The sequence below is a fragment of the Bidens hawaiensis genome, unplaced genomic scaffold (genome assembly GCF_021521415.1).
Source record: "Bidens hawaiensis isolate Kalapana, Puna unplaced genomic scaffold, B.hawaiensis_p1.1 tig00000458_1, whole genome shotgun sequence".
Classification (NCBI taxonomy): domain Eukaryota; kingdom Viridiplantae; phylum Streptophyta; class Magnoliopsida; order Asterales; family Asteraceae; genus Bidens; species Bidens hawaiensis.
In genome coordinates this window covers 736,023-797,839 of record NW_027491030.1, presented here as the reverse complement: position 1 = coordinate 797,839, position 61,817 = coordinate 736,023, and the positions used below count along the sequence as shown (strand labels likewise).

General features: G+C 34.4%; 6 protein-coding genes and 5 non-coding genes across 12 annotated transcripts; 9 read left to right on the top strand and 2 right to left on the bottom strand.

Annotated features, from left to right (window-relative positions):
- Positions 1–2,418: 2,418 nt before the first annotated feature.
- LOC143627500 (laccase-12-like) lies at positions 2,419–5,498 on the top strand. The gene is made up of 6 exons (XM_077097298.1): positions 2,419–2,829; positions 2,920–3,071; positions 3,154–3,398; positions 3,487–3,615; positions 3,699–4,643; positions 5,147–5,498. The coding sequence occupies exons 1-6, from the start codon at positions 2,722–2,724 to the stop codon at positions 5,275–5,277; spliced, it is 1,710 nt and encodes a 569-aa protein (XP_076953413.1). The 5' UTR covers positions 2,419–2,721; the 3' UTR covers positions 5,278–5,498.
- Positions 5,499–7,705: 2,207 nt separating this feature from the next.
- LOC143626205 (uncharacterized) lies at positions 7,706–10,151 on the top strand. The gene is made up of 2 exons (XM_077096356.1): positions 7,706–7,865; positions 8,808–10,151. Exons 1-2 carry the CDS (start codon positions 7,852–7,854, stop codon positions 9,787–9,789), a joined length of 996 nt encoding a protein of 331 aa, XP_076952471.1. The 5' UTR covers positions 7,706–7,851; the 3' UTR covers positions 9,790–10,151.
- A 2,979-nt stretch (positions 10,152–13,130) lies between these two features.
- LOC143625239 (uncharacterized) lies at positions 13,131–20,913 on the bottom strand. Its single transcript, XM_077095648.1, has 10 exons — positions 20,643–20,913; positions 18,993–19,035; positions 18,785–18,838; positions 18,646–18,709; positions 18,513–18,569; positions 18,323–18,426; positions 17,808–17,846; positions 17,598–17,686; positions 17,430–17,508; positions 13,131–13,241 (listed from the first exon to the last, which is right to left on the bottom strand). Exons 1-10 carry the CDS (start codon positions 20,804–20,806, stop codon positions 13,131–13,133), a joined length of 804 nt encoding a protein of 267 aa, XP_076951763.1. The 5' UTR covers positions 20,807–20,913.
- A 4,714-nt stretch (positions 20,914–25,627) lies between these two features.
- Positions 25,628–30,430, top strand: LOC143627491 (DEAD-box ATP-dependent RNA helicase 18-like). The gene is made up of 11 exons (XM_077097293.1): positions 25,628–26,115; positions 26,523–26,759; positions 26,839–27,087; positions 27,181–27,260; positions 27,358–27,463; positions 28,184–28,297; positions 28,396–28,494; positions 28,840–28,929; positions 28,999–29,105; positions 29,192–29,335; positions 29,940–30,430. The coding sequence occupies exons 1-11, from the start codon at positions 25,834–25,836 to the stop codon at positions 30,208–30,210; spliced, it is 1,779 nt and encodes a 592-aa protein (XP_076953408.1). The 5' UTR covers positions 25,628–25,833; the 3' UTR covers positions 30,211–30,430.
- A 2,887-nt stretch (positions 30,431–33,317) lies between these two features.
- Positions 33,318–33,390, top strand: TRNAK-CUU (transfer RNA lysine (anticodon CUU)). Its single transcript has one exon. It is a non-coding gene; the product is annotated as a tRNA-Lys (tRNA).
- A 610-nt stretch (positions 33,391–34,000) lies between these two features.
- Positions 34,001–34,073, top strand: TRNAK-CUU (transfer RNA lysine (anticodon CUU)). The gene has a single exon. It is a non-coding gene; the product is annotated as a tRNA-Lys (tRNA).
- Positions 34,074–35,315: 1,242 nt separating this feature from the next.
- Positions 35,316–35,388, top strand: TRNAK-CUU (transfer RNA lysine (anticodon CUU)). The gene has a single exon. It is a non-coding gene; the product is annotated as a tRNA-Lys (tRNA).
- Positions 35,389–40,881: 5,493 nt separating this feature from the next.
- Positions 40,882–40,954, top strand: TRNAK-CUU (transfer RNA lysine (anticodon CUU)). Its single transcript has one exon. It is a non-coding gene; the product is annotated as a tRNA-Lys (tRNA).
- Positions 40,955–43,431: 2,477 nt separating this feature from the next.
- Positions 43,432–43,502, top strand: TRNAK-CUU (transfer RNA lysine (anticodon CUU)). The gene has a single exon. It is a non-coding gene; the product is annotated as a tRNA-Lys (tRNA).
- An 8,372-nt stretch (positions 43,503–51,874) lies between these two features.
- LOC143626189 (uncharacterized) lies at positions 51,875–54,370 on the top strand. Of its 2 annotated transcripts, none has more exons than XM_077096347.1 (5): positions 51,875–52,703; positions 52,788–52,864; positions 52,963–53,002; positions 53,481–53,580; positions 53,685–54,370. In XM_077096347.1, the coding sequence occupies exons 1-5, from the start codon at positions 52,367–52,369 to the stop codon at positions 54,136–54,138; spliced, it is 1,008 nt and encodes a 335-aa protein (XP_076952462.1). In that variant the 5' UTR covers positions 51,875–52,366; the 3' UTR covers positions 54,139–54,370. The 2 variants fall into 2 exon arrangements, with proteins under 2 accessions (XP_076952462.1, XP_076952455.1); XM_077096340.1 differs by having other exon boundaries at positions 53,475–53,580.
- Positions 54,371–58,291: 3,921 nt separating this feature from the next.
- On the bottom strand, positions 58,292–60,299 carry LOC143626179 (trihelix transcription factor ENAP2-like). Its single transcript, XM_077096331.1, has 2 exons — positions 59,378–60,299; positions 58,292–58,479 (listed from the first exon to the last, which is right to left on the bottom strand). Exons 1-2 carry the CDS (start codon positions 60,087–60,089, stop codon positions 58,460–58,462), a joined length of 732 nt encoding a protein of 243 aa, XP_076952446.1. The 5' UTR covers positions 60,090–60,299; the 3' UTR covers positions 58,292–58,459.
- Between the last annotated feature and the right edge of the window lie 1,518 nt (positions 60,300–61,817).

The following is a 61,817-nucleotide window of genomic DNA, read 5'->3' as shown; positions in this document are numbered from 1 at the left end:
TTAAGTATTTTATCAACTTACTTGGTGTGTCGGTATCCAACTTGATCTTATAACAAGCTTGGACCGGTGAAACCAAATACTCACTTAACAGACGTTAAGGTTCTTCATAATAGAACTATATACTTGGTTAAGTCTTTCGATTTTATTGAGTTATCTTAAAACATTTTGGAAAGTTAACTTTTGAGTTTAGTTAATTATCTAGACCCAAGTTAACAAATCCGAACACTCGATTAAAACCTTGTTTTGGTGTTCATATACCCAAAGGGTCTTGTATTAGTGCATTATAACCCACATAAGTTACTTAACATAGGTTGAGTAATAATTATGAATGAAATACCAAGACTCGGTTTCGAGTAAACTTACTTTTTAGAACATATCTTTAATTTCCCAAATATTTACATTTTTAAACCATAAACTTCATTTATTTACTTTACTTGTCATACTTTACTTTAAACCCTTCCAAGACTACCTACTAACTTAAGACCCATTTAATCTAGGTCTTGCTCGTTAAACCCGATCTCCGATTATTCACGAATCAATCTTTCAAGTTATTTAGTTAACGTGAGTACATTTCATCCCCCGTTTTCACTTTTATCTTTTGGGGGTAACATGCATACTTATTCAACAAAAATAATTTATATTATACTCATTTCTCAAACCACAAACTTTAGGGTGTATGATGCTAGAATACTTGCTCTATTGTGTGTTATATGTCTCATATGCTTTACTTGCGCGAGTGTTTATTTTTATGTTGTTGTTGAGCCTCATTAAGTATGATCATACGCTCCCCTAACTACTTAGCCTTGTGCTAGTAGAATAGTGCCTCATTATCCGAGTATGTCGGTTGTTACCGAGTAGAAAGGATCCTCATTTACATATGTTTTATATGCCACGATTGATGCTTTTATTTATAGTCTCATATACGTTTGTGGATTTCGCTCATATTATATATACTCAAAACTATGAAATTGCTCACCAACATACGTGTTGACAAATGTTATTTTATGCATTGTTACAGGTTTGATTATTTCTTGAGTTGGAGTGCGAAGACGTCATTCTATTTGATACCGCTAGGTTATTAGAAGAATGAACAATATCTATCTTTTATATTTTGGTGTTTATTTGTATGAACAATATGTGTCACCTTGATGTTTGAATGAAAATAATGAGTTGATTCAATATTGTCACTTTAATATGTCTTGTGTATTTGTCCAATCACGTTGCACCCCGGCATGTTCCGCCGCCTTTGATTAGGGTGTTACAGTGTATCACCTCAATGAGTTAAGCAATAAATCATTAGCATTTAAGTATACATAAAAGCATCCTATAAAGCATTTTAATTATTTATCTTTTTTACATATATGAAATAAAATGTTTAATATAGAGGTTATGGTGCATAGCATGACTATTCATGGTGGTTAGATTTGCCCGTCCTGGTTAATAATAAATGTATCTAAGACACAAACCAATTTGGAATGGACAACTTACTTGCCTCCAGGTATTCTAGATGCTGATTGTTGGATGCACCTATAAAATCATGTCATATATATTAGAAAACTAAATTTATTTAATAATTTAAGCAGTGTAATTACAAATAGAGTATATGCCACGTGATACTAATAACTATCATTGTCACTTTGGAACATTCATAACTAATTGTAGTTAAAACAATCCAACAATATTCTCACCTAATTGGTTAACGACTTTTTGACAATATGACCCAATCTCATTCAACTCCCAAATAATAATATTATTATCATTTTGATGGAGAGGTTATAACGAATAAATAATATTAAAATAAATGGTGTTAAAACTTAAAATTATTGTTATTTAAATTCAAGCGAGTAAAATCGTTTAAAGGGTGACTGAATAATAACAAGTAATATACTAAAATATGATAATGAGCACCTGCTGAAGCGTCGGGTTAATATGTTGAATGACGACCCATGTTTTAATGTTTCAAAAATATCAACCCTAACTCGTACACTTAAATTGTGTAACCCAAACATGACCCATTTAACCCACTTATATATGTGTTAGCTAAGTTGTAAATGTATTAATCAGGGTATGTGAACCGCAAAAAATGGGTTAAACAAGTCATAAACATGTTAGTGGGTCGACACGTTTACATAAGTGTTTTGTTATAACATGTATTTTTTCACAGCTTAAGCTATAAGAAAACCTGAATAGATGTTGAACGCTTTTTAAGTTGCATTGAAAAAACAAGTTTATCAGTTGTGTAATGAAAGTTTAGTATTGCGTCCAAATTGACGATTACCATCCAGTAAATCAACCCTTATGAAATCGGGCACTTATTAATGAAACATTACCTTAATTATGATAGAAATAATATAAGTTTTGAGATTTTAATTAGGCTGTTAAGTATTTATGGAGGTATAAAAATGCACACTACATAAATGTATAAAATATATAGTGAAGTTGGTAAATGGTCACCTAGTTGCAGTTAAAATTATAATCATGCTGAATTTATAGCTTGTAAAACAAAAGATTTTGACTTGTGAATCAAGTATTGATTAAAAGTCATTGGTGCACCAACTTGCTAATGTAATCTAAGTACTTCTATCTTTTAATCTCATAACCTACTTTGCCTACCTCCAAACAACCTCATATTCCTTCACTATATAAACCAACCAAAGCCCATGTTAACTCTCACAACAAACTCATCTACAAACCAAACCACGATACAAACCGATCGAACCCATGGCTCGACTAACCAGCATTGTTAGCCACTTGTGCTTGAGCTTCTTTTTGATATTTTCTAGTTTAGCATGTCTCATAAATGCTAAAACTCACTTCCATGGGTTCACTGTATGTGTCCTTAACTTGTTTTAACTTTTAAACACATTTCTTGATTTGTTTATATGTTTTCTTGAGACTAATTGTTTGAAATGAAAATAGGTTCAAGCGACGAAAGTGACCCGATTGTGCAAAACCCATAATTCTATTACGGTGAACGGGCAGTTCCCGGGCCCCACTTTGGAAGTTAACAATGGTGATACTTTAGTTATAAAGGTTGTCAACAAAGCTAAATACAATGTCACCATTCACTGGTATACCAAAACTCTTATCTAGAATAATATTACATATAACTTACATATGTTCACTAAATATTATTCTTTTTGAAATTTTCAGGCATGGTATTAGACAGATTAGGACAGCATGGGCCGATGGACCCGAGTTCATCACTCAATGTCCGATTAGACCGGGACAAAGTTACACGTATCGGTTTACAATCTCGGGTCAAGAGGGGACACTATGGTGGCATGCACATAGTTCATGGCTTAGAGCAACGGTTTATGGTTCTATTATTATTCACCCGAAACAAGGAGATTCTTACCCGTTCCCTAAACCAAATCGCGAGTCGGTCATTATGCTCGGTACATAACAATAAATACATATTAAAATTAAACATAAACATAATCAGAAATGTACTTCAGCTTAAGTTAATGATGTTATTGTTATTAGGTGAATGGTGGGACGCGAACCCAATTGATGTTATTAACGAAGCGAGAAGAACCGGTGGAGCTCCGAATGTTTCTGATGCGTTTACCATTAACGGTCAACCGGGTGATCTTTATAACTGCTCAAGCAAAGGTTTGTTTCAAGTTTCAACAATGATATTAAAAAAAATAATCTTGTTAGCAAAAACTAATGATACATTGTTTTTTTGAACATAGATACTATAACAGTTCCAATAAGTTCAGGAGAAACAAACCTCTTACGGGTGATTAACGCAGCGTTAAACCAGCCATTATTTTTCAAAGTCGCTAACCACAACTTAACCGTCGTGGGAGCCGATGCTTCGTATGTGAAACCCTTCACAACCTCGGTTTTAATGCTCGGACCAGGACAAACCACGGATGTGTTACTAAAAGGTGATCAAACACCAGGCCGATATTATATGGCAGCACGCGCGTATGCAAGTGCACAAGGGGCGCCGTTCGACAACACCACCACTACCGCCATTTTGAAATACACGACCGCTAAGGGGGTTTCGTCTAAACCAATTATGCCCTCCCTACCACGTTATAACGATACCAATACCGCCACCGCCTTCACCACCAGTTTTAGGAGCCAGGGCAAAACCCTGGTTCCTAAAACAATTGATGAGAATCTTTTCATCACTGCGGGCCTTGGGATCAACAAGTGCCCGTCAAAAGCCAAGGCGAGCACGTGTCAAGCACCAAATGGAACCCGCTTCACTGCAAGTATGAATAACGTGTCTTTTGTGCTACCATCCAACTTCTCATTGTTGCAAGCACACCATCATGGGATTCCCGGGGTTTTCACAACTGATTTTCCAGCGAACCCTCAGGTTACCTTTGACTACACGGGTAATGTGAGTCGGGCCCTATGGCAACCGATTCGTGGGACCAAGGTTTATAGGCTGAAATATGGGGATAAGGTGCAAGTGGTGTTGCAAGGAACGAGTATTTTCACAAGTGAAAACCACCCGATTCATCTTCACGGATATGATTTCTATGTCGTTGCAGAAGGCTTCGGGAACTTTAACCCGAAAACTGATACTTCTAAGTTCAACCTTGTGGACCCGCCTCAAAGAAATACAGTTAGTTTACCTGTCAACGGGTGGGCGGTTATTAGATTCGTTGCAGACAATCCAGGTAAAAAATAGGAAATTAACAGGGTGTGCATGGGCCGATTTTGGCTCGAACCGACCAAAAATCGAATATTAAGTTTTTGGGTTTTCACAATGGGTCCGTGTCGGTTTTCTTTCGGTTTTTAGCCATTTGACTTGAAACTTTTTAGCTGAAAAAAAACAAACCAAAAAAAGCAAAACCGAATTCCGAACCAAAAATTCGGTTTTTGAAAAAACTATAAAATCAAACCGTTGGTTTTGGGTTGGTTTCGGTAATTTCAGTTTTTTCGGTTTGCTTTATACAAAAACCAAAACAGAAAATCAGCTTTTGTAAAAAACATAAAACCAAACCGTTGGTTTTGGGTTGGTTTTTGTTATTTCGCTTCAGCTGTGCCAGTTTTTTGGGTCACGAATCGCTATTTTCGGTTTTGTGCACACTAGAAACTATAACAAGCATATTTACATGCTCAAACAGCCTAAATCTCCAACAAATGTTTCTTAAATGCTTAATATCGCTAATCTTTTCAGGTACGTGGATTATGCACTGTCACCTAGACGTTCACATCGGTTGGGGTCTAGCTATGGTGTTTGTAGTCGATAACGGGATTGGACTTATGGAGACACTAGAACAACCACCAAAAGACTTGCCAGTTTGTTGATAGTTGAGACACCAATGACAGTAACAAAATCATCATAACAGCAATATAGCTTTCTATAATTATTGAATTTTAATGTTGTTTTTTCCCCAATTTGTGGATGTATCATTTTTTCCCTATTCCAATTTGTAATCTGATATACTCAAATTTATACAAATTCTCATTAGTTTCTTTGTTTCTATGGTTCTATATGATCATCATTTGTTACCAATTGCATCATCTATCAAATCTATCCATCTTAAGTTCAAACTTATGAGAGCCCAAGCCCGAGCTCGTCTTGTTTTTTAAAGACTCGTTTCATCTTTTTCACAAAGCTCGTCTTGTAGCTGTTTTTTCAATCTTGGGCTCGGCTCGGCTCGTCTGTTATTTATTAATTAATTTATATACAACTTAATAATTATTATCTAGTTTGTGAAAAACCTTAAACAAGCCTAAGCTCAGCTCGAGCTCGGGTGTGCGGTGTGAAATTATTACATAAGAAGTCCAAAACAGGTCAAACTTAAAAATACACCAGGCACGTTAAGGCTCTACGAGCCTAAACGAGCTTCCAACACAAGGCTCGAGCATGGGCTCGATAACTAAACGAGATTTATTTGAGGCTCGAGCTTGAAAAAGCTCGGCTGTTATCGAGCTTATTCGCTTAAGTAACTCGCGAGTGGCTCGGCTCAGGTCGTTTGCACCCCCTTACATTCCTAATTATATAGTTTATTCATAAAAGAAAATCAGATATCGTTTTTAGGGCAGATTATCAGATTCCTAGCGAAAATTACCCTAACTTTGAAATTAAGATTTATGAATCACGATATTGTTGATATAAATTTTGATCAGACAAATTGATGATTAAAAACCTAGAGGATTGGATGGATGTGTAGATGTGTACTTATTATTATTATTATTATTATTATTATTATTATTATTATTATTATTATTATTATTATGTTGCAGTACGGACGGACGAGTATGGATGTTTTCGGACGAGAGTGCACCGTTAGTCCGTGAAATTGGTGGGGGATAAGGTTCACCGGTAACCGGCAAAGGGAACACAACAACATTGACTATTGACACGAGGGCCTGTTTTGTTGTTGTCGTCCTTTTTTTTTTCTTTTTTTTTTCATATTATATTTTGATAAATAAAGTTTTAATAATAAATTAAAAAAACATAGGATTTATCCACCAAATTTATATACGAGCTCGAGCAACGGAAGATTTAGGTTCGTGTTTAAGCTAAGCTAAGCTTGAGCTCAGCATGATTTAAAAATATTAGTCATACTCTATTGAACTCGGTTAACATTGTTTGAACTTAAAAGAAAAGAAAATGTTTTGATATAAGTAGGGACGACAATGATACGTAGTTAAACTTAAAATATTGGAATGTATGTTAGTTTATCTAAGGGTTTGAATTTTCGTCACGGAACGAAATTTGTGGGTTTGGGTTTGGTATAAACGGATTTGGGTCGAACACGTATCCCTATGCTAAACAGACCGGGTTAACCCAATGGGGTCACGGGTTGGCCCACTTAACTTGATTTTTTTTAAAAAGCAAATATGTTTTACATAATAAATAAAATTGATTTGGTATCATATGTAAAGTATTATGAGCAAAATGTAATTGTTTTGTATAAATTTGTATTTTTGTATATGTAAAAATAATATGTGAGTCGTGTTCGGGTTCACGTGTCTTACACAATTTTAGGTACGAGTCGTGTTTGGGTTTGTGTCAAATTTTCGGGTTCATGTCGGGTTGGACACGCCAATCCACAAACACGACATATTTAACACTCCTAAATTTACTCTCTAACATCTGGAACTAATTAAAACAAGCTAAGCAAGCCAGTCAACCTTGGTTTGAGCTTGACTAGTTTATTCACCGAGTATATTTTTAGCGTTTTTAATACTTTGTCATAAGTAATTTGGAGTTAAAAAATAATCTATTCGGTTTAGGCCTAATAACACATTTTAGATCTAGATTTAAAACGTTACATGCTAAGTTATGTTAATAAATTTTATTTGGATAGGCATTTATAAACAGATAGATATAAAACTCAACTTAATTATATATAAATTTAAACCTTAAATGTATAAATGTATGATTTTTTAAAAATTATAATAAAAAGAGTATAAAGTAAAAGGTTACTACTAGATGAGGATTGTAGTTACGAGAAAAGTTGGTGACATTTTTATAAAGATTTGGTACCTAAGCAAACAATCTCTTCGCCAGCAAGAAACGAGGTTACTAGAAACCAGCCGCAATCCAAACTCCATCACACGCCACGTGTCAAATTCCCCGTACCTCAAAGAGCCACGGATCGATCAAAATCATGGAACACGTCATCCTCATTACTATCCAGATATTTAATCATTAAAAAACATAAATTATAAAATATTTAGATAAGTCTAGAGAAGGCTATATATGTATATATCCCAATCATTTTATTTGCTTGTGACGTTATTGTTGTTGCTCAATCCAACAGAAAAACCGCGAAGATTCTACTTATCCATTAGCCCAAAATCTGTACGGACAAAGACAGGTTTTTACAGATTTGTACAGACGATATTAGAGTTTTTGATTCGTGCTTCATGTTCATCAATCGGTATGTATATGTTTGTTTTAGTTTCACCTTCAATATGAGGTTTGAAGTCTCATGTTTGATTATTTGGATGATTCATGCTTAAGCTATGATTGTTGTTCACTTCGATTTAAATCTTCACGTTTTGAAATTTTAATGGATGACCATTGAATCGAAAGGAAGCCATAAAAACTGAATCAAAACAAAAGGTGATGATTTAGTTTTATATTTTTGTAAAAATGGATTCTGTTTTAGTCTACATGGAATAAAAATGGAAAAACTGATATGAACCGAGCCTAATTGAATTTATAGATTTTTATTTTAAATAATTCATTAGAAGTTGGTGCATACGTAACTAATTTTTTTAGCTCCACTTATAACAATCAATTAGTTATTAATTTCATTAACATGATTTATATCCAAATTTGGTATTTAGGGCTACTTTTCTTTTTCTATTGGCCAAAAATTTTAGCTTAATCATTTAGTTGTTAATTTAATAAATTGATTTGGATCCAACTTCGTATTTTGGGCTATTTTTATTTTGTTCTAACCATAAATTTTCAAGCTCAAACGATAAAATCCAAAAAAATCAAAACCTAACCGAAAAACCCAATAACATAAGTCAAAAAATTCAAAATCAAACATTTTTCGATAAGCGGAGTTTTAGTTTTTTGTCGAACTGAACCGTGCATAACCCAAGTTACGAGATAAACAACATTGGGAGTAAGTAGAACTTTGGCGCCAAATTTTTAGCTAATTATTTTTTTCTAATATTAAGATACCAAAATAGTAGTTGATTGCTTCGGCCCCAAGCAAGCCTAGTAGATCGGTCTTTGTTTAATAAATGCGCTGATTGCTTCGTGTTATGCACGTCACAGATTACTGTGAACCTTAATACTTATATATATATATATATATATATCCTTATTACTTCCTTTCGATTGATGTTCTGTGTTTTTCCTACAGTAATACAGAAATGAGTCTTTCAAATACACAATCAAACACAGTTTCATCTTCAAATGACTCCTCTAGAAAGAAACGATCAAGAACCCGACGCGACGGACCGAAATGCGTAGCGGAAACACTCGCTAAATGGAAGGAATACAACAATAAAATCGATTCCTTGGATGAAAAGGCGAAACCGGTACGCAAAGTTCCCGCCAAGGGTTCAAAAAAAGGTTGTATGAAAGGTAAAGGGGGCCCCGAAAACTCGAGGTGCAAGTATAGAGGTGTGAGACAAAGGACATGGGGTAAATGGGTGGCCGAGATTCGGGAACCGAATCGAGGTAAGAGGCTGTGGCTCGGGACGTTTGGGTCGGCTGTGGAAGCTGCCTTGGCGTATGATGAAGCTGCCCGGGTTATGTATGGGTTGTGTGCGAGGTTGAATTTGCCGAATTGTGGTTCGGTGGTGTCGAATGGCTCGTCGAGTTGTGACTCGACTACAACTTGTAGTCATTCGGTGGATTTTAAACAAGAGGACTTTAAACGGGTTAAACAGGATGAAGGTGAATCGAATAGTACGCCGTTGACCATGGTCAAACAAGAAGTTAAAGACGAACCGGTTGAAGTTGATGAACAAGACGAGTTTAAGTTTCAAAATGATATGTTTGATATGGAAGAGCTTCTTGAAATGATGGGTCAAAGGGATCCAGGAATCGGGTCAGATCAGGTCGGGTCATGTGAGCCGGAGTCACATAATATGGACCATGAGTATGAACAACATCAAGATACTTGTGGGTCGGGTTATGGGATGGGCTATCTCAACCCGGGTCAGCCCGAGGTGGGCTGCAATGAGCTCCAGAAACTCGATGATAGTCTTTGGCTGGAGCCGAATAGTCAACATGGTTATGGGTTTGAAGGTGATTATGGGTTTGACTTTCTGATGCCGGGTCGACCCGAAGATTATAACTTTGGGTTGGATGATCTAGGGTTTCAGTTTGGGGGCTGATTTCTTGTCCTGAGTACAAGACGGGCAGAAATAACATGATCTTCGACCATCTATTGGTGAAACTGGAATTAGCAGTGTCTCGTTTACAAGCGGGACACTAAATTTCCGGATGTTATTAATAACATTCGGATGTTTTTTTCTTCTGAATTCAGAACTTGAAGCTAAGATATTAGTTTTTTTCCTTGGGCACTAAAATTTTAGATTTTTCCTCTTGATTCGGACGTTATGTTAAGCATCTAAGTTTATAGATGGAGTTATGGATACTTGTAAGAACTTGTTATAGGTTGAAAGTGGAAATAATCACCTCGTTGTAATATTATCATTTGAATAGGAAGTGTTCTTTTGTTTTTTTTTCATTTGATACTTTAAAGTTGTGTATTCATATTTTTGTATTGTATTATGTCTTGTATAAAATGAAAATAAAATCATCAATACTATGTCTTCCAGATTGTAGTTAGTGTACGATTTTTTAGATTAATTGTTCCACTTAGGTGAAAGTTGTTTGTTTCAAATAGGTGCTTAGCTAGTATGTGCTTGATATAGAGTGGTGGTTTTTGGATATTTGTATGTTACTCTAGGGTACGTGGTTGTTTGCATTGCTATTGGTTTTGATTTGGCGCTTGTGTTTAGTGTAACATGTTCTTGTTGCTTACGTGTTTAAAGTTCACATTAGTTGATATTATATATAAAACCAATTATAACTAAATAAGAAAATAGTAAAATTAAAATATTGATAGGTTTTTTATTTGGAAAAGAAAGATTCACTTGAATTTAAAGCTACATTACATTGGTGAGATTTCTACTTAGTTGTCGACTCAAAAAAATAGGTTATCAACGTATGTTTTGCCTGCTATAAGGGAATGCATTTCGTTGTTCTCAATTCTAAATTTCGGAGTTCAATAACTTCAACAGCCTTTGATGGTTATACGGGTATCTAAATACATACAAATGAGATTCATATAAACGGTGAACGATGATTCAGAACATGGGAGTAATTTAAACATGGAGAACTTGAAACCATAGTTGTGGAGTTAGTTATACCACGATTAAGTAGAAGCTTTAAAAGATATTTGATAACCTTGAATATAGAGAAGAATAGTGATCTTTCGAAAGTTACGAAATGCTAATCTATATTGGTTTAGAGACAAAAGAAAAAAGAATTATGATTTAAGTATCAAGATTCGAGAAGTACTTGTAAAATGGTTTATTTAATATATATCCAAATCACTATACGTTATTATGTTTGTGTAGTGTTGTCTTTTAGAGGTGGACAAATAAATCGGTTAACAGAACTGACCTGAAAATCAAATCGAAATTTAATCGACTTGAAACTGATTATGGAGAAACAATTTGAAACCGAAAGCTAACCTAGCCCCCCACCGTCAATCACCATTAGCCATCGTCGATTCCACCAATAGGCCAACGTTGGTCGCCAAGGTATGTTTTATTTTTATTTTTTTACCTTTTTTAATTTCTTGATGCACTCAATTTAACATAATTTATTATTGTTACTTTAGCCTTGTATTGGGTGTTGTGTTATATTATATTTTTATTATGTTTATTGTTTTAACGTTAATCTTTGTTTAAAAAAATTAAGTCATATAATTCGTTACTCGTTAGGCTTTTTTTTCATTTGACTTGGCAGAAACATTTAAATCCTGACAGTTTTGTTATATGTTTTTGGAAGTCGGAATTTATTTAATGTTGAATTGTATTAAATATGTATCTAGATAGTATCATAGTATTATTCAGGGCCGTCTCTGAGAATTTGAATACCTCGGCCGAGCCAAAATAAAAAGACCCGTAGGCCTTAACGAAAAGTTTTTATTCGCTAATGTACATGGATAAAACTGTTATCAATCGATTTATTATAAGCAGAAACCATTCTGAGCATGTAATTATCTCATAAACCATTGCAAATAACCTTATTTTTAACACAAAAAAACATATATATGTAATATGTATAAAAACTTTTATGCCCCCGAAACTTATGTGTCACAGCCGATGGTGCGGCTCGCACACGCTCCGAGCCTCCCCTTTTTTTTCTTAACATAAAAATCGTTGTGTAATGGACTGATGCCAATGGATATGCACTTGAATATGGTGGGAACGAGTTAAGGTCAAATGGATAATTAATGGACATCGGTTGATAAGTGGTAACAAGTGGATATGGACATCGGTAGCCATATCCCATCCATGAACTTGAAAATGGAAGTACGAATTAAATGTTCTTAATTTAACGTTTTTGTTTCATTTTTCAAATAAAATGTTTTTCTTAATATTTTTTTTGTTCAATATACTTATCAAATCTTAGTCTTTAATAAATGTTTCTTTTTAATTTCTTAAATGTTAAAGTTTATAAACATGTTTTAAGTTTTCTTATGTTAATCATTGTTTTTAGGATATCGAATCAGTATTTTTAAAGTTTATATATTCTTTTTAGTTATTAACAATTTTTTTTTATTTTTTGTATAAATATTAGTAGAGATTTTTTAATATTGTTCTTTTAAAGTTTTTTTTTTATTTTCTTTTTCTTTTTGGAATCACATCAGTATTTGGTAAAAGCATTTAATATTTTAAAAATTCTTTTAGTTTGCTTTCTTTTGGTATGAAAAGGTATTAATATTATACATTTATTTTTTGGTTTTTTCTTTTAATTTTCTTGCACTCAACGTGGATACACTAGGAACTTAACACGTGGATACACTAGCTCAACACGTATAACGTATTCCAAACTCAAGATCAATATAGGATATGTGGAAGATTAAAGATTGTTTAGCACAGTTGACAATGATGGTTTTAGGTGATCAACGGTAGTACATGTAAAGAAACAAACATACCCGACAAAATCTCAATCATAACAAGCTAAAATCTCAATCATAACAAGCTATTTGTATGGTATAAAGAGGGTGCGTTAGGACTTAGGGCAAGCCTTTCTCTACCCGCACCGCAAGTGATACTAGTATATCAGATAACATAAGATGTTATATGAAAATATAGAAGTAAACTACATTTAACATGAAATAATGGGTAAAACTATAATAGCAAAACATAGTAGATTAAATAATCTACATAAGGCGCCACTTAACTATAAAAATATAAAAATATTATCAAAAAACAGATGAACTGTCACCAAGAGAAGATAGATATAAAATAAAATCCGCATTGTACAACTCAAATACAGTTATGATAAAGTACAAATAGTATACCGATAAAATCATGAATAGCTCAGAACTTCATAGAAGTATATGAGCTATGTGACTCATGTCCTCTAAATCTTCTAACCAAAGACATAAATGCACTCTGCAAAATCAACCACCATAATTAGATATCAAACTATTTTATATATTATTTGAATATTTTCTAAATAACTTATAAAAGGTTTTAAAAATATAGTGGATCGCCTTTGCTCTATGAGGCAAGCTAGCCCAAAATTCCAAGTCAGGTATAATCTGAAGAGATATATAAAATGGTTAAGAAAGACCAAACAATATAACACATACATATACATATAATTAATTATACACACATATATACGGGAGAGAAGATAATTTTTACAAGAACAAAATAAATCATTTATTTTTTCAACTTTAAAAAATTTGTAAGTACAAGAAAATGATTAAAATGCAATGTTTATTCATCTCGCTTTAACATTCTAAAAAACATTAAAACAAATTTTGTTTATTTATAGTACCTACGCATGTGTAGGTAGACCGTAGATGTTAAAAAATGAGAGAAAAAAACCTATTAACAAATTAGTTTAATGGTTTTTTAAACTATATAACATAGACTAATAGACATTTGAATGTAAGAAGTAAAAGTTCTTAAAAATATGAAACATTAGTTTAAAAAACCTATGAACAAAGTAGTTTAGTTTTCGGTAATGAACCTCTCCCTACACATACCACTACTACAAAACTGCAATTTAGAAGCGATTCATTTTTTGTATTTAAAGCGGTTAACAGCAAAAACCGCTTCAAACCTGCTCAAAATTATATAAAAAATTTAAATCACATAAAAGTTTCATGTTAAAAGCGGTTTCCATGTTTCCACTGCTTCAAACCCATTTAATTTCAAAATACCAATGAAACGACTGCATGTGCTTCTCCTTCTCGATAAGGATATTTTCTTCCATTCAATTTTAATACCAACTAATTCACATGTCTTCTCCAATCCATGTAATTGTTATACAGTTAGATGTGTCCAGTTAAAAGAAAGGAGTTACCATTAACTCTGAAAGGAACCGAGTTCAAGTGAGTTTCTAGCCCCATTTCCTTGTTATGTTTTCGGGGCTGTGTGCATACTCAATGTGAATGTTAATACACTTAACTTAAGTGGTAAGTGTATGCTATATATGATATATGTGATAGAATGTATGAATGTAATGAACGAATGCTTGTCGGTACGTGAACAATCTTCGTATATTGCACGTATCGTCAAGGAGCATGATTGTTAGATGAATAATGTGAAGAACGCCTAAAGTGTTTGTATGCTACGATGTAATTATCGTAGATGTGAGGTATGTGTAAGCAGGTACACGAATGGTATGTGAGATCTACGTCCGGCATAGTAAGTTAGGATGACAAATCCTTCTAAACTTCTTTTGGACCTAGACTCGATATGTGATAGCGTAAATAAGGACCGTAAACCTTATTAGCGTTCCTTATACGGATATTATATAAATGAGTATGCGTTCCTTCTATGGGGTACCTTCAATGGACAATAAATATGGTTCCTTTTATGGATCAGGGAGCTTAGAATAAAAAAAAACGGATGTCGAAAAGTGGTTTAAAATTATTTGCATAAGTCATGTGTTGCTGACGTATTTTATAAACTGTTTTACAGGAAACCACTAACCAAATGCATTGAACATTTACGGTCCAATCCGGTTTCATATAGTCGGGTTTTGGTATAAATTGCACACCAAATCGATCGCTATAGTTTGAAAATGTTGAAACTGGCCGAAAGTTAAAGAAAAACAAACCGTAAAATTAAACCAATGACCGATTGATATGGTTTCAAACGAGCTATAATACCCAAAACCGTATAATTAAACCGATGACCGATTTATATGATTTCAAACGAGCTATAATACCCAAAACCGTATCAATGTCTGCTTTCAAATACTCATTGTATTGCGCCGAAAACCGTCAAGTAAATGATAATAATTACATCATCTAATTTCATTTACCGCCAATTTCTTCTAAGTTCTAACCAGCCATTGTTTTCTCTTTTCATTTCCCAAATCTTTCAACCCAAATCTCTCAAACACCCGCCATCCGCTTCTCTATTCCCCTAACCCGCCATTGTCTTCATCTCCACAAAGCCAACCCTAAACGAACCGTGCCATCAATTTCATCTTCACTGGCCAAACCCTGCCATCGATTTGAAGCATTTTCTCCGAACTTCAAGAAAAGGTAACTATTGGAGATTTTTATTTGTTTGTTAGAATAACTATTTGGAGTTGTTTAGGCATCTGGTCCCTAGCTTGTAGGTTTTCCAATTATTTAATACATGTGAATGCCCGCAAGGTGTTTGTGAATATGCCTGCCATTTGTTGTTCTCTTTTCTATTAACTTGATTTATCGAAAATGTAAATTTGTTTACCAAGTTGTGTTAGATAGATAGATGTATGCTTACAAGAAAGTCAGTCTATTTACTTATGTATTGTTCACTTTTTAACGAGGGTGGGTTACTACTGCCTGCGGATATGTTACTTGGTTTGGAGGAGAATTAAGATTAAGGATTTCGTATCACCTTGCTTTGCTAATAGTGAAGTTCCAACGAGAGAGTGGGAAAAACAATGGTAACAAGTTAAGGTATTCTTATTAGTATTTAATATATATTATTTATTTAATTGTAGATTAAAAAACTCCGAGTCATCCCACCAATTAGCGAGTGACTCGAGAAAGGGCCCGGGTCATAGTGCATCAAGGCACAATGATAACGTCTCGCCTCAAGACGACCAATTTAACAATATTGATTATTTGTATGACGTTAATATGACAATAATGAATTTGTCAACACTCTTGTAATCATTTCACTTTAGTAATATATGGGGGTGCAAACGAGCCGAGCCGCTCGTGCTCGGATCAATAAAAAGCTCGAAACAGAGCTGCGCTTTATTCGAGCTCGAGTCTTGTATGGGAAGCCCGTTTACATGACCTAGTCGAGGTCTAGCCAAGCTTCGGCCCGGTTAAGTAATTACACGACCTCGTTTCAATTTGTTCTCAAAATATATAAAAATAATTACAATCGTGTATAAATATATTAGTAAATAACAAGCGAGTCAAGCTACAACTTGAAACAAGTTAAGCTCGTTTACACACACATATATGCGTGTGTTTATATTATAACAACTTGTTTGTTGTTTTAGTGAGCCAATCTGGAAGTTGATCGAGTTCAACCGCTTCCTAAGTTCGCTTGTAATGTAAGTTTTTATTTTATTTTATATTTATTTGTACAATGTACCGGTATTATTTTATTTTTATCTGTACACTGTATATTAGGTTTGTTTTGCGCTTAATTTGAGCTCACAAGTCGGGTTTGTTATTCAGGCTTGTGTTGTGTTGTTTGGGTTTTATTCTAAAAACAAAACCCAAACACTTATTTTGTTGGTGTTCAAAAGTAAAAATAATTAGCTAATAGCTAATATTTGAAGCTATCGACATTTAAAATTTCTTTATACTCATGTGATACTATGGTCATTAGTTTGTGTTTTATTGCTTATATGGGTTTGTTAGTTGTAGCTAATGTGCACACAATATTTCTATAACATTAAGTTAGATTACCTTTGGTTATCAAGGGTATTCTAGTAATTTGGGATTAGTTAGAATGTATGTTTTGGTTATTCGGGGTTCGACGTGTTTGAGTTGGGTCCGGTTTTAGAGGCAACGTGAAAATAAACGTCCGCATTTTTGTTACGGGCTTTCGTTTACGGGTTTGTTTTGGATTGAGTTGTTTTTTGTTAAGTTTTGTCGGGTTCTTATACATAAGATTGTGGTTTTGTTCGGGTTATTCTAACTTTATTTATTTGTTTTTAGATTTGGCAAGAATCGGGATTGGCTACGTTCGCGATTGACAACACGATAATAAGAGTAATGCCGCCGCTTGCTTTTTGATTGATTGTTTTAGGCAGCCCCACGTTAAGTTAGATTTATATGTTTTCTATATTGTTGAATTCGGAAAATTTGTATAGTTTTTGTACTGTCGAGTTCGGAAAATTTGTATGATTTTGGTAATATAAGCAACGTTTTTCGTTGCATAATTATGTTAATTTAGCAGTTTTCATCCAGCTAAAAGTGATTTAAATTGCAGCTAAGGAATAATAATTATTAAAATAGTAGGTGGAATAATGGCAGATAAAATAAATTTGTAAAACAATGCCAGCTAAAAAGAATTTCAAAGTTTGAAGCGGTTTTGACAAAGAAACCGCTTTAAAATATGCACCGCTTTAAACTCAAGGGAAATTCCAAAACCGCTTCAAAGTGATCAAAAAATCCATTAACAGCGAGCTCCATAAAAGCGGTTAAAAACTGCTTCAAACTCACCATATTACCGTTTCTAAGCTAACATATATGTAGTAGTGCACACGCGCACGAGAGCTGCATAATAAACAATAAGCGTGTGGGGAAACTTACATCTATACCACGAATGTGAAGATAGAAATAGCGATAAGCAGCTCCGGCTATTAGATAACCTCCAAAGAGAACCAAAGTTCTGAGAGAGTAAATAGTTTAAGACAAATTAATAAGTGACAAAAAGAAGAAAAAAAAAACTCATATGCTCGGTTATATAACAAGCCTTACATGATTAAAAGGGTACCAAACCAACCCAAACCGTTGCTGTTTGATGATACGATGTTGGCACAACCAGATGGATGCCTCAATTGAGTAGCCTGTGTATATAAAACATTTGTGTACAATTTAGTACATTACTACATTTAATTCCATAAATTATTGACACGCGCATTACAGAACTAATTTTTAAGTAATTGAAATCATGATTCATTGACTCACATAATCACAAAGGCCAACTTTCTCTAGTATTGTTGGACCCTGTAAAGAATAGATAATTTAAGAGCTGATTAGAAAAAATGAAAATAGATCTACTTAAAATTGTACAGAAATAATAATAGATCTACTTAAAATTTATGAAATTGACCATGATTTTAATAATAATTCAGGGGTGTTCACGGTCCGATGAATCCGATTTTGATAAAATTTCTGTTTTTCTGGTTAAATGGGTCTGCCAGATTGGTCGTTTTAGCGGTGTTAAACGTTTTCCGTTTTTCAAAAATGGTAGTTTGTATTTAAACTTTTAAAACAATAATTATGGTTCATGAATATAATACATTTACATAATTAATAAATAAGAAATGCTTAACATACGGTTCCAAGTTCCAAACCGTCGGCTGACTTATTTTGGTTTGGGCAGTTTGGTCAGCTTCAACGGTTCGTAACTTTAACAATACCCCTAGTTAATAAGAATTTCATGCAATAATAATAAAGAGGGCAAATGAAAATTGTCTCACTTCAACTTGCTTTGAATCGCATACAACCGAGACAGAAAGTGAACAATTCACCATACTATTATGCCACATTTTAACAACAACGCCCATATGAGGACTTGCTTTATCTGCAATATTTAGAACCAAAAATTAGTAACATCATTATATGTAACAATACAAAAATAACCCTTTCATGTAAAATACTGCATATTACCAATAAGATCGGTGGTGGTGGTTGAAGTGTGCCCGATAGTAGTACATAACGGATAGCCTGTACGTATTCACATAAGAAGACATATATAAGTATAAGATTGGGTGTATATATAAAGGTTCTATAAAGAATATACCGTTTATGTTATTTGACATAAGTGCACTGCAGCCCATGCCACATCGAGCTGATCCACCACATTCCTGTAAAGCGTAAAAATAACAAATCATCATGATAATATATATTAACTTGCATAGATTAGAAAATACAAAACTTACCCAACAATCAAAACATTTAGGCGGGTCATGGTTGAAAATCATGGACTCGCAGAGCTGGTCAACACAAAAGAAGATAGAAAGTCAACTTTAAGTCAAACCAATCTCGTGAAACTATGGTCAAATATAAGCTTGGAATTATTTATAAATGTGACAAAAGATTTAAAAAAAAAAACTAAAATAATGATAGATGTAACCTGGTAGAGCCAACCTGAAACCACACCGCAGTCCCATTAGATGAAACCTTGTAATATCTGCACCAATTTATTAAATAACTACATGGTTAGTGGTGTATGCCAAAAAGTAGCTATCACTAAAAAGAATGCACATTAAGGGTATGTTTGGCAAAACTAGCTGTAGCTGGAAGCTGCTAGCTGGTGGCTAGAAGCTGATGGCTGGAAGCTGGTAGCTGTAGCTTTTAGATATATTTAGATGTTTGGCAGAGTAGTAGCTGAAGCTTTTAATAAAATGTATAAAATTACTAAAATGGGCATAACTATAAACAAAAATAGTAAATGTATTTATTTTGGAAGGTTATTTCAGTAAATTAATATACTAAAAGCTTGTAGCTCTTTCTAAACGCTACTAGTAGAAGCTTTAAGCTTTTTCTCCTGACCTAAAAGCTTCAAGCTCCTTGAACCAAACAAGGCTTTTAATTGAGTAGGAGCTTTTTCTTAAAAGCTTGAAGCTTGTAGCTCCTAAAAGCTCCTAAAAGCTTCATGCCAAACATACCCTAAATGGTCAAGTTGTTTACATAATTTATTCTAATTTGTAACGCTTGATATAAAGTTAGGAACTTTGTTGTAGAATACACAAGATGTACCAAAGCTATAGAATACCGAGCCAAGGCGCAAAAGAAAGTTGTTTTCATACGTGGCACGCAGTGGCGGGTCCATGAATTTTAGTCAGCGGGTGTCAAAATTGGTCAACCTAGAACGGGTCAAGTTAAAATGGGTCAAAGTAAAACGGGTCAAACCAAAATGGGCCCGGTAAAAAAAATACATTTAATAAACAACGTATAGAAATGTAAGCAACAAATTTCATCAAAACATAATAAACAAAATATATATTACAATCGACGAAAACCTTTACATAGTTATCATAGATTCATAGCTTAAAGCTCTTACTATACCATTAAAAATACAAAATTAAATAGTGTAGAACTATAAAAAGGAAATCATCATCATCATCATCGTACTCAGTATATCCCACCAATAGCAAAGCTATGGTAGGGTCTGAGGAGGGTAAGATGTAGACAGTCTTACCTCTACCCCGTAGGAATAGAGAGGTTGCTTCCGGTGAGACCCCCAGCTCGATGGTAGTTTTGCATCAAGCCTTGGACATAAGGCACATAACACTCAACCATTGGGACACCGGCCGATTGGTGCATGTACCCTTGTCTTTCGGCTATCAAAGCTACCACATGATGCCTGATTAACCTTCCGCCACTTTTAACGTTATTTTCACGAGATTAGTAAAATAACGTCAAAATTAGTGCAATTTCACTTTAGCCCACCTGAGGGTTCACACATATACACATTATATGCGCGCACCCAAGCAGGGCATAACTATAAAAAGGAAATGATATTCGAAATATCTCATATTTGGTCTAATTTTTATAATAGTCCAATTAAACTCAAGAATTTATCACATATATTAGTAACTAATTAATTAAGTAGTTAGAGAATTATATAATAATTAATAATATTAGTTATTTAAAACATCAGTTTGACCTAAAAAAATCCCAATTTTAAGAAAATAAAACATATCCCGATTATTACGCCACCAAAAGTTAACCAATCGCATATATTATTCGCACTACTAACATATCAAGTTAGACCTATTCACACAAACATCTTACCCGTCTTCACTGAGTACGCCATGGGGATATTGTTTAGAAGAAGCTGTTAAATCGTAGTTGTAGAGCTTGTTATGATCGGTGATGCTGTATTCGCAAACAGCAGCAGATATCGATGGAAGCAAACAGATGACTTGAAGAAGAAGAAAACACCGTTGTAAGTACATTGGGCGATGGGTTTGAGGTTGAATCGAAGGGAGTTGTTGTTGTTGTTATGATACGAGGATCATATTTTCAGATAAATGCTGTTCGTGGATTTTGAGGTCCGTTTGTTTGTTTGATGTTGATGATGATGATGATGATGATGATGGTGATGAGCACGAGTACTGACAGACAGTTGTGTTTGAAAGTGATTGCGCTCATGTCTTGTGTTTGTTTTCTTTCAGTCGGTTCGATATAATTGAGTTTTAATTTTACTGTAAAAAAAAGTTTAAAACATTAATTGAAAAGTTAAAACTTGTACGACTTGTTCTTGAGTTTTTTAATCAAAGAAAGAAAAGGAAAGTAGATGGAATGATAAGAAAGGGAAGGGAAGAGCGAAAATTTTTTTCAATTAGGTTTGTTCTTGAGTCGAAAGGAAATTAGAGGAAAGAAAACGATAACTATATTAAAAAATAGTTATCCTTATTAATCATCTCATTTTTAGGAGGATAACTTATTGGGAAAATACATTAATTTAATCTCTCCTAACTCATCCTACTCATTTCCTTTCCATCTTAAAAAAAACACAAGAACATCCATTTTTTAACTATCATTAGTTTTACTTTTCTTTCCACCCTTTTAAAAAACTTAAGAACAGGGAGGTAGTGTCTATTTGAGTTGGTGGTGGAGCCGTGGAGTTAAGGGAATTAATTTCAATTCCAATCTAATTTCATGTCTCGTGCTTTGTTACTGTCACTCAGCATTCAGTTTAGTGATATCAGGTGATGATTAGGGACTATGCGAGTAAGCGATGTTTAGTTACTAGTTAGATAATTTAATTTAACGTGTTTATCTCACCAAATTATCGTGCATACGGGCGAGTGTTCACGGTGTTGGCGTTAGGTGAGAGTTTTTCCCAAATTTAGAAAGACGAGTGTATCCTGATATGATGAATTTAATCAGTAACCCATGTGAATGATTCGTTGATCGTTAAAAAAACGTACGGTATGTTGAAATTTAATTGTTTGTTATTTATAAAAAAATGACTAGATCTTGTAAGGTGAAGTTTCAAGTTAGTATGTTCGGCTAAAAGTGCTTCTTGATTTAACATTTTGTTTTGAAATTCGTGATGTTGGCTGGCCATGATGAATCCTTAAAAATTAAAATGCTAGTTTTATTGAAGATGATTATTATTTGTTTTATAGAAAGATAGAAAAGGTTTATAGAAACTTTCTAAGGTGCTTTTATAAAGTATATCATATTTTAAAAGGAGGTTGGTAGTACCCAGTACCCACCACCTTCTTGGTCAAAAAGTATACCACATTTTAAAAGAGGTTATTGTTTATTTTGTGTGTTAATGAGTATTTCATCTTATAAGTTTGTTAAATTCGTTTAATTATATGAAAAAAGTCAATGATTATCACCTCATGCTTATTTGTTCGTATCTTATATAGTTACAAAAAATAGATCCCAAAATTTTTCCACTAACATTTATTTATTGGGATTACACCATAAAATAGTATCCAACTTTGAAAGTTGTTCCAATCAGGTCACTGAGAAAAACTTTTGTTCCATTAGGTCATTGAACTTTCATTTTTGTTCCAATCCTATATATTTTACATGGATAGCAAGTAATCTAGGTTTTTTTTTTGTAAGAAGTTACTTAACATCAAAGTTGATTTTCAATAATTTTTATAGATTTTTCTGACAAACGTTTGATGAGGTTTCTGAATTATTTGTGAATAAAATAGTGATTTTCAGCAAGATGCGTACTAATCTCATAACGGGTCAAAAGTGTATACATGACTTACCAAATGACAACGGGTGGATATACAATCCTTTTAGTATTATTTAGCATGTTATCTTGGATATGTTTGATCGATTTGTTGATCATGACCTGTTAGTTTGTTGTTATCTAATAGTATAATTAATTTGGATTTTTTGACCCATTAGTTTGACCGATTTATGATTTTCATTTCGATTTATAATTTGTGGCAGGGGAAGCTTTTAGAGCTTCCTAATAAGTATCATTAGCATATAACCATTGTCAATAGTACTTAGTGTCATTCTATACTGTCAAATATCGATAGAAATAAGGAACGGGTTGATGGGTTTGGCGAGACAGGTGCGCGTGTTTGGCTCATGGCATTTTATCGAGCGGTTGGTGTGCACGTATTAAGAAGTAAAGATAAAATAAACAAACCTGTTGTTGTTCGATTGGTATTGAAGCCATGTTGTCGTCTTCGTTGGATTCGCCTAGTTCAAAATCCTTTGTAGATGATAACTGTAACATAAATGGTTCAAAACCAGCTTTTTGGAACAAGATGTCTAATGACGACTTCTACAAAAAGGCGGAACAATTAACAAGCTTTCACAACGAAGAGGCGTTTGCCGACCATGATATGATTTATGTGCCGGAGGTCAAGGAATTACAACGGAACTCCGGGAAAGCAACCCATAAGTAATGTAAACGGTTCTAGAAGATCGCGAGTAGCACACATGGAAGGTGGATTGAAGAAGAAGAAGAAGGTAGGACTGATAGGATTACATTATGTTAGTGTTGATTGAAGAAGATAGGGTAATATGGTTTTGGAGATGAAGTTGATATGAATGGATCATGTGTTTTCAAAGATATATTTATTATATTGTTTTAAAAAAAAACCCAGATTACCTGCTATTCAAGTAAAGTATATAGGATTAGAACAAAAATGAAAGTTCAATTACCTGATGGGAACAAAAGTTTTTCTCAGTAACCTAATTGAAACAATTTTCAAAGTTGGTTACTATTCTATAGAGTATTCCCTTATTTATATGCATAAGTTTCAATTTTACAATATTATTAAAGTGAGAAATAAGACTTATGTAATTGTTTATTATGTCTAATAACACCATGACTATTGTTTCGGTCAAAAATTAACAACTAACTTTTGATCAAATTAGTGCGTGAGGCTAGGTGCTAAATTGTAAATAGATCGGACACAAAGATATGATCACGAGGGAAAAAACCCTTGATTATAATAGTCTTCGTTTCGGTCAAGAGTTTGCAACTTAATCCTTAGTCGAATTTGCTTCGGTTAAGGATTATGAACGTAACTTTTGGTCGAATTAACGCTTGATTATTATGATCGCCGGCACAAAAAACCCCCAGACGGTGAAAACTATCACCGTCAAGTTTATTAATATCGAAAACAAGTGGTTACAAGGGTTGGAGCTGATTGAATATCGAAAGCTAAGTGTTACAGTGATTTATAGTAGCTAAGTAGTGAAAGAGTGTGTGTGACCTATGATATTATCAGTTCAATATATAATAAAAGATTACAATTGTTATCCCGAAAAATCCGGAAACACTAGACTATTTCTTCAACAAGCCGTTAGCTTCCACATTTGTCGGTTGACGAAGTTCAAGTTATATTCCGTTGCAATCCACGTTCTCATAAACATATGTAACACGTGCTCTTATCTGCAAAACAGTTAGATAATATAGGACAATTGAATTAGTCAACGTACCTTCCTCAGAATAACCGCTTGAGTCAATATCATTAAGTTAAGCTCAATTCCAAGAATAAAAATCCACACCCAACAACTATAAAGAAAAAAGGAAATTTGATTGCTAGTGATAGCTTATTGCTATCATTATTAATATTAATTTTTGTATGGTACGTGGTTGTTTGATTTTGTTTGGATCATTATACTATTCACATAAAATAAGTTTTGGAGTTTGGGATTTTACTATAAGTAACTTTTTTTTATTAGGATAGAATAAATGTCTGTCCTCATCCTACTTTTCTCATGCCTCGTAAATAGTTATGTTAATAATTATTACCACTGAGAACAAATTTCCACTATTGCTACTAATGATTAACACTGAAAATCGTTTACGAATGACGTTTAGCTTCCATGCAATTTTCATCAACCATACAAATATGAATCAACTTTCAATAGTACTATTCAATAAGTTAATGGAAATTTAATCCACCATGAGCACTACTAGTTGGTTGAACAATGAGGCCCCGTTAGGGTCTTTGCTCTTGGACCCCAAATGGGGGGCGTTCCCTTGAAGCCCTACTAATAGGGCGTTGTCCCCTTGAATTCTTAGTTCTTTATTGTATGAAATACGAATAATTAATTATCCAAGAGCGCCTTCACACGATCTGATTGGCGTTTCTTATTTTTTCTTTGGTGATAAGTAAATTCCGACAAATCAAAATATTTTAATGACATGAAAACCACTAAGAATTATGTCCATATCATGATTAGTTATTTTGGTATATAGCATGTGGTTTAAACTTGCTATTGAGCTAAATTGAGTCGAACCAGGGTTAGCTTGGCTCAATAATACACGGGCTAGTTAGGTGAGGCTTGAAACCACCCACCAAACTAAAAACTTGAGCTCAAACTTGACTCATTTACTAACGGAGCTCGCTGATGGCTCAACGCGCTAAATCTAAGCAAGAAAGAAGGTGAATAATCAATGTTGTAGATCTTTAGTTCGTTGATGTTGTAAACCTTGACAAAAGGACTCCATAAGACCGTGCGTAGTTGAAATTCACCACCTAGACGTTTTACGCCATGTAACGCCCGATCAACATTTCAATTTTTTGCAAAAAACAGGTGTAATGATAAAATACCCATAACTCTCTTGCAATTGTTAATTATTCCTTCATCTCTCTCACACAAAACGCCGCTCCAACCTTGTTATATCTACAAAGTTCATACCCAAATTGTTACAAAAATTTGGGGGGGGGAGGGTGGTTTGTACCCCCGGCGTTTTGGCTTCAAAACGTCATCACAATTTGATGACTACGGATGATCTAAGAAAACACAAACTACATGCAAAGACCGAAGGAAAATATTTACAGTCATGTCAACTAAACTCCCAAAACTTTATAAACTAGTTAAAACTTTTTTTATTCTACAAGTGCTACAAATCAAAAACACTAAACTATAGGGATCCATATTGACACACTATTCAAACACCAAAATGATTCTAATAAAAACATAACCCCAAACCCTTGTTAACCTTCTTTACCACCGCCGTTACGTCCGTACAACCATGGCATCACCTGACTCACCACCACCACCTTCAAATCCAAACCGTGCATTAACCGATACTCGATTCTTCGACCTCAATCCACCACTCTCCACCCAAGTCCTAGACGCCTTATCCGGTTCTGGTTTCGAATTCTGCACTCCGGTTCAAGCCGCCACTATACCTTTATTATGCGGTTACAAGGACGTTGCCGTTGACGCTGCTACCGGTTCCGGTAAAACCCTAGCGTTTGTTGTTCCGCTCGTTGAAATACTCCGCCGCACGTCTTCTGTTAAATCTCATCAGGTTTGTTTGAGCTCGGCTTGTGAGCTGTTTATATTTAATTAATTTTATATATTTTGAGAAAAACTTTTAAGTGAGCCTTAGTTAGACTCGAACTCTTGTAGTAACTTAAATGAGCTAAAGCTCGGTTCGAGTTCGGGTGTGAAGTTAATACATAGAAAGTCAAGGCTTAATTAGCCTAAACGAGCTCCCATACAATTATTGAGCTTGGCTTTGATGACTAAACGAGCTCCCAAATTATTGATTTTATTAATGGAATACTGATCATGAAGTTGATGTTGTAGCTTGTAGCGAAGTTGATTTTTTTTATGGATTGTGAATGCGATTGTTGTTAATATTCGAGGAATAATTATACAGCCTAGAAAATTGCAAATTAGGTGGATTAAGGTTTATGTGCTCCATTGTTGCAGGTCTTGGGGATCATCATATCGCCAACAAGAGAGTTATCGTCACAAATATTCCATGTTGCACAACCATTCATTTCATCACTTCCAAATATTAAGCCTGTACTCCTTGTTGGAGGAACAGAAGTTAAATCAGACATGAAGAAGATAGAAGATGAAGGAGTTAATCTGCTAATAGGCACACCTGGTAGACTACACGACATCATGGATCGAATGGATATCTTAGATTTTCGTAACCTTGAGGTATTTAAAGTTTTATAACTGTTTAAACTGTAGTTTCCATTAGAAAAAATGAATCAAAACCAAAATTTTGTGTTTACAGATTTTGATTCTTGATGAAGCTGATAGATTACTGGATATGGGATTTCAGAAGCAGATAAATTCTATAATATCTTGCTTACCAAAGCTAAGAAGAACTGGTTTGTTTTCAGCCACTCAAACTGAAGCTGTTGAAGAATTAGCAAAAGCAGGTTTAAGAAATCCTGTTAGGGTTGAAGTTCGTGCAGAAACCAAATCATTAGGTTGTTCTTCATCAGAAATTTCAAAAACACCTTCTGGCCTTCATATTGAGGCAAGTATGCACATAAAGTTTCATATTTTAGAAATTGTTTCCTATAATATTATGATCATATGTTAAAAGGTTTTGTGATGTTGTAAATTGCAGTTTATTAAATGTGAAGCGGATAAGAAATCGTCACAGTTAGTGGACTTCTTTCTTAAGAATAAATCTAAAAAGATGATAGTGTGAGTGCGTTTATCATATGCTTTTGATAAACAAACTGTTTATTGAACTTTATAAAATTAGGTATTTATGATTTATGAAATGTGATTTTATGTGCAGGTACTTTATGACTTGTGCATGTGTGGATTATTTTGGAGTTGTACTTCCACGTCTTGCTGCATTAAAAGGGTTGTCTTTAATTTCTCTTCATGGGAAGATGAAACAGGTGAGAGTTTTAGGGATGTAAACAAACCCAACGAGACCTTGTTTATGTTCGTTCGTTAAGCATTTATCTGACAAACTGACAATTCACGAACACATAACCGAACGGAACTTTTTGTTTGTGTTTGTTCAATAAGGAAATGGTTTAGTTCGTTTTCATTTTTAGTTTTATCAACGAATACAAACGAACAAACAAAACATAAATGAACACATGTAAATGTGAAAAGTAGAATCAACAATTTTAAATAATAAACTAAATAAAACTTAATAGATATAACAAGTTCAATTTTTAGTATTATTAATTAGACTCAAAACAACCGTACCCAGTAAATCCCACCCATAGCAAAGCTATTGGTAGGGCCTGGGGAGGGTGGGATGTAGGCAAACCTTAACTCTATTCTTAGCAGTAGAGAGGCTGCTTCCAGCGAGACCCTCGGCTCCATGCATTAACTAGACTTTAAAAAGAAAGAAAAATATAAAATACCTTCAATGACTGAACCGTTCACGAACACAATTGAACGAACGCATTGTATGCTCATGCTCATTGGTTTATTAAACAAATGAACGTAAATGGACGTACCGCCATGAAAGGTTCGCCGAACGTTCGTTTCATTTACAGCCCTAGTTGAGAATGAATCTAAGTATGAACATTTATAACCAGTTAATTATTGAAAAACAACGTTGTATAATATCTTATTTTTTAACTTCATATTATCTTATCTAGTCAGCAAGGGAAAAAGCTTTAGCATCATTTACATCTCTGTCGGGTGGAATTCTTCTGTGTACTGATGTGGCAGCACGTGGGCTTGACATTCCAGGCGTTGACTGCATAGTGCAGGTTAAAATTGTTTCAACCAGTTGCTTAATATTTCATTTTAGCATAAAAACTTAGGATTTTGGATGCACGTCATTTACTAATGTTTTATATGTTTGCAGTATGATCCACCTCAGGATCCTAATGTATTCATTCATAGAGTTGGACGGACTGCTAGATTAGGTCGACAAGGAAGTGCCGTTGTGTTTCTTTTACCAAAGGTTTTTGAGCTTAATATTTGTTCATTCATTTTACTATAGGTGGCAAGATTAGGGGTGCAACTGTGAAGTGTGCTGAGTTTGAGCTTCAATGAGCTCGGCTTGTTTAACTTGTGAGTGCTCGAGCATGTTACTTACAAGTGCTCGAGCTCGACTCATTTAACTTATGAGTGCTCGAGTCTGAGCTTGGTTTGTTTACACCCCTAGGCAAAACAGGTTTGGTTAAAATGGGTAAACTTTAATACGTGACTAAACATGTCTAGTCGAGCTGGGTTGGACTGAGCATTGTAATTTAAATATTTGAATTGCAACTTGTAGCTATTATTTATATTGGTTGATTTCTTATAGGAGGAAGCCTATGTAGAATTTTTGCGTATTAAAAGGATTCCAATAGAAGAGAGTATGTGTTCTGAAGAGGCACTTGATGTCGTTCCTCATGTAAGTATATCTAAAAACTTATATAAATTCCTTTTACTCTCGTTTTCTAAACACAATTGTGGTGTTCAGTTGCGTGCCGCTGCACAAAAGGATCGCGATGTAATGGAAAAAGGATTAAGAGCGTTTGTATCTTACATTCGTGCTTATAAAGAACACCACTGCAATTTTATTCTCAGGTTATATTTAATAATTTAGTTCTCACATGTTTATGTGATGTACATGTTTTTATTTGTGTCTGATCTTTTTTACTTTATATAATCAGATGGAAAGATTTAGAGATTGGAAAATTAGGCATGGGATATGGTTTATTACAGTTACCTTCAATGTCGGAGGTAAAGCAAAACTCACTTTCTACTGATGGTTTTATTGCGGTTGAAGATTTAAATTTAGAGGAGATCAAGTTCAAGTAAGTTTTTTTATTAGAGTTAAATACACTGATGGTTCCTGTGATATATCCATGCTGCAATTTGCAAGTATGGTCCCAAATATTAAGAAAGCATATCTATGGTTCCAAATTGTTTAAAAATGCAACTCGGATGGTCATTGAAATGAATTGCCATTAGTTTTACCAGGTTATGCTCTTGTGCTTTGACTTTTATACTCCTTTGTATTAAAAATAAAATACATTAGTTCTTAAAGGTGTCTCATCTTTGTTAATTAATGTATTATATAAACTTTTCAATATGAAGGGGTAATATAGTCATTTCACAAGCATTTAATCGGGAAAACTAACGCTCATCCATTTCAAGGACTATCCATGTTACATTTTAAATATTTTTGTAACAATAGATGCAATTTCTCAAAATTAAAAAACCATACTAACAATATGACTATACCACATGGACCATCCATGTGATTGTGTAATTAACTTTTTTATGATTTACTCTCTTCTATCATTTACAAATTATAAAGTAGTTAATAGCATTGATGTGATATTAGGGACCATTTGCGCTACATTTATGCATCATTTTGGACTTGTATTTTCCAGTACTCAAATTTTTATTGTTTAGGGATAAGAACAGAGAGAAACAAAGAAAGAAAAACTTGCAAGTGAAGAAAGAAGTGAAGCAGCAAGAAGAAAAAACTCACAAGGGTAAAGATAAAGCGAAGAAACCTGTAATTATCATGAAGAAGCGAACAGCCAAGCAAAGACGAGCTGTACAGTCAGCTGAGGATGATGAAGAACTTACTAGAGAGTATCGGCTTCTGAAGAAACTTAAAAAAGGTGCTATTAATGAAGACGAGTATGCAAAATTAACTGGAACTGAGGATTTACTTTGATACTGTGCTTGACCAGCTGTACATTTGCTTGGAGAAGATGCTTGGTTGGGTGTAAAAAGTACAAGTACCGATGCGATAGCGGTTAGAGAAGAATCGGATCGATTTTGAGGTGGTGAGTAACTGAGTATGATAGAGGGTGTCATTAGTATCTTTTTTATTAATTTTATGGATTAATTTATGGGAAAGAGAAGAAGTGAATCGGGTTTGTACGCGTCTCGGTTTTTGTTAGTTTTATCTAAATCACAAAACCATCTGTGAGGTGTACTTCCAACATAGACATGCTCTACTTCTGTTTATGTTAGTGTTCAGGATTTATAGTTTAGAAGCTCAAAAAACTTATGTCAACGTTTGTGTCACAACTCTTTCATAGACCTTCAACTTCATGTATTCAGTTTTGATCAGTATTAAAACAAATGGAATGTTTATTGAATTGTGGTTACTTGGATTCATATTTATCTTTTTGTTATTGTTTGGTTGAGTTATATGATTAGTGCAGTTAAGGATAAGATTTCATAATAGTGTTAAAAGTTATGCTTAACAGAGAGTATTTAGACTCTATAATTACACTACAAAATCATTACATTTTTATCTCATGTTTAATTAAATAATACACTTTTATATAAATATTAAATAATAACTAGAGGCAACAAAACATTCTTAAAATTTACAAAAAATTACTAAGAAAAAATGGCAAAACACGTCTTTTATGTTTGAGCGTTTTTTCAATAGACGTCCTTTAGCAAAAGACATAGCAGAAAACGTATTTTATGTTTCAAATTCCGTTCACGTTACATCCTTTCGTACTAACCCAGTTAAATTTTTTCGTTAAATGTGGTCATGTGCTTTGCACATGAGGGCAATGCCGTCATTTTACCCCTTTAAAGACTGTTTGTGTAATTAAACTAAAGTTTTGGCCTTTTGAAAAAATACTTTTATTTTTTAATAAAACAAATAATATACAATAACCCCCCTTCTCTCTCTCTCACCCACCCACCTTTTCCATCCATTGCCACAATTTCCTCCCGTCATCTACATCACCACCAAAACTAGTTTCCGCTGGAGAACACGCCATTCATCTTCGCCGGAGATCACGCCGCCGGAGAACACCGCGGTTCATGGATTAAAGCGTCTTTGAATTCCTCGCCGGAGAACACGCCGCCGGAAAACAAGTCGTCGGTCACCGATTGATCAAATCAACGTAAGCTAATCACACCATTCTACTCGTCTTTGAATACCGAACAGAAGCCATAAAGTTTTAATCACAATTCTTTGTTAACGAACACATATTTTTTATTTGAATGGTTTATAGGGTTTATAAGTTGGGGGCATTTTATTAGTTTTAACCAATTCAGAAGTGGTAGCAGCAAACTAAAAGGATGGTCAGGCGGTGGTGTTGGGATATGGTGTTCAAGGTGGTGGCGGCGGCTACAGTGGTGCGTGGTGGCGCTGTTCGACAACAGGTGACCGGAGATGGTTGTGTAGTTGGTGATGGTGGCGGCGGTTGTTGTGGTTCTGTATGAAGATGGGGTTGGTGATGATGGTGGATTATTGTAGGAGAGAGAGAGAGAGAGAGAGAGAGAGAGAGAGAGAGAGAGAGAGAGAGAGAGAGAGAGAGAGAGAGAGTATATGTTTTTAAAATATATATATTTTTTAGTTTTAATTATTAATATATGTGTGAATTTACTACACTGCCCTCATGTGCAAAGCAAATGATCATATTTAACGAAAAAATTTAACTGGGTTAGTGCGAAAGGATGTAACGTGAACAGAATTTGAAACATAAAATACGTTTTCTGCCATGTCTTTTGCTAAAGGATGTCTATTGAAAAAACGTTCAAACATAAAGGACGTCTTTTGCCATTTTGTCAATTACTAATTTTTCTCTTCTACTTTACTCACAACCCCATCCTATAATTTGCAAAATTCACTCACAAAAATTTAAGGGACGTGCTTAGAATGTTCTTAATCACAATGAAGAAGTAAAGAGCCATATTTTTATTCTATTTTAAATTATTCGTATTTATGATATGTCATCACGGTAAAGAAGTAGCGTTTTTTACACTCTTATTCAAGTTTGAACCTAGGACCTCCCCTTTAAAAGACAGCCGTCTCTATCAAGTGAAATAGCCCAACGTTAACATCGTAAAAAAGTGGTTACAAAGGTAAAAAAGAAAAAGAAAAAAAGTTACCTATGTAAGCGGTTGACTTTTTTTAAGGATAAGAAGATGGATATTTCATGAAACCCCCCCCCCCCCCCCCACCCCCACCCCCACCCCCCTCACATTCCAAATCGTGGATCCCCCTTTAATGGTCGTGGCCAGTTTTCTTTCGATATATTCAATGCTAATCCAATGAAGCATGAAGAACAAAATCCAGATTTTGTGTTGAATAATATTTCATACATCACCAATTCAACTCCTCCGTACGTAATTGTTTTTGAAGATCAGTGAAGACATTCAAGGGTCTCATCATGTTACATATCTTATTATATTCATGAGGTAATTTCTTCTATTATGCACATGCAGTTTTTGATTTCTAGTTTCCATAAGAACTAATCACATGAATCATTGTTGGGATCCAACATCGATACATTCGTGTCTAAATAGTTTAAACTCATCGATCCCTCTGGTTAAAGTACGTTTTTAGAATCCATATTGTTATTTTATTTGTCATTTGAATGACAATATTTTTTTGTTTGATTACAGTCTAGATAATCTTTTTCCATTGATCTTTCCATAATTCCATGGAAACTAGTGTTGTTTGTGGGTTGAACCTGATCGAAAATCTTGTCACACACACGTCAATGATCCTCTTTAACCAGCATTTTTTTAGATCTTAGTACTTTAAAAAATTTAAATTACATATTATTTTATTTTTTTAGAAATTATGTTAATCTTGGTCAACTTGTTTTTAAAAATTTAACAAAAAGTTATCTAAACAGTTTAAGCTGGATTATTAGATTAACATAAACACCACCCGTCTAACTAAATAGGTACGATTGGACAGTCGACATCCTAAAGCAGTAATCACTAAAGCCAGACCACACCTGAAATGGACTTTGAGCTGATATATGAAAATAAAGGTTTCAATGCCCCTGGCTAACAAAAGCCCGTCTAGCTCAGTTGGTAGAGCGCAAGGCTCTTAACCTTGTGGTCGTGGGTTCGAGCCCCACGGTGGGCGTCTTTATTAATTTTTTTGTTACTTCGTGGGGTTTAGTTCCGTAAATTATGGCGGGTTCAAGCAATCCTGACCCATTATGTATTTGTGTTAACTACTTGTCTGTTTTTATATATTGTGTGGCCACCAAAATCCATGATTTTAGTTAAAAAAAAAATTGGATTATTATCTGTTCAAATTTGATTAGTGAGAATTGTAGTAAAAATTTGAATGTTTATTGAACCGTAAGTCATGCCTTTATATTAAAATATTTATATCAAACATCTTGTTAAACAATCAACAAACAAACCAAACCTGGAAGTGGTTACTTGTTTTCTATGGTTACTAACCGATTTTAGATATGTTGCATTTTTGTGTGTTTATTTTCTTAATTTTATTTGCAATTTATGTTAGCTTTAGTTCAATCTCTTAATCAACAAACCTTCTGCACTTTATTCTATGATTAACAATGAATATGGATCACAGTGAACGAGGGATACTGTGATGCAAGTAGGATATTAGACAAAAGATTCCGGATATGCGACCACACTTAAGAGGTACAAATATATCTTAACCAATAAGCTGTTTTTATAGTTTTTTGGATTTATGGCAAGAAAATAACCAAGATAACATAGCCCGTCTAGCTTTGTTGGTAGAGCTCAAGGCTCTTAACCTTGTGGTCGTGGGTTCGAGCCCCACGGTGGGCGATTATTAGTGTGTTTGCTACCGGTATTTTGTTTTACTCATGTGATTCTAACAAAGTTTGAATCTGGTGTTTTAAAGTTCTACAAACTACAAACTACCAATGTTCGAAGCTACGTGTATAGCTAAATTATGAGAAATTACTAAAACATGTGGGCAGCAACTATTGCCACCAAAAGCTAGGCGAATCCGCGAATAGACAAGAAATGCATTTGGGTTCCGCTACACTATGCTACGTTTTGATATTTTTTTTGTTAAACTTTGATGAGTGGTAATTGTAAACATTATTTTGATTTAGTTAATCATACCGCACATTATATGATTTTCCCCTGATTTCACCCTAAGATTAGGTAGTTAAGTGCATACAAAATCTTGAAAGTTACAATGTGTGATGGTGCATACAAAAATCTTGAAAGTTATCATTTAATCGCCACACGTCATGCACATATATTAGTTATTTTATCTTTGTCAAACAACTTGTTAAAATCAACAAATAGACCTAAATGGGAAGTGGTTACTTGTTTTCTATGATTTGTCAAACAACTTGTTAAAAATCAACAAATAGACCTAAATTGGAAGTGGTTACTTGATTTATATGAAGTTATGAACACTCTTATTTAGGTAGTTATAAAGAAGTATGCAGGTTATGTTGTAGAGAAGTGTTCGAAGGATGCTCCACATGTGCAAATCATGATACCTTGTTTGATCCAAAATCAAGGTATGTCCTCCCTTTTCACTTTAAAATATAGCTCATGCGCGTTAGGCTACATATTACATATCATATATATATAACAACTACTGCCTCAGTCAAAAATAAAAGAATTTTGAAGAAAATTGAGGGTTATTAACGGGCATGTTGAATTTGTAGTTGGATGGGACTATTGTTTGGTCAAAACATCAAGTTCTTGGCAAAATGGAAGGTTTGTTATTCATCATTTATATATATAATAAAATGGTCGTTTGGTTTTATTTGAGACAACTTTGTTGTCGCGTTTTCTGCTTAAAGCTTGTAAGACCCCAAAACCAGGGAGGTCATAGTGTTGGTCATTATAAGCAATATAGTACGATTACTAATATAAATATGAAACCATTACAATGGAAAACGTACAATGTTCATAGTTTAAAAGGACCCCAATTTTACAATCCACTCTAAACTCATGCAAGGTTTATATGAAAAATTTCCCCTTATTTGAAAGCTGTTTTTTGTAAAACAAACATCAATATTTCATCGAATAATATTAACCAAAGCCCGTCTAGCTCAGTTGGTAGAGCGCAAGGCTCTTAACCTTGTGGTCGTGGGTTCGAGCCCCACGGTGGGCGTTTTGACTTTCTTGTTTACATGTTTATATTTATTTTTTGTTACTTGGTGTGTGGTGGCTGTCTTTTCTTTGAAATATTTTGTTAACAATCAACAAACAGTTAACCCTAAACCGGAAGTTGTTAATTACTTGTTTTATATGGTTACAAACTGATTGTTTGGTACCTTGCATTTTTTGTTATGAAGAACCATGTGTACTTTTTGTCTGTTCGCCTTCTATTTCGATATAAAAGTAGATTAAGTTTAGATTCAAAACACTATTGGTGGTGATGTAGAATTCAATAAAGAAATTGTAACAATCTCAAATTCCAAAGGCAAGGACCGGACCATGAGAAACTGATGGAAACAAGACGGAGGAAATCCATATGAATCATCACAAGAAATCGCAAAGTTGGGTCTTTTTGTTGAGTTCTAATTACATGATTACGTAATTAGAAGTTTCATTCTTCCTCATTCGTCACGTCTGTCTTAGGTTACTACTGAAATGAGGAAAGGTGGGCGGTGTTTACTGGTCTCATTTTAATGAAGGACTAGTAATAAAGGTGAAAAAAAATCCATGGTGAAGGGTAAAATAGAAAAAGTAATAAAATAATATTATTTTTGAATCGGATAATAAAATAACTTACAAAATATAATATAAGGATTTTACTATATAATAAATGAAGATCATTTTTGACAGGCCTCTGCACACATGTCACTCATTGAAGCCATCTGCTTATGTGGCATCCATAGAGGCTGTCCATGTGTTGTTTGGTTTAACATGGTTTTTGAATCTCCTGACAAAATCCCGCTCATTTTACAATCTTCCTAAGGAAGTTTGATTATTTTAATTCAATCTATTGGTGTTCTAACCCTAAAATTCCCTCCCCTGTTACACTCTCCTTCTGTAAGCTTAAGCTTTATGAAGAATCCGGATGAAAGAAGGTTAACCAGACTTACATATAACTTCTTCCTTAGCCAACAATTCTCAAACAAACCCTATTATTATTATTGTTGTTCCTTTCCTTCCAAGATTTTATCAGGTTGTACAATACCTGAAATCTAATACCCATCTTAGGTACGTTTCTCTTTACTACTTATATGAATTTAGTTTATTTGTGATGGATGTTCACCCCTTCCCATTGCTATTTTTCGTTTTTTGTGTGTTTTCCTGGTGATGGTGATATTTTTCTTTTCTTTTAAAAACATTGATCTTAGTTTCTTTATGTCACACCCCTAATCTAGGCCTAGGAGTATGAACCATAGTTGGTACCACATTTGTAAATATATCACACCCCTAACGGCTTTATAAAAACATAAGGATCATATTTATAAATATTTACAATACAGAAGACGAGACGAAAGTCTCGTTTAATTTTACTTGTTTTATAAGTTTTACAAATACACCAAGTTTTAATATTTACATAAAACTATCCGAGCCATCGGATACTTGAGCTTCTTCGTTCTTTCAAGCTCTAATCTTAATTACCTGCACAATGTTAAATAAAATACGTCAGCAACGAATGCTGGTGAATATGCTGACGCTAAAAATATTTTCTTTACTTAATTATTCCTCGAGACCACGTAAGCCTTGGCCCATCTTGGCTTAGGAATAATCAAGTTAAACAATCATCATAAATTCGAGTCTCTGCACTAGGTCACCTCAGCGAAACACCGCAGCGTTTATGACATAACTTAGGTACTATAAATATACACATGATCATTCCCCACTCGGACGTAACTTAGGTCCGGCCCATCGTGGCTGGAGGTCGTGACCAAGCGTGGTGCGATGTGCCCACCGCGTTCCACATATGAAAGAATCCAGACAAACGTATACCATAGCCGAGGGCTGGCTTATACTCTTATTTACAATGTTTTTAGAGACACGTAACCTCATATAAAGTTTTACACGTAACATGTTTGTTTGTTTAAAACAAGTTTGTAAAAGTGGGACGTATTCACCTTTTCAATGGGATCGGCTTCCAACACCGTCCGTTAATCTTCCTTCGCTATCTCGCACCTATAGTACGAGTATAACATTCATTAGTCGGATACACGATCCGGCTTAAGACCTTTAGTCTTATTTATCTCGATGAACCTTTAGTTCATTATTTCTTTTTACTTTAAAACCTTTAGTTGAAAAGTAATTCTTATAAACCTTTAGTTTATTTATAAAACCCGACGTTTCTTCTTCTTTAAGAAACGTATTCTTTTATTATTTAAGTATACTCATTATACTTAAAATAATATATTTCATAACAAAGAATAATCTTATATATATATTCATATATATATTATATCTTTTCTTTTCTTTAGTTTCTTTGTTATATCTTTCTTTGATTATCGAGAATAAGTTCGACTTAGGGTATTAAGCCCTTTCAATATTTTATTATTATTTTGGTTGGGCATTATGCCTACCTTTATCGGCTTAGGAATACCCTTCACACTTGGGCAGTACTTCGACTCTATCTTTCTTATCAATACTTGCTTGATCAACCCTTGGCACACTTTTCGAGACACCAACACTCTTGGCACGCACTTCGAGATAAATATCGGGACGTCGGACAGCACCTCCTCTTAACTCGGAATGTCGACGGAAAGTGGCACGTATATCGAGGTAATGGGCACGGAAAACGAGGTTATGGGCACGTTTATCGAGAGGGATCGTTGGCACGTAACTCGAGGTAGTGAGAGAGTCTAGAGAGAGAGTAAGTATGTGATTTTGAGGTGTGTTTGGCTTGAACCCGTGGCTGCTATTTATAGGGCTGATCTTGGACCCATCGCGGTACGCGATGGGTTCCTTGGCTCACCTATCGTGTACTGCGATATACGCGATGGGTTCCTTGGCTCACCTATCGTGTACTGCGATATACGCGATGGGTTCCTTGGCTCACCTATTGTGTACTGCGATATAGGGTTGGTGAGTCACAGGCATAGACCTGCCACGTGTCGACACGTGGCAGGCGCCGCCACACGTGTCAACACGTGGTGACACGTGGCAGCAGGTGCTGCCATCGTGTGCCACGTGGCACACGTGTCACGTTGTGTCAGACACCCCATCGCGGTACACGATGGGTGTCTTTCTTGACCCTGACGCGTAGCGCGATAGGTCCAGAAGACAGATTTTTCATGATAGTCCCTGAGGTTTGGAAATTGGCAGAATTGGTCTCTTGACTTTAGAAACTTGACATTTTTGGCCCGAAATTTACGTGATGTTACACTTTACAAGATAGAGATTGGTGATGAAAGCTGTGATAAGCCAAAGATAACAGTGGACAAGGTTATTAGAGCAAACCTCTTGATTCAAATTGTTGTGGTTTCTTTCTCCACCTTAAAGGTGCGTGTGACTATTACAAACTCAAAAAGAGTGAAAGATTGAAAGTAGGATGTATATGTGAATCCCTAGAAGTGAAAAGATGATACTAAACTGTTTGTATTTAAGTTTACAAAGGATGAAAAGATGATACTTTTGGTATAGTGCTGGTGGTAATGCTGCTTGTATTTAAGTTTACAAAGGATGAAAAGATTATACTAAACTGTTGTTTGTATATTGCAGGTAGTTCGAGCTATGTTTACTTTGTTTTGGCTGTCAGGTAGCTGTTCTACATGACCTATTTGATGGTACCCTTTATACAATGTTACATGATCTGTTGGCATAGAGGCTCTTACTCAAGGATGTTTTGAGGTATTGCTATTAATGTATCATAGGCCCGGCAAACAGGTAGGGCAGGTTCAGGTTACGAGTCAATTCAAATTGGGAGTGAATATTTGTTGCTGTCATATATTTATTTATTTATTTACTATTTTTATTTAATTCTATTTATTTGTGCAGGCATATTATTTCGAAAGTTTGATTCGTTTACAAGCTTATTTATGGGTTAACATTTTAAAAAACTAAGCTTATAACGAAAGGAAGATCATTAATAAAGGTTATTATTGCGAACCATTTTATCGGGGTCTAATTTTATTCCTATGAAATTTTTTAGGTAATATGATGTTTATGCATCATTAGTATCATTACTCACTAAAATCAATAATGTGACATGGAATTTTATGATGTAGAGGGTTAGGGCCCCTGAGGTTCAAATTTGGTACACAAATTTCTTTCTTTTCATAACATATATTGTTAACTATACTACAATTTAAAATTTGATGTATACATGTATGATACACGGGCTCATAGCCTAGTATAATGTTTTTCCGGTGGGTTTAGGTTGCAGCTTGGAGTATTTTTAACGAAGGAGAAGATGATAAAAAATTAATATTTTATTATATTTACTTTAGTACTTTTCTGCCACTTTTGTCTATGTCCATATCTTGAAAGTAATTTAACAATCAACTCATTTAATAATTGTTTTGTTTGCCATCCATATCCATGTGTGTTTTGTTTTGTTTAGTTTTGCTTATTGTTATTACAATTATCGTCTAACTTTTGAAAAATAAATTTATATAAGGGATTAAGGTCCATCTTTTATGTCTGTCTTGGGCACTCGAAATCTCAAAGACGGCCCTGTATCTGGTGAAGGGTATCTTAACACGTAGCATCTCCACACAATGAATCTCCGTCACATTCTAAATCGTGGATCCTCCTTTGCAGGTCGTGACCGGTTTTCTTTTGATTCAAACCCGATGAAGCAAGCACTAACAACAAAATCCAGATCTTGTGTTGAATTATATATCACCCAGTAGTTGTTTCATGTTGATCTTAATCAGGAGGTATGTATCTTAATTATGCATTTGCATGTTAATTCTTGATTACTTGCTGGCCATAAGTTGTAATCACATGGATCATTTACAGTTTTATAGTTAAACAGGTCGATGATCTGTTATCTGTTATGAAAAAAAGCTTAAATTATGACAAATTTATTTCCAGATCAAACCTTTATGTAGATTTATTTTAGAATAGTTTAATCTTACAAATTTCTAAGATCTTGATTGTTTTGGTGTCCTTATTAGAAAGTGTAGTTCAAATCATACTCATGTGTCATATTCTCGGGTTTGAGCCTGAATGAAACACCACCACTAGGTGGGTTAGGCCTCACGACATGACCCCCTAGAGTTTTTTTAGGGATTAGCCAAGTGTTTGTCATTAAAAAAATGTTTGTTATCGTATTTACATTTATCAGGATTTTTATCAAAACAAAAAGATTAAGAAAATTGCTTTATTGAAAAGACCATGAGTTTAGAATATTATGCTTTTCACTCCTACAAAGTTGAATTGATCCGGCTAGAAAGGCTTTGATACCATCAAAGATTTTTAGCTTTCTATGTATTTTTCAAGAACGATATACATGACTATATATAGAGACCTAACTTGGACTTAACCCGAGCTTGTTAAATATAGATATTCTTATACCTTTTATGTTTACACAATGTCTGCCTTGATTGTTTGAATTTATGATGAAACAAAATTATCATGGATTTGAGTATAGTATAGTGATTTATTTTCTATTCTTATAGAAAGCTGTTGCATAAAAAAGAAAATATCAGTATCCCAGTTCCAAACAGAAACAAAAGCCCGTCTAGCTCAGTTGGTAGAGCGCAAGGCTCTTAACCTTGTGGTCGTGGGTTCGAGCCCCACGGTGGGCGTTTGGTTTTCAATTTTTGTTCTCGTACTTTGTTGGCATTTTCTTTTACTTGTTTAAAAATCTTTTTCGGAGAGTTCAATGCTTATATTCTTGTGATTGTAGATTTCAAATTTTGAATCTTGGGGAAAATGTTGTGTTAGTGATTCGAAACTATAATCCCATTGGAAACTTTCGAGCAGAGCGTGCTGTGGCCGCCATGCAATTTTAATTTTCATTAAAAACCAACTGGTGAAAGATTATTTCATTTTAATTGTTTTTTTAGTACATTTTTCGGTCGATGAATTCTTGCCTACGACTAACTTTTCATTTCTTAGCAGTTGTAGAACTTTGTTTTGTGCCAAAACATTTATTTGTGAGATCAAAGAAACTATTAGATTTTTATGAGTGATTACAATTATAAATTTCAATGAACAGATTTTAGGTTTAGTTTCATCACGATTCAGGATCGTTATTCTTATGTTTGTCTTACTTGTTTAATCACACCATAAACATTGAATCTCCGAATATCAAAATGCGTATTCATCAGCAAGAGTAACTTTCAAAATTTACATGGTTAATGGTTTAGTGTAACACTCCGGCCTCTCGTACCACCAATATTGTCCGCTCTGCCCACGAAGAGCTCACGGATTTGTTTTTGGTTTCCCAAAACACGTTGGTGATTGAAGAGGCAGGACATTTACTTATGAACCAAGGATCTCTTTTATCCACGGCCGATGTGGGATAGTCTAAGAGTGGGACGATGTTGTGTTTGTCAAGGGTACCTGTAACATCCGGCCCCTCGCACCACCAATATTGTCCGCTCTGCCCACGAAGAGCTCAAGGATTTGTTTTTGGTTTCCCAAAACGCGTTGGTGATTGAAGAGGCAGGACATTTACTTATGAACCAAGGATCTCTCTTGTCCACGGCCGATGTTGGATAGCCTAAGAGTGGGACGATGTTGTGTTTGTCAAGGGTGTTACAGACAACCCCCCTTTGGACTCATCGTCCTCGATGAGGCGTGTCCCATCATCCCGAACGGCACAAGAGTGGCTTTGAGACCACCTGTAACACCCCTGACAAACACAACATCGTCCCACTCTTAGGCTATCCCACATCGGCCGTGGACAAGAGAGATCATTGGTTCATAAGTAAATGTCATGCCTCTTCAATCACCAACGCGTTTTGGGCAACCAAAAACAAATCCGTGAGCTCTTCGTGAGCAGAGCAGACAATATTGGTGGTGCGAGAGACCGGATGTTACATTTAGCAACTAAGACAATCATGGATAGCCTGTGCTCCACACTTCATGACTGTTCCAGATTTGGATTACCCAATGGTAAGTGTGCTACAACCATACAATAGAGTAATACACAACCGAGTTTCCTGATATCACAACTTATTATGCCTACCTTAATACATTTATTCTTAGGTTTAGCGTGTTATGGGAGGCTAAAATGTGTTTAAAGAAGCCAATGAGTTCTCTGAACTCACTATGCAGGTAATATTGCGTATATGGTGGTAAATGTTTGATTCTACTAATTTAAAGCTTCAATATGTATTTGAAAATTAATTTAATGTGTTCTTGTTTATTTTTTATGTATTTTTCATAAAAAATATACTCGACTGTATACAGAGACCTAACTTGGGCCTAATCCGAATTTGTTAAATATAGATATTCTTATACGGAGTACTTTTTATGTTTCAGTCGTCATGTTTACCTAATGTCTGGCTTGATTGTTTTAATTTATGGTTAAACAATCTTTGTTTGTGACAGATTTGAGTTTAAGTGTCAAGTTATTCAACAAAGGGGAACACAAATGAGAAGGAAGAGAATAATTTGTAACCACACAAAAACCCTTAAAAAAAGGAAAAAATAGATAAAAAATCATAACTCAAAATTTAATAAAAAAATGAAAAAAGTAAAAACACAAAAATGTTTCCACCGTTATTCTCGTTCTCATAAAAAAACACAATGGTAAGTGAAAAAAGTCGTGTCTTTTTGTTTATCATTGTGTTTTGTGTTTATTTTCGTCATTGATTGTGTCTTTTTCCTTGACATTGTGTCTTTTTTCTTTCTTTTTATTGTGTTATATTTTGTTCGGCATTGTGTTATATTTTGCGATCTATTGTGTCTTTTTTAGTTATGATTGTGACTTTTGTTCATTTTCGTTATTGTGTCTTTGATCTTGGCATTTTGTCTTTTCGTCAAATTGTTTTTACTTTTTTTGTATTAATTTTTGTTTGAACGGGAATGATGTCGGAAACATTTTAGTTTTTTAATTTTTTTAATTTATATTTTGAGTTATGATTTTTTTATTATTATTTTTTGAATTTATTTTTAAGGGATTTGTTGTGTGGTCACAAATCTTTCTCACACTTCTTATTTTTGTCTCCCCTTGTATTTTAACTTTACCCTTGAGTTTAAACTGATTTATAAACTCATATAGAAAGCTGTTGCATAAAAAATTATCAAGACCCAATTCTACTAACAGACAAAAGCCCGTCTAGCTCAGTTGGTAGAGCGCAAGGCTCTTAACCTTGTGGCCGTGGGTTCGCCCCACGGTGGGCGAATTTTTCTTTTTTGTAAGCTGGTGTGATTTGGTGCTGAATCGGGTATAGTTGTTTTTTTAAACAACAAGAATTGAACTTGAAATATTTCAAATTTTAAGCTAACAAGTTTTATATGAGCAAGGGGTTATTTTGTTTGGTAGCCTCTTAATAATTCAATTAAGAAGCTACCTCTAAATCGGTTAAGATTTAAGTGCATTTGGTTAAAAAAAAACACATCTTAATTGATTGTTTTAAGAAGTAGCTGAATTAAAAATAAGACCCTTTGCCTGATAACCTCTTATCAGGAACTACGATAAAATGTAATTATTTATATAGAAACATTAAGTAGTTAATAAACTGTTGTGATGGTTACCTATTTATATAGAGTACGTAAATGTGATTTTTTAGTTAATTCACAAGAATATGAGTAATAACTTAGATAGGTGAAAGTGGAAACAAATATAAAGGAAACTTCTAACTTGAGAAGACAACCTACTACTTTTGTTATTAAAACGGTTTAAGTGTCGGTATTTTATTTCAAATTTATATAGCCACGTGGGTAATATATTAATGTATTTTGAGTTATTGAAAAGGCAAATTTGTAGTGTGTGATGAATTAACCTTTAAGTCAAAACCATAGAAGTTATTATACCAATAACTAAAACAATATATTGTTCTCTCTAAAATATCAATACCGTGGATAAGGGGTGTAAACCAAAATAAATTTCACGTACGCAAACTTATTATTGGTTTCGTATATATTATTTTTATTATGATAAACGTTGGTGGTTGATATGTCTCTAACATGACGCACAAGTAGATGAGTAATACCTTTGAATGATACCACATTGTTAAATATTATCTTATAGTACATTCCATTGGATTTTGGAATGATTTTAACATTAGCTATGTGTTATAAAATTATCTTATCTATCACCACTTAACTTATGTTATATTTATCACACACTTTTTTAATATATGCTTTTAATAAAAAAACAAAAAGAAACATTCGACCTATCATTAATCAGTCTCACCCAAACTGAATGCGTGATGTGGTGGTCACTCCCACCATGCAAAAGTGGCAATGAGGGGGCGAGGGTGGTTCCTCGCTCACCACGCGCTAGTCACATCACCTCTCGCATTCTCACAAACAATAACATGAACAAACCTATGGTGAGATCATTTTCTACACATGATGTATGGAAGTAGATTAGACCCTCGTTAAGGCGATCAAATTTTATGACTCTTTAAAAAAGTAGAACGATAAAAACACAATAGCGACATGATATTATGCAATGAAGAACCAATTACATAACTATGTCAATGTGAAAGGTGGATCTGGCTCCGGTTTAGCTACCTAATTCTAGACTCTTCAGAAAGCTAATATAACAAAAACATACTAACCACTTCAAATCACGTATAGTAAACAAAACATACAAATATTCTTCAACTTATTATGAACACAATCGCACCGATATATACAAACTATAGCTTTATGCTAATAAATCCGAGATTCACATAACGAGATGAGAAATTCATAACATATACAACGGGTTTCTTAAACATACGTATAACGATGAACACTTGTCCAACTTTTCTAAGCATTTAACCCTTCATTCATAGTCAAATGCCATAAATCACGTACAAACATGTAAAAATCTTTGAATACGTAAGCCACACATTAAGGCCGGCTCTAAGAATTGAAAAAAAATTTCGAGTCGAAGGCGAAAATATTTTGGACCTTAAGTAAAAAGAGTATTTTGTTGGATTAAAACAATTTAATTTTTAAATTGGCTTCATTGGTTATGATTTGTGTTGCGTAAAAACCTAATGTATAAAAATAGGCTTAAACATGTCTCACAACCTTTTGGTTGGGGGTCATACCCTTTTGCCAATAGACCGAGTTAGTTGTTATGTAATTGAGTTTAAACATTAAATATACATATCGCGTTTCATAAAAAATACATTTAATTTTAAAAAATAAAATAAAATTCGGACCTAGCGAATAGTCGAGCCTATGGCAGTCGACTACTCAGCCCCATGCCATGGCCGGCCCTGCCATACATAGTGAATTAAGAACAATCATAGCTTTAGGGTCTGTTTAGTAGGGGGTATGGAATGCATGAGAAAATGTAATGAATAAGTGAATGAAATAAATACTAACAATTCATTTGTCTTATTTAGTTAATATATGAGAATGAAATGAATTATTAATATATTATTGTTTGGTAGAAAAAAAAACAATAATGCAAATGTAGTACAAATGACAAAAATACCCTACCTCAAAATAAGAAAATTTACTTAAATAAAAACAGAAACGGTGGTGGTCGTGGCGGGTGGCGACGGAAACGGTGACAATGGCGAGGGTGGTGCTAGTCATGCGACAAATGAAGGTGGTGGAGGCGGTTGTGACAATGGTTGTGGCGATGGTGGCGACATCGGTGGACTGGTAGTCAGGTGGTGGTAATGGTGGCGGCAGTGGTAGTGATGACGACAACAATGGTGGCTGCGGTGGTCGTGATTAGGTAATGGCACGAGTAGTCAGGTGTCGACGATGATTAGGGGTGTACACGGACCGGACGGACACGGACGAGACCTTGTCCGTGTCTGTCCGTTTAGTTTTTGACGGACAGACGGTTCACTAACACTCTACCGAACGAAAATTCATGTCCGTGTCCATTAAGCAATTGAGTTTGTTCGCGTCCATCCGTTAATATTGTAAACGGACGTTAACGGATATTAATGGACAAACAGATACTAATTAACTCTAATGGACAAACAAACACATGAACATTAATGGACACTAATGAATATTAATGAACAAACAAACATATGAACATTAATGTACACTAATAGACAACGAACAATAATACTGCCATTAACGAAGAACACACATACATAAACCTATTCGTACGGACGTTACCGGACATTCACGGACATGGCCTTTGTCCGTGTTCGTCCATTAAGTTTACCGAACGAATTTTTTTTGTCAATTTCCGATTCATTTATTAAACGGATAAATACAAACAAACTTCTTGCCGAACAGACAACGGACGTCCGTTGACGGACGTCCGGTTTGCTTACAGCCCTAACGATGATGGTGGTTGTGGCGGCGATGGTGTCGACTGTGGTGTTGTCGAGAGAGTTCAGTGTAAGAGGAATGAAATTAAAAATAAAAAAGAAAAAGAGATGGAAAGAAATGACTTTGATGTAATGAGATTCTGATATATTGGTTGATTCTATTATATTGACCAACCAAACAACATTTATTTTTTCTTTTTCTTATATTTCTCTCTGACTTTCTTACATACCAAACGCTACCTTATTACAAAACATTAACATCGCATCATCACCTACGGTTGTATATAAATTGTTGTTAAAGGATGCTAAGTTTCATATATTCAAGTGATAGAAATATTTATCCCATAAGGCATTAAGGCTTACAAAAACCACAAATAATTGCTTGTGGGAATATTAGAAAACATGGTGAATCTTAAGTAAATCAAACAAAAAACTAGAGAGTTGAATTTAGCATTTCTAAAGCAATTCTATTCTATCATATAATAAAAGAAAAGAAAAGTTTATATATATAACAAGAAAGAAAATAAAAGGAAAAAAAAACATGAAAACCGGGGTCGGTGGGGTTGCCCCGCATCGTCACACTTGGGTTTTATGTTTAATGCACACAAATCATTGTTATTTGGAAAGTTAAAGACTAATCATTTTTATTTTTTAATAAGGTATGTAAGGCCTTCTATGTTAAATCCTACAAGACAACACTTATATTAATAAGAAAATAATTAAGTCAAGACTAATGCATGTTGCCAATATTTAAAATGTGGCAGTTGTAATTAATTAACCAACTATAGCGAAGCAGAATCTTATCTAAAATTCGATAATTGTGTTTTAATCAAATTTAATGAGAGTTAGTAAGCCATGCATATTGCACATGTTGAGATCCACATCTTTAGCTTCTCAGATACAAGCAATTTTTATTTATTATTTATTTTAAGACTGTGTTGTGAAAGGGTTGGTTATCAAAACATAATGTTACGACAATGTTACGTAGACAATGAGACATTAGCTAACTAACCCGAAAAACAAGTGTTATGAAGAGGCTTATTTAACTAAGATTTAAAAAAAATAAACAAAGGTATTGGCAATTAAATGGGGGTGAACCCACCTTTTTTTAGCCCTTTAAGACACTACCAGATTGGCTAGAGAGGGAGAAGGAAGGCGGCGCCTCTTGGGTGTTGTGATTTGAGGTGCAATGTTGTGCGGAGACAGAAGGGGAGTAGCGTCCCCACCTCCACAAACTTGGAATCAGTGGCGAAGCTTGAACATACACTTTGAGGGGGCTGGACTCAATATCTATAAAAAAAATTCATAGACTAGAGGGGGTCGGGCTCAAAATTTCGGTCGGAAACGGGTGAATTTATACAATGTATAAAAATTTTCAGCTGAAAAAGGATAAATTTACACCGTCGAGTGAAAAAAAGGAGGCCGGGCTCAAAATTTTGATCGGAAACGGATAAATTTACATTATGTATAAAAATTTTCGGCCGAAAATGGATTATTTTACACCACCGAGCGAAAAACGGAGGGGGCCGGGACCACCCCTAGCCCAACTAAAGCTACGCCTTGCTTGGTAAAAAGTTTTGATTATTTTCATACCTAAAAATATATATTTCTTGTTGTAGTTAAAAGTAGAATTGGGTATAAAAAAAGTCAAAAGGTTTTACTTTTTTCAAGAGAATTCTGCAGAAATTGCAAAATGTATACATACCGAATTCTTAATTCGAAGGTCAAATAATGTCAACTCTCACATGTCAAACAATAGCCGGTTGTAACATGTTATGTGATCAATATATACTGCTAAAATCCTATTGACCACATTTTACATGTCAATCATTTACTAAATTCTAACATAACAAGAAACTACTTAAAATAGCTACACGAATCACAATGCACAAGGTTAGCATGTGCATAATGACCTAATTGACCTAAAATATTGTATAATTTTAATCAATTTAGTACAACAAAATTATAGAGTTGTTTGGTTCGTTGAAGATAAATATTCTTTTAGATGAGAATATGGTAAATGAGGGCGTAATATATAAAACTTTTTTAAGTATGGTGAGATCCAAATAGAGTTTATTTGAGGGACTAGTTATCTTACTAGGAAGCAAATTTTAAATATTTAGGATTATTTGATGTTCAGATGACGAGAACATAGAAAGTAATATAGTCCATCGTGTCCAAACAAAATGGTGCAAGTGTGGGCAGTTACAAGGGTATTATGTGACAAATTTCCCAACAAGTTTTTGGAAAAATTATAGGGTTGCATGTCGATAGACTATGTTATAAAGCAACCAATTGTTAGACTGTAAAAAAGACATACGCAAAGCTGGAGGTAGCAAAGATGAGGACGCTGAGGGGATGTGTTGGCACACACAGATGGATCATATAATGAATGAAGTTTTACAAGAGAATTTAGGGTGGCATGTTTCTCAAATAAGATGTGGGGTAGGGGGTTGAGGTACACTGGGTATGTGAATAAGTCATAGATGACGACTCAAGTGAGAAATGTGGAAAACCCTACTGTGTGGAGCGGAGGACCAAAAGAGGCACACCCAAATATGTGTGAGACAAACAGATTAGACGTGTTTTTGCTAGATTTGCACCTATATAGAAAGCATAATGAGAGGTACAAGTTATTGGAGATGTATAAGGGTTATGGACTTTTTGAAGAATCTATAAATTTGTCTATTTGGCTTGAGGATTGAGTTGCTTCTATACTATCATTTTCCTTAGTTTTACCTTAGTGTTGTATTGACGTTTATACCTTATTAGGGAGGTGTATAGGTACGTGCGTATGGTTCATGCTTATTTTCTTGTCATTTTTGTTGCTTATCTGTAGCTAGTGTAGTTTACTCATCATATGTTAGTAGTACTTTCTGATTTTCGTTATCTGGTTGTTTGTTCTAATTCTCTTAATTACATTTAGTGTTATTTGAATTATTATACTTAATACCGCACAACAAAAAAATGTTACTGGAGCTGGGGTTCCCATCGGAAGCAACCTCTTTATCTCGTGGGATAACCGTAAGGTCTACTACCATTACCTCTCCTAGATCTTACTAGTCACTATGCTATGAATGAGATTATGCTAGGTACTACACATTTGTCGTTCATCATAATTATATGATATGTATAACTCAAAACTTATTCGAATGCATAGAATTAAATAATTTACTATATATAACTGTATATATACTCTTTATCATTATCTTTATCATGTTATACTTGCTTATTATTAAGTAACAGTTTTTTGCAATCCTCTACTTCAAATTAATATATCAGATACATCATACGATCAAAATATACTAGAGTTAATATACAAAATTGTGACACCAAAAAATCGTCAGGGCATGTTAATCACAGCCCACAACATACGACTTTCAAAAAACTTACTTTCAAAGTTTAAATCTCGTAATTAAAACATGGCATATCTAAAAAATATATAAAAACATGTTCAATCTTTATAATAGTACTAATTCATAAACCTCCAAAAGAGAAAATTGTAAAAAAAGAAAAAAAAGTTTGGGACTTTCCACAGGATCACGAGAATGCTGATATTAATTCCTTTCCATCCTAAAAGTATTTTTTTTTCAATGGCTTGTTAAGCTGTGATTTTATATCTCAAGAACCTCGTGAATTAACTACAAAAAGGATCAATAAAATAAAACAAAGGCCACTTCTATTAATTCCAACGGCTGCCCACACGAGCAAGGAATTATTGATTTTTTGGTGGGAATTCAAAGTTTATGCATTTATTAATTATTGAATTTGCATTATTATAAGTTATTTATTTATTTATTTTTTATTGTCAATCATATATGAGAATGTTTTTTAATTCCATGCACCAAATTAACAACTCCCTATTTTTTATTTTAGAGAGTAAAAATTATATAGTTTTTTAAAGATTTAATTAGAGAGGAAATAATGTTTTTAACACAGCCTAATTTTATAATTGTTTAAAAGAGAGAGAAATGAAATAATATTTTTAATTTAAAATTTGTGAGAACAATGAATAAGAGCATTCTCAGTCCGTCTCATTCATATTTTATAATTATACTAAAAAACATTACATTTCTCTTTCTTTTCAATTAAATAATACTATTTTATATTTTTATCATTACAACTTTCTCTGGCATTTATTTACAACCAATTTAACAAATATTAAAAAATAAATAGAAGCAAACAAAATTTCTTCAAATTTACAAAAAAATCACTACATTTGCTCTTTCCACCTTATAATTTACACTCACAATCACTCACAGTGTCACTCTATAATTTGCAAATTCCACTCACATCATTTTAGGGGATGTGTTGGGAATGCTCTATTATGTAAATGATATATTATTCAAAATTATAAGATAAAATGATGCTTAATTAATTTAATATTAAAGTTCTTAGATCCAGCAAAGAAAAAAAAATGGTTATATGTGTGTTTTTTCCATTAGAAACCTAAATGAACAACTGATTAAACGTGTAATAAGTAAATATATATAGCCAACGAGCCAAAGATATATATGTAATAACAAATGATTTCACGCGGTGCAATAAGTAACGATAACATAGATTTGGCTCATTGATTATGTGCTTTCTATTTTCATAAATATTAATTAGTGACATATAATACATATGAGAAATTAAAAATAAAAATAAAAATTTGATTGCGTGATAGTAATTCTTAAGTTCTTACACGAAAAAGGAGTATGTACTGCATGCTTAACATATACCATGAAAATCATAAATATTACGAAGTGCTAGGCAGATTGCGAAATACATTTATATGACCTTTTAACTTATACAATTACATAAAAATAATAATAATTGTTTTTATAATTAATGTACATGTCACGCGGATCAAAATATGCAAAACCTCAAGGATACATTCAATATAGATGAAAGAATGGTCATCTTTATTGTATATTAGGTTTATTGTAAAGAGTTTAGGCCAACTCTAATAACATATAAGACAATGGTAATTTACTGATTGATTGCATTGCATTCTATTCAATAGGATTAGAATATAAAGAGATAAACCGGACCCATAAGCTTAAAATTAGACTATGTATCGTGAATGTGTTACAAAATAGGGTGATTTGTGTCATGTGACGTCCAGTTAGCAAAATTTTGTTTTAGAGGTGTAGTAGTGTTGTAGCCCATTATATACATGTATGTATATACCACACACAACATGTACAATATAATAATAATATTCTTCAAAAGTTTGCCGGCGACAAATAACACCCCCCTATCGCCCGCCGGGGGGGGGGGGGTGCGTTCCTTCATTTTGTAGCCCCCATCGCCCCATTACGCACACGCTTATAACTCTAAATCACTATATTCAATATTCCACTAATGACTAATCTTAAGTTGTAAGTCAATGAAATGATGAATTCTGACCAAAAAAATTCATTATATCATATTCTTTTTCCTTGATTTGTTACATATAACCAATGAGGTCTGTCCAAAATATTTCACTATACAGATCCAACAAATACTAGGTTTTTAATTATATGAAAAAATCTTTACAGAAGTCATATATAATATTTATTACCCAATGGCCCCCCTTCATGCTAAAGTCATTGCTATATAAGTACACCACAAGGAGAGAAAGGGGGGAGTTTAGATTCTCAGGGCAAATCCTTGCAGTCACAGCCTTCTTTAACTCTGCCACTTAAAGCTCACCCAAGCTTCTATCTTCCAGAGAATCATCTTCACCTTTGGTGTGTGTGTTTGAGATAGATATAGTGTCCCTTGATCAACCAGTCTTAAGTTGTGTAGGTTTTAAATCACCACATATATATAGAAATGAAGAAAAGTGATAGCTTTAATGAAGAAGATCATGAACAACAAGATTACAACAAAAATAAAACCGATATTTTTCGAGGCCTAGAAGAAGAAGAACATGATCAAGATGATGATAATGATGAGGTCCAACAAGAACAAGTTAATCATAATTCACCTAGTACAAGCAGACCCAAAAATGGATCAACCTCTAGCAATAGCACGGTCGAAGAGAGCGACAAGAAGACTAAATCGGGTTATGTGAGACCGTATGTTCGTTCCAAGAACCCTAGGCTTTGGTGGACACCCGAACTCCATCTCAGATTTATTCATGCTGTTGATAAATTGGGAGGTCAAGAAAGTATGTAATAATTAGTTCTTTAGATAATTTTCTATATAATTGATGATCGGTTGTATGATTAAAACTTACATGATCTATGTACAGGAGCAACGCCAAAATTAGTTCTCCAGATGATGAACATCAAAGGCCTTAGCATCTCTCATGTCAAAAGCCATCTTCAAGTAATTATTTTCTTTTCATTTAATTTTATTTTATATGTTATTTTATATTTATCTTATGTACTTCATAGTTTCTGACTAAATTCAATTTGTCTAATCAGATGTATAGAAGCAAGAAGTTTGAAGATACTGCAGCTCAAGGTAACTTACTACATAAGTTGTGCATAGAAAAATTAAATTAGGGTTATGATTCAAGAGTGAATGAGGAATATGCGACGCTACTAGTTTTCTATGTCAAATTTAGTCGAAAATTTGTAAAAAGCGGCGTTTTCTGAAAAAAAAAATCAATCTCATTGAAAATAACATTTGTCACTGTTTAGCCACTAAATTAGGGTTTTCTATCGTCGTGTGGGTATATCCTTGGAAACGCGTAGGAATTTCCAACAAAATATTTTGCGTCGTAACTTTAATGGGAATTTTTTTCTAGCATATTGTGAATGAATTATAATTGAGGTGTACCCTTAGAAAAGAACATATATATGTGTGACATATGAACTATATATATACAACTAAGCCCTAATTACAAAATACTAACAACTTTAACTATCAGAACTTAATGATAAATAAACTTATTTGTAAATAAACTTGCACATAATGTTTATTTTTGTAGTAGTTTCAGAACAAGGGCTTCTCTATGAAGGTGATGATCATCCTATTTACAACCTTAGCCAACTCCCCATGCTCCAAAGTCTTACACAAAAACAAATTCCCAATTTTAGGTAAGAATATAAGTTGAATTCTGATCTTTTAACTTTAATATTAAGTCATGTCACCAATTTGTATTCTCATTGTTCTTATTTTCTGCCTATAATCATTCGGATAGTCTATGGAATCACCACATGGGCCAAGATTACAACCATTATGTAAATGGACTAATTAGCCATGGGGTTTATGGTTCAAGAGCACCAAGATTCATCTTCGAAAACAACATTTCTAATTTGAGACCCGATGAAAGAAATAACACCGAAGAATCGCGGTTAAGATTACTTAGAGATCAAAAAGATATCATCATCAATGATCAAGAGAAAATGCTATTGAAAAGAAAGGCAAACAACCAGTTTCAAGATCAAGAAAATCCTGATGTTGATCTAAATCTTTCACTTCAAATCAATACTAGAGAAGATGATAACACAGAAAATGATGAGGTTGGTGAGAGTGATTTATCACTATCATTATTTTCCTCAAATTCAACTCAAAACCAAAGTAGTGTTAGAAGATCGAAGTATGCAAAAGTAGATGAGGGTACTAGTAGTACAACCCTAGATCTAACTTTGTGAAAGAAACAAAAGTCTTGGGTGTGATCAGGTGAGATTCTCAAGGTATTATATTTATATTTTGTGCTGAACAATATATATTTTTATGATGCAAGATTGGTTCTCTATCGGTCTTGGATTATACAACTCCATGCTATCATTGGTTTGTACTCGGTTCAACTCAAGCCATTTTTCACTTAATGATCCAAGTATTGTAGGGGATTATATAGGTGTAGTCTCAAATATTAATTAGGGAAATTACTGATTAAAAAATAACTTTTTGCATTTATTCGTTGGTCTAATAATATGTGATGATGGTTGAGCCTTGTAATCTTTATGGTAGATTTGAAATCTGATCACTCATTAAGTGAGTTTTCCTATAGTACAGGGTTCCACCTTGATGGTGTTTCTAGGTGACATCCCGTCTTAGAAAATCGTAGTAGGGTATTAGAGGTAGTTTCAAACACTGTTAAGAAAAATAAATAAATATAAAAAAATAACCCTTTCACAAAGGTTTTAACGATAATATGATCTAAACAACCTTTTTTTCATAATTCTTTTATTACTTTTGTACATCACATTGAAACATACTGAGTTTTTGTTCTTTCTTAGAACTAGCGGCGAAATACTCCCAAACACACCGTTAAATTTCAATCCAAAAGGGACCAAAGCTCACCAGTCTAAAAGACGGTTACGCACTTACACTTTTCTTTATTTCCACTTGTCTAAATTTGTAAATTTGAAAAAGAACTCCCATATAGAATTTAAACCAAACAAATTTTAATTTTCACTTGTAATGTTAGCTTTAGTTTTCTATAATTTGGTTAAGCTATAAATAAAACAAGGTTTTTATATTTAGTTATATGTTTCATCTTTCTTTTTTGAATGAGGCAAAATTACACGTTTATTTTGACAATCACAGGATTTAAATCCAAATGATTTGGACAGGAAAAGTGCTGGCCCGAATGCTCTATGTTTTCTCTTTTAATAATGTTTATTGGATTTGAAATATTTATTAGTTTAAGTTTCTCAAGAGAACAAACCCTGACAACATTACATCATATTATATAATCATCCACCATGCAGCAGAACTGAAAGTTGTTCAACTTGATCCAATCAACATTTCCCAATATGCAAATGTCAAGAACAAACACGTTGAATGCTTTGGTCAACACATCATCCAGTCACTTCCTACATAGATGTCCCTGCTCTACCTCCCACCTCGTTTAAAATTTACCACATTGTTTTTTTTTTTTAACAACCAAATTTATTGAATACCAAAAACTAGTAAAAGGCTAGCTAACCAAACATCAAAACACCCACAAACAAACACACCCGATATTTACCACATTGTTCAGAAAAAATAAAAAAAATAATGAGCTAGTTTAAATAGTCTAATGTCAATTTATTTAAGCATAATAATGGATCACAACAATAATTAATCATTTGAGTTTATGCTGTTGGCCTTTGGTTTAATGGTATTGGGGTGATGAGGTTAAGGAGATCTCAAGCTCATAACCTCACTCAAAATGGGGTTTTCATAATGGTGGGTTTCCTTCTTGATGGTGTTTCTGGGTGAGTTAATCAAGGCTGTGACATCAAAATCAGTATGAATGGTTAACATCCCGTCTCAGAAAACCTCACTTAGATATTGTTAAAAAAAAATCATTTGAGTTCCACTAACTTAATCATTCCTGTAATAAATGTTGCCTAAGAGAAAGTAGATGGAAGATCAATACATGTAATAAGTGTTCTTAATGTACCAGATTAAAGTTAGTTATCAAAGTGTGTCCTCTGATAATAATTGTTATATAGTTTATTTATTTCATAAGACAAACTCCGGCCTAATGCTTGATGCTTTAGTTTTCAATAAATAGAGAAGAACTTTATCAATACGTCATAAAAGAGAGTGTTTACCCCCTTTGGGTATAATCATCTACTTGTATTGTTCCTAAACCAACACATTCAGTTATCTTGGTTTAACAATCTGGATATTATGATAATGTTGGGTAATTCAAAAACACGGTATCCAAATGGAACGTACGTGAAACGCAATTCTTTATGGGCGTCGATTACCTTTAGCGCGTACGATTGATTCTCTATAGGTTAACAAAAAATGCTTGGGAAAAATGGGAAAATGTTGGGAAAAACATTGGGCCAGGGGGGATTTTATAGGTACTCTCAAGGGTTAAATGCGGGGATTACATGATGGAAGTTAAGGGTAGAGAGTACCGTAGGGATGTGTACGGGTCGTTTTGGTTATTAGCCTTTATCGAATTAACCAATTGGTTTTTTGGTTAATCGGTTTGGTTTATTCGGTTAGTTTTCGGTTTTTTGGTTCGATTCGGTTAATTTTGGCTAATAATCAAAATCAAACTTGGGCTAAAATTTTTTTTACCTAGAATTGAAATAAATAAAATTGAAGTATAAATACATGAAATTTAGGTATAAATACATGAATTGAAAATTTAATTAAGTACATAAAAATTGAGGTATAAGTACATGAAATATTTGAAATTGAGGTATAAAAAAAGCTAGGAATATATGAAAAATATGAATGATTCGATTCTGTTAACCGATAGTACAAGAAATATCCGCTAATTGCTTTTTTGGTTAATTTGATCATCGGTTAATTTCGGTTCGGTTTGGTTTATTTTTGGTTCAGTTTTTGCTCACCCCTGTATAGGCGTGATCTTTATTTGGAGATGACAAAGGGAAAAAAAAGAAAGAAAGCAAGAAACGTGTTTAGTGGGATATGGAGCATATTTATGTGCCTTTCTCTCATCTTTTGGTAGAAAAGTTAAAAAATGAGATATACTTCTTTTGGTTAGATGGATGGGTCGGGAACTTTATATGGACATGACTCAAGACATATGTTATTACGTATCAAAGGAGTTATGAGGGTGAAAGACCATACTCGGTAAGCCCACCAAAAATAAAAATAAATAGGATCTATAATATATTAATATCTACTTTACTAGACAACAATTTAGTAACTATTAAAACGTATAATGCTTTAGTTACACAAGAGGTCCTAGATTTTAGTTGAATACATAACAAAATGGAACGATTTATCACAAGTCCTCACATTGACTTTATACATAAGCATCCTTCGTGAACAGGGTTTAGTTTTTGGTATAAAAGAAAATATTGAGTATGATGTGCTAACATATTCCTTCCTGACTAATTTTTCGCATTATCAGGACTTTCCATATAATAATATGTTTGGTATGGGGTAATGGAATGAACGACGGAATAGAATGGACAAAAGAATGGAATGGGTTATTACCATTCCAATGAAATATTTGGTTACCACATGGGAATGAAATGAATCATTACTTTGTATTGTTGGTAGTAAAAAAAATAAAAAAATAAAATTAAAATGGTAGTGAGTGGTGGTGGTGGGAGCGGTAGCGGTAACGGTGGAGGTGGTGGTGGGCAGCGATGAAGGTGGGCGACGTGTGTGATGGTGGGGCGATGATTGATGGATGCAGCGGGTGGCTGGAGGTGGTGGGTGGTTGGCACTGATGGCGATGGTTTGTGGAGGTGGGTGGTGGTGGCGTAGGACGCCGATGGTGGTGATTGGTGGCAGTGGCGGCGGTGGTGGGCAGCGGTGACGGTGGGCGGCATGTGATGGTGGGGTGATGGTTGATATATGCGGCGGGCGGCTGGCGGTGCTGAGTGGCTGCCACCGATGGCGATGGTTGGTGGCGGCGGTGGATGGCGATGGCGATGGTGGTGGCAGTGGCGGTGGTGGGTGTTGATGTTGGGTGGTGGTGTTGTTGGGAGGGTGGTGGAGGTTATGTAGGGTGAAGGAGTGAATGGAATGAAAAAAAAAACCTGAGGTATGAATGAAATGAAATTGGGGTAATTTAGAGGGAATAGAATGGACTAGGTAATGGGTCATTCCATTCCTTTGGTCAACTAAACACACTATTTTCTATTCCCTCACAATAGGTCATTTCATTCCGTCCTTCATTCTTGCATACCAAATGCTACCTAAAATTCTAGCAATAATGTGAATGCAGGAAAACTGCTAAAATTAAATAAATACATCAATAAAAACCGTCCGATACAAGAGAATAGAGGTAACCTTACAGTATACAATATAAGATAAAAAATAGAAAAGATGACTTTTAAAAGTCAACACAGGATAATACATAATAAGTTAATAACAATACAAAAGCATAAGGGATACATTATGTACAAAAGAAAAAAAAAAGAACAATATAAAACAACAATCAATTAACATCTACGATCAACTTTGTTACACAAATGATACTATACGGTACAACAATTATACCATCTTGTAGTGAGATCTTTAGATTAGCTTGGTTTCATTTCATCATCGCTGCGGTTTCTTTCCTGTTGAAGATAAACAGAACCGTTCAATGGCAAACAAGATCATGACAGAATTATTAACCTAATAACCTATAAAGATTGTCTTTTGACACAACTTTGAGCACTTCAAAGTGAATCATTCATGAAACCAACACATCCAGCATTGGATTGAATCCCAAACCCAAGAACCACAATGTAACTTGTTTACTAGTCAATGTTTTTAACAGGGAGTTTCATAGTCCCGTTCTGATAATAAAATTGTAGCTTGTTTGTCTATAATAGGGTGTTCACAGTCTGCTTTTGATAAAAAGAATTGTGAAAGTCTGTTAAAACAAACAAACGAACCCAATAAGGATTGTTGATTTGTACTAAATAACTTAAAGCGATAAAAATGGTTCCTAAATACAATACATATAAATAACTTCAAAGTCTAGAAGTGGAAAAAAAACAAACTAGAAACAGAACAAAGTAGTTTGCACTAAATTTTTTAAAATGATAAAGATGTTAATGAATGCAATACATATACATAATTGCTAAATGGATGGTTTGGTTTACACGGCCCGTTCCAAGTTCCAAACCGTCAACTGGACATGTAAACAGTCAAAAACCAAACCGTGAACAGGGGAGAAGGGTAGTTTATAATTATAAGCGTCCCTAGCTTTTTAACAACAATATTGCTAGAATTCGGGGCAAAACGATCAAAAAAGATCAGAGTAGCAAAAAACGTCTTGCTAAACTGAAACAAGAACATAACATTAATCATCTTCTCAGCGTATATCAGATCAGCATACATACATCATTATGTCATTTGTAAGCATAATATATCAGTGTTTTCGCGACCACAACTAACTAACAAGCGTTATACCAAATGCCATTCAAGTAAAAAAGACATCGAAATATCAAAGCGAGTGTAATATAATACCTGAACTTAACGAATCCGCACCAGACAACCTCTTCTTCTTCTTCTTCACCTTCTCCCACTTCATCTTCTCGATCTCAACCTGACTCTCAACAAACATATTCATCCTCCGAACCTCAACTTCCTTAGTAAACTCCATCCTCTCTTTCTCCATCTTCATCATCTCCTCCTGCTTCAACCCCTCCATCCTCTCGTACACCTCTCCGATCCGACCGATCGCCCGCGCCAACTCCGCATACGCAGTCTCTCCATTCCCCCAATCCAAACTCTCCACCCTCTCTATCCCCATCCCCAATCCACCTTTCAGTTTCAAACTAGCGTTAGGTTTAGGGTTTGGTTTCGATATCGATTCAACGGCACCACGGACAACGGCTTTCTTACTACCGTTACCAGCTCCGATCAGCTCATCCATCCGGTGAAACAACGGCCACTTCGACGGCTCAGGTTTCGACTTCTCGAGCTTGTATTTCTTTTTTAAAGTATCGATTCGGTTCTTACACTGCACGTCGGATCTCGGCGGCTTTGACCGGTCGCGCGTGGCATTCACGGCGGCGGCGACGTCCGACCAGTCGTTCTGCCGGAGATTGCCGCGGTTGAGCTGGACGTAACGGTCGCCCCAGGAGTTGACTAATGTTTCGGTTTCGGATTCGGTCCAGCAGTCGTCTCTGCCGTTGCCGCGGTGGCGGGAAGTGTGGTGGTGGTGGTTGGTGGACATGGATGCTGACGTGGACGGTGGTTGTTAGAGAATAATAATAATAATATGTGGAAGGTGAGAAAGCATTGAAATGGAGTGAGAGTGAGGATGGCCGTTCATCTGACCGGAGATTTAACGGTCAACGGGTTTTGGGTGGGTTGGACGGAAACGGAACAAGTGTGGGATACAATACGACCGTTAACGCCACTAGTATAGTAGTCAAACTAACCTATCAAATTCTACTATCATCATAAGTTAAAACCCGTGTGTTGTAGCGGGATAGTTAAACTGAAACTGGTAAATGTGAAAACGTTGAACTATGCACGTGCGATAACTTGCAAAAAATATTGAATGGTGAAAATTATTATTCAAATGGGTTAAGAATTAATATAGTATCTAATAACGATAATATGAACTTTGGTGTGTTTGTTCTTGTCTAGTATCTTGTTGGTCAAAGTTCTTTGTTGCTTTATGATGAAAATCGGTCGTTAAAAAAAACTTGAATAAATTTATGAAGTATAAGCTTTATCAAAATCAAATGTTAGGCCTCATTTTGTTTATTCGTGTGATAGGCTTTTGTATCAGATGTGAATTGCCATGTACTTATGTAATTTGCCTTTGTTTAGCCCAAGTTGTATTAAGCCTATGGTCATGGACATGTAATTTTCCAGTTGGGTCAGCTCAAGTGGTCCTATTCTCACATCTCGCAATGCCCTATTCTCGCAAATCAATCTTTGCAAGATAGTTCTCGCAGTCAAAGTTTTTCTCGTGAAGGCCTTTCTCGCAACCTTCGATTTCTTGCAACTCGCAACAACATTATTCTCGCAAGTGTTTGTCACAATCTGGTGGTTCTCGCAGCGTATTCTCGCAGGTCAATTTTCTTGCAAAATCAAAGTTCTCTCAATCAGTATATTCGCAAAGCGTAGTTTTCTCGCAATTCGCACACCAAAATTCCAGTCTCGTGATCTTTCATCTTGCAACTTCTTAGATGGCTTTCGAAGCAAAATCTCTCTTGAAGCACTACCTTCTCATGAATAATGAATCGGGTTCGAACAACAAACCACCTAAGTTGGTTGGTTTTTAGGGATTTCAATGATTGAAAGTACCGGTTCATGAACTTTGCACGAACACAAGACATGAGAATGATCAGGTCTATTGAAGAGGGTCCTTATCGTCCAAGGATCAATAACCAACCCGGTATTGAAATTGAAAAGCCCCTTAGTTCATTCACTCCCGAAGACCTTGATCAATTGGTCGTTGATCAGAAAGCTTTTGGTTACTTGACAATGTGCTTGGATAAAAAGTTTACACAAAGTGTAAAGGAATGCATCACTGCCCAGATCTTTGGGAAGCACTTATTGAGAAATTTGAAGGTAATTTGGACATGAGGGATCAAGAACAAAGATTCTAAATAGAGATTAATCTTTTTAATCTATTAATTTTTGGTATTTGTTACATGGAAATTTTGTAATATCATTAGTGACATGCATTTATTGTTATTTTATATTAGGCAAATTGGATTTAAATAATCTTACATTTTCCTAATTGGTCAATAATAATCTCACATGTGTTATTTCCCACCAGTAGTCACACTTTTTCCATGTTTTTTGATTTATGATCCCCCATTAAAAATACTTAGCGGGTTAGTTTTTTGTTGAGGCGACGTGATTTGCTGGCAATAAAAAATCCCACGTGGTTGTGACTTGGGTTTTCTTTACTTTTTTTTCTGACTTTAGTCATATTATGTGG

Coding starts and splice junctions, on each gene's coding strand:
- LOC143626189 (XM_077096340.1), top strand. CDS start 52,367: ATGAAGAAAAGTGATAGCTTTAATGAAGAAGATCATGAACAACAAGAT. Junction 52,704..52,787: donor TAAATTGGGAGGTCAAGAAA/GTATGTAATAAT, acceptor ATCTATGTACAG/GAGCAACGCCAAAATTAGTT. Junction 53,581..53,684: donor AAACAAATTCCCAATTTTAG/GTAAGAATATAA, acceptor TCATTCGGATAG/TCTATGGAATCACCACATGG.
- LOC143626179 (XM_077096331.1), bottom strand. CDS start 60,089: ATGTCCACCAACCACCACCACCACACTTCCCGCCACCGCGGCAACGGC. Junction 58,480..59,377: donor TGCGGATTCGTTAAGTTCAG/GTATTATATTAC, acceptor TATCTTCAACAG/GAAAGAAACCGCAGCGATGA.
- LOC143625239 (XM_077095648.1), bottom strand. CDS start 20,806: ATGTACTTACAACGGTGTTTTCTTCTTCTTCAAGTCATCTGTTTGCTT. Junction 18,710..18,784: donor CTAAATGTTTTGATTGTTGG/GTAAGTTTTGTA, acceptor TACGCTTTACAG/GAATGTGGTGGATCAGCTCG. Junction 18,427..18,512: donor CACCACCACCGATCTTATTG/GTAATATGCAGT, acceptor TAAATATTGCAG/ATAAAGCAAGTCCTCATATG.
- LOC143627491 (XM_077097293.1), top strand. CDS start 25,834: ATGGCATCACCTGACTCACCACCACCACCTTCAAATCCAAACCGTGCA. Junction 26,116..26,522: donor CTTCTGTTAAATCTCATCAG/GTTTGTTTGAGC, acceptor CCATTGTTGCAG/GTCTTGGGGATCATCATATC. Junction 27,464..28,183: donor TTCATGGGAAGATGAAACAG/GTGAGAGTTTTA, acceptor TATCTTATCTAG/TCAGCAAGGGAAAAAGCTTT.
- LOC143627500 (XM_077097298.1), top strand. CDS start 2,722: ATGGCTCGACTAACCAGCATTGTTAGCCACTTGTGCTTGAGCTTCTTT. Junction 3,399..3,486: donor CGAGTCGGTCATTATGCTCG/GTACATAACAAT, acceptor TATTGTTATTAG/GTGAATGGTGGGACGCGAAC. Junction 4,644..5,146: donor ATTCGTTGCAGACAATCCAG/GTAAAAAATAGG, acceptor TAATCTTTTCAG/GTACGTGGATTATGCACTGT.